Source organism: Scyliorhinus torazame, unplaced genomic scaffold (assembly GCF_047496885.1).
Source record: "Scyliorhinus torazame isolate Kashiwa2021f unplaced genomic scaffold, sScyTor2.1 scaffold_624, whole genome shotgun sequence".
In the NCBI taxonomy this organism is placed as follows: domain Eukaryota; kingdom Metazoa; phylum Chordata; class Chondrichthyes; order Carcharhiniformes; family Scyliorhinidae; genus Scyliorhinus; species Scyliorhinus torazame.
In genome coordinates, this window is record NW_027308351.1 from 31,901 (window position 1) to 102,474 (window position 70,574).

Sequence of the window (70,574 nt, forward strand, 5' to 3'; positions counted from 1 at the left end):
CATTCCACGGCCTCACTACTCTTTGCGTAAAGAACCTACCTCTGACCTCTGTCCTATATCTATTACCCCTCAGTTTAAAGTTATGACCCCTCGTGCCAGCCATTTCCATCAGCGGGAGAAGGCTCTCACTGTCCACCCTATCCAACCCCCTGATCATTTTGTATGCCTCTATTAAGTCTCCTCTTAACCTTCTTCTCTCCAACGAAAACAACCTCAAGTCCATCAGCCTTTCCTCATAAGATTTTCCCTCCATACCAGGCAACATCCTGGTAAATCTCCACTGTACACGCTCCAAAGCCTCCACGTCCTTCCTATAATGCGGTGACCAGAACTGTACGCAATACTCCAAATGCGGCGGTACCAGAGTTCTGTACAGCTGCAACATGACCTCCCGACTCCGGAACTCAATCCCTCTACCAATAAAGGCCAACACTCCATAGGCCTTCTTCACAACCCTATCAACCTGGGTGGCAACTTTCAGGGATCTATGTACATGGACACCTAGATCCCTCTGCTCATCCACACTTTCAAGAACTTTACCATTAGCCAAATATTCCGCATTCCTGTTATTCCTTCCAAAGTGAATCACCTCACATTTCTCTACATTAAACTCCTTTTGCCACCTCTTAGCCCAGCTCTGCAGCTTATCTATATCCCTCTGTAACCTGCTACATCCTTCCACACTATCGACAACACCACCGACTTTAGTATCGTCTGCAAATTTACTCACCCACCCTTCTGCGCCTTCCTCTAGGTCATTGATAAAAATGACAAACAGCAACGGCCCCAGAACAGATCCTTGTGGTACTCCACTTGTGACTGTACTACATTCTGAACATTTCCCATCAACCACCACCTTCTGTCTTCTTTCAGCTAGCCAATTTCTGATCCACATCTCTAAATCACCCTCAATCCCCAGCCTCCGTATTTTCTGCAATAGCCTACCGTGGGGAACCTTATCAAACGCTTTGCTGAAATCCATATACACCACATCAACTGCTCTACCCTCATCTACCTGTTCAGTCACCTTCTCAAAGAACTCAATAAGGTTTGTGAGGCATGACCTACCCTTCACAAAGCCATGCTGACTATCCCTGATCATATTATTCCTATCTAGATGATTATAAATCTTGTCTCTTATAATCCCCTCCAAGACTTTACCCACTACAGACGTGAGGCTCACCGGTCTATAGTTGCCGGGGTTGTCTCTGCTCCCCTTTTTGAACAAAGGGACCACATTTGCTGTCCTCCAGTCCTCTGGCACTATTCCTGTAGCCAATGATGACATAAAAATCAAAGCCAAAGGTCCAGCAATCTCTTTGCGTGGGTTTTGTCCCCACAACCCAAAGATGTGCAGGCAAGGTGGATTGACCATGCTAAATTGCCCCTTAATTGGGAAAAAATAAATTGGGTTCTCTAAATTTAAAAAAAAAATCTGCAAACATACCAACAAAGCCCTTAGTTCATTCTTCCAGATCGTTAATGTATATTGTGAAAAGTTGTGGTCCCAGCACCGATCTCTGAGGCACACCACTAGTCACCGGCTGCCATCCTGAAAAAGACCCCTTTATCCCCAGACTCTGCCTTCTGCCAGTCACCAATCCTCTATCCATGTCAGGGTCTTATCTGAACACCATGGGCTCTTAACTTATTTAAAAGTCTCCTAAGCGGCACCTTGTCAAATGCCTTCTGGAAATCAAAATAAATCACATCGACTGGTTCTCCTTTGTCTAACTTCCTTGTTACTTCCTCAAAGAACTCTAACAGGTTTGTCAGGCATGACCTCCCCTTGACAAAGCTGTGCTGACTCAGTCCTATTTTACCATGCACTTCCAAGTACTCCGCAATCTCATCTTTAATAATGGACTCTAAAATCTTACCAAAGTCAGAATAACCGGCCTATAATTTCCCGTCTTCTGCCTCCCTCCCTTCTGAAACATGGGTGTTACATTAGCCACTTACCAGTCCTCTGGGACCCTTCCTGCCTCCAGTGATTCCTGAAAGATCATCACTAATGCCTCCACAATCTCCTCAGCTATCTCTTTTAGAATCTTGGGCTGTAGTCCATCCGGTCCAGGTGACTTATCCACCTTCAGACCTTTCGGTTTCCCCAGCACCTTCTCCTTACTGATGGCCAGTTCACTCACCTCTACCCCCTGACTTACTTGAAGTTCTGGTGATTGGTGAAGACTGATGCAAAGAAACTATTCAGTTCCTCTGCCATTTCTTTGTTTCCTATCACTCCTTCTCCAGCCTCATTTTCCAGTGGTCCAATGTCCATTCTTGCCTCTCTCTTACTACACCGTCAAGCACCTTGGCGTCGTTGGGTGACCTGATGGAACTTTTGTACCTCGCAAAGGTTAAGTTCACCGTGAGAGGGTCGGTGAAAGGTTTTTATTGTAGATGGCGGCTGTTTATCAGGATTTGGTCACTGTTAGCTGTTAGGGGGATGGGAAAGGGTGAATGGGGAGGAGGGGTTAGTTTATTTTGATGTGGAAGGAGGGGGGGGTTATTACTGTTATTATGTGTTATTGTTTGTTTTTTGTAAACATTGTATAAAATTTGTTAAAATTTCAATAAAACTGTAAAAAAACTCTGGACAGGGCAGCATGTGGTGCAATGGTTAGCACTGGGACTGTGGCACTGAGGACCCGGGTTCGAATCCCGGCCCTGGGTCACTGTTCCTTGTGGGGTTTGAACATTCTCCCCGTGTCTGCGTGGGTTTCACCCCCACAACCCAACGATGTGCAGGGTAGGTGGATTGGCCAAGCTAAATTGCCCCTTAATTGGGAAAATTATAATTGGGTACTCTAAATTTATATTAAAAACTCTGGACTGATCCTGTCTTTTTTTAATTGGCCATTCCCAGGCAGCACAGTGGTTAGCACTGCTGCTGCCTCATGGCGCTGAGGACCCAGGTTCGATCCCGGTCCCAGGTCACTGTCCGTGTGGAGTTTGCACATTCTCCCCATATATGCATGGGTCTCACCCCCACAACCCTGGATAGGTGGATGGGCCACGCTAAATAGCCCCTTAATTGGGACAAAAAAAAAAGAATTGGGTACTTTAAATTTATAAAATAAATAATTAAATAAATAAATTGGCCCTTCCCCAATTAAGAATCTTAATTTCCAGTCTATCTTTGTCCCTTTCCATAACTACCTTAAATTTTATTCAATAATTTAATTAGTGATAGAAATGTCGGTCAGTGGGGTTAAGTGCTGCACTTGTGAGATGTGGGAGATCTGTGACACGTCCAGTGTCTGGGCCGACTACATCTGCAGGAAGTGTAACAATTGCAGCTCCTCACAGATCACATGGAGCAGCAGTTGGATGAGCTTAGGAGCATGAAGGTGGCGGAAAGTTTCGTAGACAGGAGTTATAGTGATGTGGTGATACCTAAGGTGCAGGCAGACAGATGTGTGACCGCTATAAGAGGCAGGCAGTCAGTGTGGCCGTCCCCCTCTCTAATAGGAATACTGTTTTGGATACTGTTGGGGGGGGGATGACCTAACAGGGGGTAACAGCAGCAGCAGTCAGAGCAGTGGCATCACAACTGGCTCTGTTGTTAATCAGGGTGGGTCAAAGTGCACGAGAGCGATAGTTTTAAAGGACTCGATAGGATGGGGCACAGATAGTCGCTTCTGCGCACGTGAAAGGGACTCCAGGATTGTGTGTTGCCTCCCTGGTGCCAGGGTCCAGGATGTCTCTGAATGGGCAGAAAGCATTCTGAAGGGGGAGGGTCGTGGTACACATAGGTACTAACGACATAGGCAGGAAGAGTGACGAGGTTCTGCAGCAGCAGTTTAGGGAGTTAGGCAGTAAGCTAAAAAGCAGGATCTCTAGGGTTGTAATCTCAGGATTACTCCCTGTGCCACATGTCAGTGAGGCTAGAAATAGGAGGGTAGTGCAGCTCAACATGTGGCTAAACAGCTGGTGCAGGGGGGAGGGTTTCAGGACCTGGGCGGGGAACTGGACAATAGACGAGCCGGATTCAATAGTGCAAAATCGTCCCTCTTCAAGAAGCGGGTGAAGTTTGGGATGTTATACCCAGCGCGTCTGTGGGTTACCTATGAGGGCCAGGAACTTTATTTTGAATCGCCGGAGGAAGCGATGGTCTTTATCAAGGACAAAAGGCTGGCAGGGGTTCGAAGGCATTGAACCTTTGGGGAGGGCATTGCAGTATGGATTCTGTTAAAGTTATTTTAGTTTTGAATTGTATATGCAGTGCCCTTTGTAACAGGTTTTTGGGCCGTTGCTCAGATTTGTAAGTTAACTTTGTTCCAGTGGGGGAGGATGGGGTGATTTTTTCTTCTGTGTGTTTATTGGGGACTGTGATGTTTTGAATATGTATGTTCGATCGGGGGGGGGGGGGGGGGGGGGAACAGTAGGGGATATGATATCTGGGGCCATGGGCAGGGGCTACCAGGCTTGCTGGGTAGGCTAGCTCACAGGAGCAGTGGAGGAGCAAGCAGGTGGTAAGCTTGTTAAGGGGGGTTGGGATTGTGGTGCTGCTGATAGGGGGGGGAGGGGTGTGGGGGAGCTGCTCTGCTGATAGAGAGGAACCGTTGCTGGGAGGCAAATGGGAGATCGAGGACGGTGGATGCACGAGGGCGGGTCCACGGAGGAGAATGACATGAGCTGGAGGTTGGCCTAAGAAGGGTGATGGCTGATCAGCAGGGGGGGGGGGGGGGAGTGGGGAGAGGGCGGAAAGCCTCCAACTAGGCTGATCACATGGAATGTTAGAGAGCTGAATGTGCCGGTTAAGAGGGCTCGCGTGTTCGTGCATCTGCGGGGTTTTGCAGATGTCATGTCCACGGTACTAAAAACACGGGTGCTGCCAAGTCCAGAGGTGGCGATCTTTGGATTGTCGGAAGATATGGGAGTCCAGAGGGCGAGAGAGGCTGACTTTTTGGCCTTTGCCTCCCTGGTAGCCCAGAGACGGATATTGTTAGGAGGGACTTGAAGCCCCTGAAATCAGAGACCTGGGTTAGCGACATGGCTGGGTTTCTCAGTCTCGAAAAAATCAAGTTCACCCGAAGAGGGTCAACACTAGGGTTCGTCCGGAGGTGGCAGCCGTTTATCGACTTCTTCGGGGAAAATTAACTGTCAGCAGAGGCAATAATCTAAAGGGGGTGGGAGTTGGGGGGGGGGGGGGGGTGGAGTTAGGCTATTTTCTGTTAAGGGGAGGAGGGACTTGTTAGGGATGGAAATTATGTATGTATTACGTTTATATTTTGATTCACTTTCTTTTCTGTTGTTATTGGTATTATTATAAAATTACACATACCTTAATAAAATGTTTGTTAACAAAAAAGGAATTCAGGACGGGGATGTCATGTAAGGATGAAGGGTAAGTATGGCAAGTTTCGGGAACCTCAGATAACGAGAGATATATTGTGAGCCTAGTCAAAAAGAAAAAGGAAACATCTGTCCAGTCTCGGAGGCTGGGAACACACGAAACAAGTGTGGAATCCAAGAAAAGTAGAAAGAAACGTAAGAAAGGAGTCAGGAGGGCTAAAGGGGGTCACAAAGTCATTGGCCAGCATGATTAAGGAAAATCCCAAGGCTTTTTATACATATATAAAGAGGAAGAGGGTAGTCAGGGAGAGGGTTGGCCCATCCAAGGACAGGGGAGGGAATCTATGCGTGGAGCCAGAAATGGGCGAGGATTTACTTCCACTTGGAAATAAGTGGACATATTAGTGAGAGGCAACATGGTTTTGTGAAGGGGAGGTCGTGTCTCACTAACTTGGTCAATGTTTTTTGAGGAAGTGACGAAGATGATTAATGAGGGTAGGACATGTTGTCCACATGGACTTCAGTAAGGCCTTTGACAAGGTCCCTCATGACAGACTGATACAGAAGGTAAAGTCGCACAGGATCAGAGATGAGCTGGCAAGATGGATACAGAACTGGCTCGATCATAGAAGACAGAGGGTATCAGTGGAAGATGTTATACGTTTTAGTTACTGTTGTATGAAGAGTCAAAAGTCCTGTTCTTTTTCACCAAACACTATTATTTCACTTCCACAGCCTCTGCACAAAACTCTAACAACACACCACCTGACACAAGGGCCACCTGAAGCCCCTTTACATATCAGTGTCAATCATTGGATACTTAACATAAATGAGACAACTAATTGCAATGTCTCTTAATGCATTACTTAATCTTAACCTATTACTTAACAGTCTCCCCTTGGAGAAAAAAATAATTAGGTGAAAACAAAATTTAAACAAACTCAAAAACACACATGCAATTTCCCCACCTTTTTTTCCCAAATTTTTTTTTTTGAAGAAATAAAAAAGTCACAGAAACATAGAACATAGAACATAGAACAATACAGCGCAGTACACGCCCTTCGGCCCACGATGTTGCACCGAAACAAAAGCCATCTAACCTACACTATGCCATTATCATCCATATGTTTATCCAATAAACTTTTAAATGCCCTCAATGTTGGCGAGTTCACTACTGTAGCAGGTAGGGCATTCCACGGCCTCACTACTCTTTGCGTAAAGAACCTACCTCTGACCTCTGTCCTATATCTATTACCCCTCAGTTTAAAGTTATGTCCCCTCGTGCCAGCCATTTCCATCCGCGGGAGAAGGCTCTCACTGTCCACCCTATCCAACCCCCGATCATTTTGTATGCCTCTATTAAGTCTCCTCTTAACCTTCTTCTCTCCAACGAAAACAACCTCAAGTCCATCAGCCTTTCCTCATAAGATTTTCCCTCCATACCAGGCAACATCCTGGTAAATCTCCTCTGCACCCGCTCCAAAGCCTCCACGTCCTTCCTATAATGCGGTGACCAGAACTGTACGCAATACTCCAAATGCGGCCGTACCAGAGTTCTGTACAGCTGCAACATGACCTCCAGACTCCGGAACTCAATCCCTCTACCAATAATGGCCAACACTCCATAGGCCTTCTGCACAACCCTATCAACCTGGGTGGCAACTTTCAGGGATCTATGTACATGGACACCTAGATCCCTCTGCTCATCCACACTTTCAAGAACTTTACCATTCGCCAAATATTCCGCATTCCTGTTATTCCTTCCAAAGTGAATCACCTCACACTTCTCTACATTAAACTCCATTTGCCACCTCTCAGCCCAGCTCTGCAGCTTATCTATATCCCTCTGTAACCTGCTACATCCTTCCACACTATCGACAACACCACCGACTTTAGTATCGTCTGCAAATTTACTCACCCACCCTTCTGCGCCTTCCTCTAGATCATTGATAAAAATGACAAACAACAACAGCCCCAGAACAGATCCTTGTGGTACTCCACTTGTGACTGTACTCCATTCTGAACATTTCCCATCAACCACCACCCTCTGTCTTCTTTCAGCTAGCCAATTTCTGATCCACATCTCTAAATCACCCTCAATCCCCAGCCTCCGTATTTTCTGCAATAGCCTACCGTGGGGAACCTTGTCAAACGCTTTGCTGAAATCCATATACACCACATCAACTGCTCTACCCTCATCTACCTGTTCAGTCACCTTCTCAAAGAACTCAATAAGGTTTGTGAGGCATGACCTACCCTTCACAAAGCCATGCTGACTATCCCTGATCATATTATTCCTATCTAGATGATTATAAATCTTGTCTCTTATAATCCCCTCCAAGACTTTACCCACTACAGACGTGAGGCTCACCGGTCTATAGTTGCCGGGGTTGTCTCTGCTCCCCTTTTTGAACAAAGGGACCACATTTGCTGTCCTCCAGTCCTCTGGCACTATTCCTGTAGCCAATGATGACATAAAAATCAAAGCCAAAGGTCCAGCAATCTCTTCCCTGGCCTCCCAGAGAATCCTAGGATAAATCCCATCAGGTCCCGGGGACTTATCTATTTTCAGCCTGTCCAGAATTGCCAACACCTCTTCCCTACGTACCTCAATGCCACCTATTCTATTAGCCTGGGGCTCAGCATTCTCCTCCACAACATTATCTTTTTCCTGAGTGAATACTGACGAAAAATATTCATTTAGTATCTCGCCTATCTCTTCAGACTCCACACACAATTTCCCATCCCTGTCCTTGACTGGTCCTACTCTTTCCCTAGTCATTTGCTTATTCCTGACATACCTATAGAAAGCTTTTGGGTTTTCCTTGATCCTTCCTGCCAAATACTTCTCATGTCCCCTCCTTGCTCGTCTTAGCTCTCTCTTTAGATCCTTCCTCGCTACCTTGTAACTATCCATCGCCCCAACTGAAACTTCACACCTCATCTTCACATAGGCCTCCTTCTTCCTCTTAACAAGAGATTCCACTTCCTTGGTAAACCACGGTTCCCTCGCTCGACGCCTTCCTCCCTGTCTGACCGGTACATACTTATCAAGAACACGCAGTAGCTGATCCTTGAACAAGCCCCACTTATCCAGTGTGCCCAACACTTGCAGCCTACTTCTCCACCTTATCCCCCCCCAAGTCACGTCTAATGGCATCATAATTGCCCTTCCCCCAGCTATAACTCTTGCCCTGCGGTGTATACTTATCCCTTTCCATCATTAACGTAAACGTCACCAAATTGTGGTCACTGTCCCCAAAGTGCTCTCCTACCTCCAAATCCAACACCTGGCCTGGTTCATTACCCAAAACCAAATCCAACGTGGCCTCGCCTCTTGTTGGCCTGTCAACATATTATTTCAGGAAACCTTCCTGCACACACTGTACAAAAAACGACCCATCTATTGTACTCGAACTATATCTTTTCCAGTCAATATTTGGAAAGTTAAAGTCTCCCATAATAACTACCCTGTTACTTTCGCTCTTATCCAGAATCATCTTTGCCATCCTTTCCTCTACATCCCTAGAACTACTAGGAGGCCTATAAAAAACTCCCAACAGGGTGACCTCTCCTTTCCTGTTTCTAACTTCAGCCCATACTACCTCGGAAGAAGAGACCCCATCTAGCATCCTTTCCGCCACCGTAATACTGCTCTTGACTAGCAGCGCCACACCTCCCCCTCTTTTGCCACCTTCTCTGAGCTTACTAAAACACCTAAACCCCGGAACCTGCAACATCCATTCCTGTCCCTGCTCTATCCATGTCTCCTAAATGGCCACAACATCGAAGTCCCAGGTACCAACCCATGCTGCCAGTTCCCCTACCTTGTTTCGTATACTCCTGGCATTGAAGTAGACACACTTCAAACCACCTACCTGAACACTGGCCCCCTCCTGCGACGTCAAATCTGTGCTCCTGACCTCTATACTCTCATTCTCCCTTACCCTAAAACTACAATCCAGGTTCCCATGCCCCTGCTGCATTAGTTTAAACCCCCCCAAAGAGCACTAACAAATCTCCCCCCCAGGATATTTGTGCCCCTCAGGTTCAGATGTAGACCATCCTGTCTGTAGAGGTCCCACCTTCCCCAGAAAGAGCCCCAGTTATCCAGAAATCTGAATCCCTCCCGCCTGCACCATCCCTGTAGCCACGTGTTTAAATGCTCCCTCTCCCTATTCCTCATCTCACTATCACGTGGCACGGGCAACAACCCAGGGATAACAACTCTGTTTGTTCTAGTTCTGAGCTTCCATCCTAGCTCCCTGAAAGCCTGCCTGACATCCTTGTCCCCTTTCCTACCTATGTCGTTAGTGCCAATGTGGACCACGACTTGGGGCTGCTCCCCCTCCCCCTAAGGACCCCGAAAACACGATCCGAGACATCACGTACCCTTGCACCTGGGAGGCAACATACCAAACGTGAGTCTCTCACGCTCCCACAAAATCTCCTATCTGTGCCCCTGACTATAGAGTCCCCAATTACTGATGCTCTGCTCTTCTTCCCCCTTCCCTTCTGAGCAACAGGGACAGACTCCGTGCCAGAGGCCCGTACCCCATGGCTTACCCCTGTTAAGTCCCCCCCCCCACAAGTATCCAAAGCGGTATACTTGTTTCTCAGGGGAACGACCGCAGGGGATCCCTGCACTGACTGCTTTTTCCCAGTCCCTCTTACCATTACCCACCTATCTCCAATCTTTGGTGTAACTAATTCCCTGAAGCTGCTATCTATGACCCCTTCTGCCTCCCGAATGATCCGAAGTTCTTCCAACTCCAGCTCCAGTTCCCTAACTCGGTCTTGGAGGAGCTGGAGATGGCAGCACTTCCTGCAGGTAAAATCAGCAGGGACACTAACTGCATCCCTCACCTCTTTGTCCCCTATCCGGTACTTCCGTGTGTACCCCAAATTAACTCCAATTATTTTTCATATAATTTATTGGAAGCCACCAAAATCTCACGTGCATGTGGGCTTCTACTCCTAGTAATATTCGTAGTCTTACTCATGTTCCGAGACCTTGATAAACTACGTCCCCTCTCCCGCCTGGTATCTCGTTCTGTACTGCTACTGCTTGATCTTTCCTTTCTGCTGTGGGATGTCCTTTCAAAATTCTCGACCTTTTCCTGCGGACCTGTTCACTAATCGATGTACTTTCTGAACTGGCACTGCATTTCTGTGACCTCCATTTTTGAACTTCGTGTTCCCAATCCATTGTCTTCACTCTCTCCCCTGAATGCTGTACATTCAACCAATGTTTATACTTTCCAGTGGCCTTCCCTGCTCTCATAACAGTTGCATCCTTGATGCACGATCAATTGCACAAAGACTAAAGTTGGGTACAACTGTGGCTTTATTACAGTCAGATGCATGGCCTCCTGCTGCAGCTGGCGAAATGGCAGGGCACTGGAGGTCATGCATATTTATACAGTTCTCCGTGGGCGGAGCCAGCCGGCAGGATCTACCGGCGAACCTGTAGTGCAGGTCCTACCTTACATCTCCTATTACAGTGGTTCACCACATTCACCCCCTGTTAAAAATGAGTCCGGCGGGGGTGACGTGAAACTATATACAATATAGAGATAGAAGAGGTGCTAAATGAATATTTTTCGTCAGTATTCACACAGGAAAAAGACAATGTTGTCGAGGAGAATACTGAGATTCAGGCTACTAGACTAGAAGGGCTTGAAGTTCATCAGGAGGAGGTGTTAGCAATTCTGGAAAGTGTGAAAATAGATGAGTCACCTGGGCCGGATGGGATTTATCCTAGGATTCTCTGGGAAGCTAGGGAGGAGATTGCTAAACCTTTGGCCTTGATCTTCAAGTCATCTTTGTCGACAGGAATAGTGCCAGAAGACTGGAGGATAGCAAATGTTGTCCCCTTGTTCAAGAAGGGGAGTAGAGATAACCCCGGTAACTATAGACCAGTGAGCCTTACTTCTGTTGTGGGAAAAATCTTGGAAAGGTTTATAAGAGATAGGATGTATAATCATCTGGAAAGGAATAATTTGATTAGAGATAGTCAACATGGTTTTGTGAAGGGTAGGTCGTGCCTCACAAACCTTATAGAGTTCTTTGAGAAGGTGACCAAACAGGTGGATGAGGGTAAAGCAGTTGATGTTGTGTATATGGATTTCAGTAAAGCATTTGATAAGGTTCCCCACGGTAGGCTACTGCAGAAAACACGGAGGCATGGGATTCAGGGAGATTTAGCAGTTTGGATCAGAAATTGGCTAGCTGGAAGAAGACAAAGGGTGGTGGTTGATGGGAAATGTTCAGACTGGAGTCCAGTTACTAGTGGTCTACCACAAGGATCTGTTTTGGGGCCACTGCTGTTTGTCATTTTTATGAATGACGTGGAGGAGGGCGTAGAAGGATGGGTGAGTACATTTGCAGATGACACTAAAGTCGGTGGAGTTGTGGACAGTGCGGAAGGATGTTACAAGTTACAGAGGGACATAGATAAGCTGCAGCGCTGGGCTGAGAGGTGGCAAATGGAGTTTAATGCAGAAAAGTGTGAGGTGATTCATTTTGGAAGGAATAACAGGAAGACAGAGTACTGGGCAAATGGTAAGATTCTTGGCAGTGTGGATGAGCAGAGAGATCTCGGTGTCCATGTACATAGATCCCTGAAAGTTGCCACCCAGGTTGAGAGGGTTGTTAAGGAGGCGTACGATGTGTTAGCTTTTATTGGTAGAGGGATTGAGTTCAGGAGCCATGAGGTCATGTTGCAGCTATACAACACTCTGGTGCGGCCGCATTTGGAGTATTGCGTGCAATTCTGGTCGCTGCATTATAGGAAGGATGTGGAAGCATTGCAAAGGGTGCAGTGGAGATTTACCAGAATGTTGCCTGGTATGGAGGGAAGATCTTATGAGGAAAGGCTGAGGGACTTGAGGCTGTTTTCGTTAGAGAGAAGAAGGTTAAGAGGTGACTTAATTGAGGCATACAAGATGATCATAGGATTGGATACGGTGGACAGTGAGAGCCTTTTTCCTCGGATGGTGATGTCTAGCATGAGGGGACATAGCTTTAAATTGAGGGGAGATAGATATAAGACAGATGTCAGAGGAAGTTTTTTTACTCAGAGAGTAGTAAGGGTGTGGAATGCCCTGCCTGCAACAGTAGTGGACTCGCCAACACTAAGGGCATTCAAATGGTCATTGGATAGACATATGGACGATAAGGGAATAGTGTAGATGGGCTTTAGAGTGGTTTCACAGGTCGGCGCAACATCGAGGGCCGAAGGGCCTGTACTGCGCTGTAATGTTCTATGTTCTATACAAGATCTCGTAATTATAGGTGGAGAGTTCTATTCTCCACCGCAGGATTTTATCATTTTTCATAGATTATCATAGAATTTACAGTGCAGAAGGAGGCCATTCGGCCCATCGAGTCTGCACCGGCTCTTGGAAAGAGCACCCTACCCAAGGTCAACACCGCCACCCTATCCCCATAACCCAGTAACCCCACCCAACACTAAGGGCAATTTTGGACACTAAGGGCAATTTATCATGGCCAATCCACCTAACCTGCACATCTTTGGACTGTGGGAGGAAACCGGAGCACCCGGAGGAAACCCACGCACACACGGGGAGGATGTGCAGACTCCGCACAGACAGTGACCCAAGCCGGAATCGAACCTGGGACCCTGGAGCTGTGAAGCAATTGTGCTATCCACAAGGCTGCCGTGCTGCTCATTTTTGATCTTGCCCCGCTGTGTGTTATTGAACATGAAGGCTACCAACTGTTGGTCCGTTAGGAGAGTGAATCTCTTACCGGCCAGGTAATGCCTCCAATGCTGCACAGCTTCAACGATAGCTTGGGCCTCCTTTTCGACGGATGAGTGTCGAATTTCAGAGGCATGAAGGGTGCGGGAAAAGAATGCCACGGGTCCGCCTGCCTGGTTTAGAGTGGCGGCAAGGGCGACGTCTGAAGCGTCGCTTTCTACTTGAAAAGGCAGTGACTTGTCCATATCAGATATGCGTGGGAGGGGGTACGCGTCGAGCTGTGTGTACCGATTGATGGTCTGGCTGTAGTCCACAACCATCCTGTGTTTCTCCCCAGTTTTAACCACTACCACTTGGGCTCTCCAGGGGCTGTTGCTGGCCTCGATAATACCCTCCTTAAGCAGCCACTGGACTTCAGACATGATGAAGGTCTTGTCCTGGGTGCTGTACCGTCTGCTCCTAGTGGCAACGGGCTTGCAATCCACAGTTAGATTGGCATAAAAGGAGGGGGGATCGACCTTGAGGGTCGCTTGGCCGCAAACGGTAAGGGGGGGTAAGGGCCCGCTGAATTTGAGGGTGAGGCTCTGGAGGTTGCACTGGAAGTCCAGGCCCAACAGGAGTACAGCGCAGAGATTAGGAAAGACATAGAGGCGGAAGTTACTAAATTCTACACCCTGGACCGTGAGGGTGACAGTACAAAAGCCTCGGATCAGGACAGAGTGGGATCCGGAGGCTAGGGAGACCCTTTGATTGGCAGGGTGGACCGCGAGGGAGCAGCGCCTTACCGTATCTGGGTGAACAAAGCTTTCGGTGCTCCTGGAGTCCAGCAGGCACGAGGTCGCGTGGCCGTTGATTTTAACCGTCGTCGACACGGTGGCCAGGTTGTGTGGGCGAGATTGGTCCAGCATCATCGAAGCGAGCTGCGGGTAGCCATTGGATGCTTCGGGTGGCGAGCGTGTGCGGTTCCGATCTCGGGATGTCCGGAGACCCTGTGGGGGACAAGATGGCGGCGCCCATGGTGCGCCCATTGCGGGGTCAGGACAAGATGGCGGCACCCATTGTGCATCTGGTGTGGGGGAGGGGGCGATAGCGGGCGCGATCGCAGCGACTGCGCGGGCCTGGCACACAGCCGCGAAGTGGCCCTTTTTACTGCAGGCTTTACAAACTGCAGTGCGGGCCGGGCAGTGTTGGTGGGGGTGCTTCTGCTGACCGCAGAAGTAGCAGCGGGGACCCCCGGGGTGCGCGGATCGGCGTGCGGTGCAGGCGTATTGGGAAGGCAGGGCCCCGGCTGAGGAGGTCCAGGAGGGGTAGGAAGGAGTAGAAGGGTGGGCAGTGCGGCGGGAGGGGTACGATTGTACGTTACGGGATGCAACCTTCATGGAGGGCAACAAGCTTTTCGTCTCCGCCAGTTCGTGGGTGGCCCCTTCCAGTAATCGTTCTCGGATGCGGTCCGACGCAATCCCCGTCACAAAGGCATCGCGCATGAGGAGATTCGCGTGTTCAGCGGCCGTAACGGCCTGACAGTCACAGTCCCGGATGAGTGGAATTAGGACCCACCAGAAATCTTCGGTGGACTCACCAGGTAGTTGCGAGCGGGTGGCGAGTACATGCCTGGCGAAGAGTGTGTTCGCCTTCTGCGCGTAGTGTTCCTTAAGGAGTTCTATTGCTTTTGTGTAATTCGTGGCGTCTTGGATCAATGGGAACACGCTGGTGCTCAGTCTGGAGTACAGGACGTTTATCTTCTGAGCCTCCATTGGCACGCGGTCCGCCGCATTGATGGAGGCCTTAAAACATGCTAGCCAGTGAGTAAAGTCTTTCCTGGCGTCGGGCGAGTGCGGATCCAGCTGCAGGCGATCGGGCTTAATTCGGATATCCATTCTGTGGAAAATCTGACTGTAATAAGTTGACGCACGATCAATTGCACAAAGGCTAAAGTTGGGAACAACTGTGGCTTTATTACAGTCAGATGCGTGACCTCCTGCTGCAGCCGGCGAAATGGCAGGGCACTGGAGGTCATGCATATTTATACAGTTCTCCGTGGGCGGAGCCAGCCGGCAGGAGCTACCGGCGAACCTGTAGTGCAGGTCCTACCTTACATCTCCTATTACAGTGGTTCACCACAATCCTTCCATTGACTAGACCCTTAAGGCAAGTATGTCACCTTTGTACCAACTTTTGGTAGTTGTCCTTTCAGAAAAATGGCCTTATCCCAGATCTTAAGGTCCACAGCCACAATGTTGTTAAAATCCCTGGCCAAAGGTAGGGTTACTATCGGTCGTGCTGGTGTCCTTCTGTACTTCCTACAAACTTCACAGCGGTCACTAACCTGTTCTATCAGTTTAGTATAGTCGTCATCCCTTACCCCTGCGTCCTTTAATACATTTTTCAGCCTCCGAGGAGACGGATGTGCAAATTGCCTATGCAGTTTTAATACAACAAGCTTTTTATCAGCACAAGTCCCATTTTCAACTGCCATTAACACATCCTTAACCGCTCTACTTGAAATATTATTTTTCAGTAATGGAATACAATAGTGTCTCGACTCTGTAAATTGTAAGTCCACCGTCTTTCCAAACACTGTTGCCGTATCCTGTTCCATATCCAGTTTCATGTGTGCTTTCTTCATCGACGGTCTGCTCAGAAGCAAAGGTATCTCACTTGATGCAACTTACGAGAGACGAGAAGTGATGAAGTCGATCCAGGCTTTATTAAGCGATGCTTGTCCCCAGCAGCTCAGCAACAGAATGAAGCTGCGGGGAGAGGCTCGGGTTCTTATACTCCGCCTTCAGGGCGGAGCCAGGAGTCGGCAGCCAACTAGGACCCGGGATCTGTCAGCCAATAGCATCTCGGCTTCACAGTCCCACATGACCCCTAATACATACCACCACATTCACCCCTTGTTAAAAAAGGAACCCGGCGGGGCGGTGGTTCGCATGGTGGTAGGGGTTTACAAGGCTGGCCCTGGAACAAAATTTCGGACAGTGTTACTACAGCTTTAGCCCTACACTGGGCTATGTACAAGTTTGTGAGAACTATTTACAATATTAGCAAAACATTTTTTTTTGTTACAACAACATTCTTGGTGTCACGCGGATTCCACGAGTCGAGCGGGCGGTCTGGTCTTCCTCGTCGATCGCCTCAGCCCCGGTGGTGGGGCAGGTGCTTGCTCAGGCGTTGTCGTCTCCGGGAGCGTTTCGGTGTTTGTTCCTGTTTTACTCCTGGGCGGGCACGGGAGGAGGACCGATCCCCCGGGAAGGGGGCGGTCGCGGGGTGCGCCGGTGGCAGGGAGGGGATGATCGGTGTCGGGGGTGTGTGTGTGTTGCCGGTGGGCGCCAGGTACCGCAGGGAGACCGTGTCCTGTCAGCCGTCGGGGTACGCCACGTAGGCGTACTGCGGGTTCGCGTGGAGAAGGTGAACCCTCTCGACCAACGGGTCCGATTTGTGCGCCCGCACATGTTTCCGGAGCAAGATGGGTTCTGGGGCCGCCAGCCAGGTCGGCAGCGACGTTCCGGAGGAGGACTTCCTGGGGGAGACAAGGAGGCACTCATGTGGCGTTTGGTTAGTGGTGGTACACAGCAGCGACCGGATGGAGTGGAGAGCGTCCGGGAGGACCTCCTGCCACCGGGAAACTGGGAGATCCCTGGACCGTAGGGCCAGTAGGACGGTTTTCCAGACCGTGCCATTCTCCCTCTCTACTTGCCCGTTCCCCCGGGGGTTGTAGCTGGTCGTCCTGCTCGAGGTTATGCCCTTGCTGAGCAGGAACTGGCGCAGCTCGTCACTCATGAAGGAGGACCCCCTGTCGCTATGGATATACGCGGGGCAACCGAACAGTGTGAATATGGTGCCAAGGGCTTTAATGACTGTGGCCGCTGTCATGTCGGGGTAGGGGATGGCGAAGGGGAAACGAGAGTACTCGTCCACTACGTTCAGGGAGTATGCGTTGCGGTCGGTGGAGGGGAGGGGCCCTTTGAAATCCAAACTGAGGCGTTCAAAGGGGCGGGAAGCCTTGATCAGGTGCGCTCTATCCGGCCTGAAAAAGTGCGGTTTGCATTCTGCGCAGATGTGGCAGTTCCTGGTGACTGTACGGACCTCCTCCACAGAGTAGTGGAGGTTGCGGGACTTTACGAAATAGTAGAATTGAGTGACCCCCGGGTGGCAGAGGTCCTCGTGGAGGGCTCGGAGGCGGTCTATTTGTGCGTTGGCACATGTGCCGCGGGAAAGGGCATCGGACGGCTCGTTCAGCTTTCCGGGACGATACAAGATGTCATAGTTGAAGGTGGAGAGCTCGATCCTCCACCTTAGGATCTTGTCATTTTCAATTTTGCCACGCTGTGCATTATCGAACATAAAGGCTACCTACCGTTGGTCGGTGAGGAGAGTGAATCTCCTGCCGGCCAGGTAATGCCTCCAATGTCGCACAGCTTCCACTATGGCTCGGGCTTCCTTTTCCACTGAGGAGTGGCGGATTTCTGAGGCATGGAGGGTCCGGGAGAAAAAGGCCACGGGTCTGCCCGCTTGGTTAAGGGTGGCCGCCAGAGCTACGTCGGATGCGTCGCTCTCGACCTGGAAGGGGAGGGACTTGTCGATGGCGTGCATCGTGGCCTTTGCGATATCCGCTTTGATGCGGCTGAAGGCCTGGCGAGCCTCTGTCGACAGGGGGAAGGTAGTGGACTGTATTAGCGGGCGGGCCTTGTCTGCGTACTGGGGGACCCACTGGGCGTAATATGAAAAGAAACCCAGGCAACGTTTCAGGGCTTTGGAGCAGTGGGGGATGGGGAATTCCATAAGGGGGCCCATGCGTTCGGGGTCGGGGCCTATTATCCCATTGCGCACTACGTATCCCAGGATGGCCAAACGGTTTGTGCTAAAAACGCACTTTTCCTCGTTATATGTGAGGTTCAGGGCGTTAGTGGTCTGGAGGAACTTTTGGAGGTTGGCGTCGTGGTCCTGCTGATCGTGGCCGTAGATGGTTACGTTGTCGAGATACGGGAACGTGGCCTGCAACCCGTGCTGGTCAACCATTCGATCCATCTCCCGTTGGAAGACCGAGACCCCGTTTGTGACGCCAAATGGGATCCTTAGGAAGTGGTATAGACGCCCGTCTGCCTCGAAGGCGGTGTACTTGCGGTCACCTGGGCGGATGGGGAGCTGGTGGTAGGCGGACTTGAGGTCCACGGTGGAGAAGACCTTATACTGGGCAATCCGATTGACCATGTCGGATATGCGGGGGAGAGGGTACGCATCTAGCTGCGTGTACCTGTTGATGGTCTGACTATAGTCTACGACCATCCTTTGCTTCTTCCCGGTCTTTACTACTACCACCTGCGCTCTCCAGGGACTATTGCTGGCCTGGATTATGCCTTCCTTCAGCAACCGCTGGACTTCAGACCGAATAAATATCCGGTCCTGGGCGCTGTACCGTCTGCTCCTAGTGGCGACGGGTTTGCAATCTGGGGTGAGGTTTGCAAACAAGGACGGCGGTTCAACCTTGAGAGTTGCGAGGCCGCAGATAGTGAGTGGGGGTATTGGGCCGCCGAATTGGAATGGTAGGCTCTGCAGGTTACACTGGAAATCTAATCCCAGTAATGTGGGCGCGCAGAGTTGGGGAAGGACTTAGAGCCTGTAGTTCTTAAACTCCCTCCCTTGCACCGTTAGGTTTGCGATGCAGAACCCTTTGATCTCCACTGAGTGGGATCCTGCAGCTAGGGAAATCTTTGGCGTGCTTGGATGGATGGTCAGGAAACAGCGTCTTACCGCGTCTGGGTGAATAAAACTTTCAGTGCTCCCGGAGTCGATCAGGCATGGCGTCTCGTATCCGTTGACCAGCACCGTTGTTGTCGTCGTCTGGAGCATCCGGGGCCGCGATTGATCCAGTGTCACCGAAGCCAGTCGTGGTAGTAATGTCGCGGCGTCTTCTTTGGACCCCGTGGAGCCGTCGATGCTGGGGTCCTTTGTTGTCAACCAAGATGGTGGTGTCCATGAATCGCACGCGGCCGGGGTTGGACGAAATGACCACCCCCATGGATCGCACGTGGCCGGGGGTGGACAAAATGGCCGCCCCCATGGATCGCACGTGGCTGGGGGGTCACAAGATGGCGGCGCCCATCCTCCCCTCGTGGTGCCCGGGACCCAAAATGGCGGCACCCGCGAGTTGTACATGGGGCGCGGGGTTGGGGAGCGTTTGGGATGTGCTGGGCTTGTTCTTCTCCAGGGATTGCGGCGACCCCCCGGGACCGGCACACTGCCGTGTAATGGCCCTTCTTGCCGCAGTTTTTACAAATAGCTGCGCGGGCCGGGCAGCGCTGCCGGGGGTGTTTCGCTTGTCCGCAGAAATAGCAGCGGGCCCCCCCGGGATGGTCTGGCGCTTTAACCGTGCAAGCTTGCGAGGGGGGGGTTTGTCGCGACGGGGGTCCACGGAGCCCAAGGGGCTGCCGCGCGGTCGGGGCCGTAGGCGTGGGCGTTTTGCGAGGCCACATCTAGGGTAGCTGCAAGGGCCCGTGCCTCTGAGAGTCCTAGCGACTCTCTTTCTAAAAGTCTTTGGCGGATTTGGGGAGAGTTCATACCTGCCACAAAAGCATCGCGAATTAGCAGGTCCGTGTGTTCGATTGCGTTCACCGGCGGGCAGCTGCAGCCCCGTCCCAAAATTAGCAGTGCGGCGTAGAATTCCTCTAGCGATTCTCCGGGACTTTGCCGTCTCGTCGCGAGTTGGTGGCGCGCGTAGACCTTGTTAACGGGCCGAACGTAGATGCCCTTCAGCAATGCGAGCGCCGTCGGGAAATCCTCTGCGTCTTCTATGAGAGGGTAAATTTCCAGGCTTACCCTCGAATGCAGGACCTGCATTTTCTGGTCTTCTGTGATCCGGCCGGGGGCCGTTCGGAGGTAGCCTTCAAAGCATGCTTGCCAGTGTTTGAATACTGAAGCCGAGTTCGCTGCGTGGGGGCTGATCCGCAGGCATTCCGGGGCGATCCGGAGATCCATAGTCTTTTAAGCTCGCTTAATAAATTGTAGCGCACAATGACTTACGAGAGACGAGAAGTGATGAAGTCGATCTAGGCTTTATTAAGCGATGCTTGTCCCCAGCAGCTCAGCAACAGAATGAAGCTGCGGGGAGAGGCTCGGGTTCTTATACTCCGCCTTCAGGGCGGAGCCAGGAGTCGGCAGCCAACCAGGACCCGGGATCTGTCAGCCAATAGCATCTCGGCTTCACAGTCCCACATGACCCCTAAAACATACCACCACACCTTGTTACGACTTTCAGCATTCAAGGAGTCCAGGTAACATTTTAACCAGTCAATTCCACACACAGTAGATGTGCAGCCACTGTCCAATACAGCACAATTGAAGGATTCTGCAACCAACACCCTCATTACCGGCGTAAAACTGCTTTTTTTTTGAGGTCATGTATTGGTTTTATTCTGGGTGAAGTTTTGTTCTGAATTTTAAGCATAGCGATCACAAGAGGTTGAGTGAAAAGCACCCTCAGACCGCTGATCGTCTTCAATAATCTCCAAAACTGCCGCCTTTTCTTCATTTCACTGAATTTCCCAATCTCAATCCACCCATTCATCATCATCAGCTCCTTCTCCTGGGGTGCTAGCTTTGCCATCTTGCTCCTTTTTAGACTTTGCAGTAAATATGTTGTCAGTCCAAGAAGCTCCCATCTTCTCACCTCCTGCAAAGTTGCATTTAGTCACAATTCCTGCGTCCATTTTGGCAAGTGAAACTTCAGTTCCTTCTTCCAGATCATTAATGATCTGTGAATTTAAAGCTGTTCCCTGAAGGATCTCTCTCTCTTTCAAAGCAGTTTCTCCAAAACATCGCAATATCGCAAGTATTCCTGTGTTTGCCAATTGTATTTAAAAGTGGATTTTGGCCCAAGGTGGGTTTTGTAAATAAAAGGACTGTCCCCTCTCGTTTTCAGACGTAGTCCATCTCCAATCTCCAACTCAATATTTTCCATCTCTCTCTCCGGGATCCAGAATGCCAAGCTCTGATCAGGTGTGTGCTTCTCAGAGATTCTCAACAGTTCAGGTTTATTAATCAAACTCTTCAGCTCATCCACTGAAATCTCATCTGTTGTCCCTTTGCTCCCACTTTGAAGGAAGACATCAAGTAGCCAGTGTTGGCCTTTTTGGTTTCACTAAAATTCGGTTCTATCTCCACCCCAACTGAATCAAATTTCCTTTTGTGAATTTTTGTTGGCTGAATGTAAAGAATAAAGTAACGTTCCGGGCTGCTCCCAGTGGGTTTGATGTGATGGTGGTTCACCGAGCTCAGCGCTCCCTCCAGCATCGCCCCCGGACCCCCCTGCAGCGCCTCCGGCTCCCAGCGGCCGGGCAGTAAAACAACCTTCCTTCACCTGGGATGACAGCACAATGCCTCAAATTGAACCAGGAAATGAAATTAACCTCCGAAGAACCCTGCAACAAGCAGTTACCTACACCCAAACCGATGATTCCGACCTTGAATAATTTGATACCGACCTTCACATTTTCTCTGGACCTCGCGAGCCCAATGCCAGCTCCGACACAAACAGTGATGATATGGTCCTAGAAGACAACAGCTCAGACAAACCTTTCACCTTGGGAGGCTACCCCGTTACCAAATCTGAACCGCAGCTAGACGTGTTGCACATTGACGACCCCGACGATGAGTTCTTCGGATTTGAGGATCTTCAGCCCAGCAGATATGACATCCCGACCCGTGAGTGCAGGATGATGCTGCGGCCTGACACCAAGAGACAGAGAGCGGTACAAGCCCACAGAGAGCGGCCTGCTGCCACACAGAGCGTGGTCCACGCACTGCTCAGGGTTCCCGACTCTACGAAAGAAGACACGCAAGACTCCACACCACAGTCCTTGCACGAACAAGAAGTGACTCCGTGGTCACAAGCCTCCACAGCGAGCTTGTGGACAGCCTCCACGATAGAAGCAACGCAAGACTCCGACGCGCAGTCCTTGCATGAACAAGAAGTGACTTCAGTGTCAGAAGCCTCCACAGCGAGCTCGTGGACAGACTCCACAATAGAAAAAACGCAAGACTCCAGGGTGCAGTCCTTGCGCACACAAGACGTGACTCCAGTGTCACAAGCCTTCGCAGCGAGCTAGTGGACAGCCTCCATGATAGAAGCAACACAAGACTCCGACGCGCAGTCTTTGCAGGAACAAGACCATGAGGGTCTATCAACCTCCTCTGACCAACTAGCGGCAGACGATGCAAGTCTGCCATGCTCAAGTAAACAGCAAGAAGAATATGACAGTCTACCACGCTCCAGTGCACAGCAGGACGACCATGCTACTGTGAAGAACAAAGCAGCGGCTACAGTCCAAGAGGAATACGCCAATATTCACCACAGCTATATCCACACATTTATTCCACACCAGCAGTGCAGCCAATGACAGCTCATGCTGGACAAACCCAGTATTCAGGCATGCAGCAGCCAGCAGTCTATGCAGCATATTCTCAAACAGGCCAGCACTACGGATTGCCCACTAATGGAACCAAGACCGAAGGAGGACTACCGCCAGCGCAATCTGCACTACAGACTGGATGCCTTAGTTACATCCCAGGATTTGCTGCACCCCAGCCTGGTGTGACGGCATATTCCTATCAGATGCAAGGTTCTAGTTTCACACCATCACCAGGTATTTATGCGAGCAGCAATTCTGTTTCCAGTTCAACGGTTCTCAGCAGGATCACCCTTCCAGCACAGCACGTGGCCAGAACCAGTATGTACAGTCTTATCCAACTTCAACATATGGCACATCCATGACCTTGAATGATACTGTTGATGGTACCTCTTCAACGTTAACGCCTTATCAGCTACAAGATGCCATCCGACAGCAACATCACAAACATCGGAAAAAGAAAGGGACTCCAAATCAGACAGCGAAGTGATTTGACCACTTCTTGGTTCCTGTGGCACAGGGACGTTGATGGCATTCATAACCAAGAGAGACATTTGACCATGATGATTGATGGTTTTTGGGACTCACACAAATGATTTGGACTTATTGTTTAATCACTGTTCCCATGACTTGTATATCCCTTACCTTATCTACCTGTTCTTTGTTCAATTTTCTTAAAGTGTACAGAAAATATGAACATATAAAAAAGGGGGGATGTGATGATGTGCATCAATGTAAATGCATGTCGGCTAGCTAGACACTAGAGGGAGCACAAGAGACATCACACACACACACTCAACCAATAGATCAGTTAGATAGGACATGACCAATGCACATTCACAATACGCACGGAGGTGACACGACCACAGGGGGGCATTACACCAACCCATATATAAAGGACACCACACACATGATCTGCCTCTTTTCAGTGGAGACAGTCAGTGAGTACAGACACAGGGTTGATTCAATATCACACCCACCACGTGGATTGCAGCAACTGGTTAGTCAGTCTGGGTAGCTATAGTAGGATTAGCAGTAGTGTCGAACCCGGGTAATAGAAGTGTAAATAGTTTAATAAACGTGTTGAAGTTATCTCCACGTCTGGACCTTCCTTTGTCAAGTGCACCACAAGGAGGCCGCTTATGTTACACCTACAACATAACATATCACAGACCTGACAGTCTCTGGTGATAGCCCTGACTTCCTCGATGGAGTAGGGCAGATTGTGGGCCTTAATGAAGTGGCAAAAGCGGGTCACTCCCGGGTGACAGAGATCGTCGAGCAGGGTCCGGAGCCGGTCCACTTGTGTGCTGGCACATGTACCTCGGGACAGGGCATCGGGGGGCTCGTTGAGCTTACCGGGGTGATACAAAATCTCGTAATTGTAGGTGGAGAGCTGGATCCGCAACCTCAAGATTTTATCATTTTTGATCTTACCCCGCTGTGTGTTGTTAAACATGGAGGCAACCGACCGTTGGTCAGTGAGGAGTGTGAATTTCCTGCCGGCTAGATAATGCCTCCAATGTCGCAGAGCTTCAACGATCGCTTGGGCCCCCTTTTCGACGGAGGAGTGCCGAATTTCGGAGGCATGGAGGGTGCGGGAACAGAATGCCACGGGCCTGCCTGCCTGGTTGAGGGTGGCGGCCAGAGCAACGTTTGATGCATCGCTCTCGACTTGGAAGGGGAGCGTCTCGTCGACTGCGTGCATCGTGGCCTTGGCGATGTCGGCCTTGATATGGTTGAAGGCCTGGTGAGCCTCGGCCGACAGTGGGAAAGCGGTGGATTGAATGAGTGGGCGGGTCTTGTCCGCATAGTTTGGGACCCACTGGACGTAATACGAAAAGAACCCCAGGCATCGTTTGAGGGCCTTGGGACAGTGGGGGAGGGGGAGTTCCATGAGGGGGCGCATGCGATCAATGTCGGGCCCTAGAACTCCGTTCTGAACCACTTAGCCGAGGATGGCTAATCGGTTCGTACTGAACACACACTTCTCCTTGTTGTAAGTTAGGTTGAGGATTGTGGCGGTGTGGAGAAATTTGGAAAGGTTAGCGTCGTGGTCCTGCTGATCATGGCCACAGATGGTGACGTTGTCCAGGTACGGGAAAGTGGCCCGCAGCCCGTACCGGTCAACCGTTCGGTCCATCGCCCGTTGGAAGACCGAGACCCCGTTGGTGACGCCGAAGGGAATCCTAAGGAAATGGTAAAGGCAGCCGTCTGCTTCAAACGCAGTGTATGGGCGGTCCGCCTTACGGATGGGGAGCTGGTGGTAGGCAGATTTCAGGTCCACTGTCGAGAAGACCCGGTACTGTGCAATCTGATTGACCATATCAGATATGCGTGGGAGGGGGTACGCGTCGAGCTGTGTGTACCGATTGATGGTCTGACTGTAGTCAACAACCATCCTGTTTTTCTCCCCGGTTTTCACCACTACCACTTGGGCTCTCCAGGGGCTGTTGCTGGCCTCGATGATACCTTCCCGCAGCAGCCGCTGGACCTCAGACCTGATGAAGGTCCTGTCCTGGGCACTGTACCATCTGCTCCTGGTGGCGACGGGTTTGCAACTCGGGGTGAGGTTTGCAAACAGGGAAGGCGGGTCGACTTTAAGGATCGTGAGGCCGCAAACAGTAAGGGGCGGTAGGGGCCCGCCAAATTTCAGGGTCAGGCTCTGGAGGTTGCACTGGAAGTCCAGGCCGAGTAGCAAGGCAGCGCAGAGGTTGGGGAGGACGTAGAGCCGGAAGCTGCTGAACTCTACGCCCTGGACGGTGAGGGTGGCGATGCAGTACCCCCGGATCGCCACGGAGTGCGATCCGGAGGCCTGGGAGCTTCTTTGGTTAGCGGGGTGTACCCCGAGGGAGCAGCGCCTTACCCTATCGGGGTGGATGAAGCTCTCAGTGCTCCCGGAGTCCAGAAGGCAGGATATCTCATGCCCGTCGACCTTCACCTTTGTCGAAGCGGTTGCGAGGTTGTGCCGTCGAGACTGGTCGATTGTGACCGAGGTGAGACGCGGCTGGTCGTGGGCGGTTGCAGGCGACGAACGGCCCGATGAGGTGCCTGCGGGCAGGGGTCCTGAGGCGGGTAAGATGGCGGTCACGTGTCCTGGGGCAGGCAAGATGGTGGCTCCCTCGGGCTGCACTTGTCCTGGGGCAGGCAAGATGGCGGCGGCCACGGGCCGCACGTGGTCTGAGGAAAGGAAGATGGCGGCGCCCACTGGCCGCATGTGGGGGGTGCCAGGACAATAGCGGCGATTGAGCGGGCCTGGCACACTGCAGCGAAAAGTCCCTTCTTGCCACAGGCCTTGCAGAGCGCGCTCCGCCACGGGCAGCGCTGCTGGGGGTGTTTTGTCTGTCCGCAGAAGTAGCACTTGGGTCCCCCGGGGTTGGTTGGCTGCCGCGCGGCGCAGGCGTGGGGTTGGCTGAGGGCAGTCTCTGATGGGGTCCACGATGCACAGGGGGGGGGGCCGTGCGGTCGGGGGCATAAGCCTGTACGTTGCGTGAGGCGACCGTGAGCGAGAGCGCTAGTTTCTTGGTCGCCGCAAGGTCGAGCGTAGCCCCGTCTCAGAGGCGCTGGCGGGCCGACCCTATCCCTGTAACAAACGCGTCTCTCATTAGCAGTTCGAACATTCAGTGGCCAAAACGGCCTGGCAGTCACAGTCTCTCACCAGGGCGAGCAGGGCACGCCAGAAATCTTCCACAGACTCACCGGGAAGCTGGTGCCATGTGGATAGGAGGTGCCTGGCGTAGATCTTGTTGGTCTGCTGAGCGTAATTCTCCTTCAGTAGCGCCATGGCCTCTGCGTAGGTCGGCGCGTCCTGGACAAGGGGAAAAAGTTGGAGCTCAGCCGCGTGTACAGAATCTGGAGCTTCTGTGCTTCTGAGATTGGGTCTGGCGCAGGCCCGATGTATGCTTCAAAGCAAGCTAGCCAATGTTGGAAGTCCTTTTTGCCGTTGTCTGCTTGAGGATGCAGCTGCAGGCGATCCGGCTTGATGCGGAGATCCATCTCTGAAAAACCTCTGTGTAATATGTTATGGGCGAGGCCTTTTCAGAACCCCAAAATGTATCATGGAGTTCAACCAACCTCTCCCTTTAATGGATTTGTTGCTTTTCCGAGCACACGGCTTTTTCCCTAGGTGTGGGATTACAATTATGGACACGTGGGTTTTTAAACACAAAACACTGTTTATTCCATGAACTCAACTTAACATCTTAAATAAACATTGGATCTCTTAACACCCCTTACTTCAAAGATAACTCAGAAAATATTGCAACAGTAAATAACTCCTTAAAATGTTCCTTCAAACTTCCAAGAGACTTAACACCTTTAAACAGTACCACATCAGGTTAAAGGATATATATATTTTCTGTAGAATGGCAGAGATATATTAGCTTGGTTGACTTCAGCTCCAGCACCTTGCTTTCTTCCTGCAAACTCTCTGGAAACACAGACACACCCAAGCTGCTTTCTCAAACCTGGCTTTCTCCCTTCAAGCAGCTCACAGCAAACCAGAACTTCTCAAGCTGCTGTCTCAAACTGGCTTTCTACTTTTAAACTGCTCTCAGCAAAACCAGCCAGGCACTTTATAGCTGCTCTCAGCAAAACCAGCCAGGCACTTTTCAAACTGCAAAACCAAACTTCAAAATGGCTGAACTGAGCTGAGCTCCACCCACTCTATGACATCACTGTTTTCTTAAAGGTACATTGCTTAAACATCCATGTCTTAAGGTTATCTCACATGTCAAACAAATTGATGCACTATCAATTACGACGAGCTGAGAGTAGAATGTAATCAAGGCTTTATTACACAGAGGTGTGTGGCCTCCTACAGCAGCTTACGAAATGGCTGCTGTTCGGAGAGCACACACATTTATATTCTGCCTACTGGGCGGAGCCAGCAGGCAGGGATCTACCCCCTGTACCTGTAGTACAGGGGCCTAAGTTTGCAAACGACACAAAGGTTGGTGGAATTGCGGATAGCGATGAGGACTGTCAGAGGATACAGCAGGATTTAGATCGATTGGAGACTTGGGCGGAGAGATGGCAGATGGAGTTTAATCCGGACAAATGTGAGGTAATGCATTTTGGAAGGTCTAATGCAGGTAGGGAATATATAGTGAATGGTAGAACCCTCAGGAGTATTGAGAGTCAGAGAGATCTAGGTGTACAGGTCAACAGGTCACTGAAAGGGCAACACAGGTGGAGAAGATAATCAAGAAGGCATACGGCATGCTTGCCTTCATTGGCTGGGGCATTGCGTATAAGAATTGGCAAGTCATGTTGCAGCTGTATAGAACCTTAGTTAGGCCACACTTGGAGTATAGTGTTCAATTCTGGTCGCCACACTACCAGAAGGATGTGGAGGCTTTAGAGAGGGTGCAGAAGAGATTTACCAGGATGTTGCCTGGTATGGAGGGCATTAGCTATGAGCAGCGGTTGAATAAACTTGGTTTAATCTCACTGGAACGACGGAGGTTGAGGGGAGACCTGATAGAGGTCTACAAAATTATGAGGGGCATAGACAGAGTGGATAGTCAGAGGCTTTTCCCCGGGGTAGAGGGGTCAATTACTAGAGGGCATAGGTTTAAGGTGCGAGGGGCAAGGTTTAGAGGAGATGTGCGAGGCAGGTTTTTACACAGAGGGTAGTGGGTGCCTGGAACTCGCTGCCGGAGGTGGTGGTGGAAGCAGCGACGATAGTGACTTTTAAGGGGTATCTTGACAAACACATGAATAGGATGGGAATAGAGGGATTATAGACATAGACATAGAATTTACAGTGCAGAAGGAGGCCATTTGGCCCATCGAGTCTGCACCGGGTCTTGGAAAGAGCACCCTACCCAAGGTCCACACCTCCACCCTATCCCCATAACCCCACCTAATCCCCATAACCCAGTAACCCCACCCTACACCCTATATGGACCTCGTAAGTGCAGAAGATTTTAGTTTCGATGGGCAGCATGGTCGGCGCAGGCTTGGAGGACCGAAGGGCCTGTTCCTGTGCTGTACTTTTCTTTATTCTTTGACCTCTTGCTGATCACCCTCCCCTTTCAGAATGCCCTCGGGAGTAAACATACCATGGGGGCACGGTAGCACAGAGGTTAACACTGTTGTTTCACAGCGCCAGGGACCCAGGTTCGATTCCCGGCTTGTGTCACTGTCTGTGTGGAGTCTGCACCTTTTCCCTGTGTCTGCGCGGGTTTCCTCCGGGTGCTCCGGTAAATTGGACATTCTGAATTCTCCCTCTGTATACCCGAACAGGCGCTGGAGTGTGGCGACTGGGAGATTTTCACAGTACATAGAACATTACAGCGCAGAACAGGCCCTTCGGCCCTCGATGTTGCGCCGACCTATGAAACCACTCTCAAGCCCATCAACTCTATTCCCTTATCGTCCATATGTCTATCCAATGCCCTTAGTGTTGGTGAGTCCACTACTGTTGCAGGCAGGGCATTCCACGCCCTTACTACTCTGAGTAAAGAACCTACCTCTGACATCTGTCTTATATCTATCTCCCCTCAATGTAAAGCTATGTCCCCTCGTGCTAGACATCACCATCCGAGGAAAAAGGCTCTCACTGTCCACCATATCCAATCCTCTGATCATCTTGTATGCCTCAATTAAGTCACCTCTTAACCTTCTTCTCTCTAACGAAAACAGCCTCAAGTCCCTCGGCCTTTCCTCATAAGATCTTCCCTCCATACCAGGCAACATTCTGGTAAATCTCCTCTGCACCCTTTCCAATGCTTCCACATCCTTCCTATAATGCGACCAGAATTGCACGCAATACTCCAAATGCGGCCGCACCAGAGTTTTGTACAGCTGCAACATGACCTCATGGCTCTGAAACTCAATCCCTCTACCAATAAAAGCTAACACACTGTACGCCTTCTTAACAACCCTCTCAACATGGGTGGCAACTTTCAGGGATCTATGTACATGGACACCGAGATCTCTCTGTTCATCCACACTGCCAAGAATCTTACCATTAGCCCAGTACTCTGAATTCCTGTTATTCCTTCCAAAATGAATCACCTCACACTTTTCTGCATTAAACTCCATTTGCCACCTCTCAGCCCAGCGCTGCAGTTTATCTATGTCCCTCTGTAACTTGTAACATCCTTCCGCACTGTCCACAACTCCACCGACTTTAGTGTCATCTGCAAATTTACTCACCCATCCTTCTACGCCCTCCTTCAGGTCATTTATAACTTGTGACACTAATAAAGATTATTATTATGGAGTCATGCTCGCAGCCACAGAAATGCCCGTCTGTTCTCCTCAGTATTGAATCCCCACAGCTTTAGCTTGCTTTGTCCTTTTCCTCCCAGTCCTGTAGGCTGATGGGGTGGTAATTGGGCCGGGCGAGGAGGCACAAGACTCAGAAAAACACTGCAATTTTCAAATTGAAGTTATTCGCTATTAATGTGCAGCTAAACCATAGAAATGATCTGAAAAGTACAGAAAGGCAACATTTTTAGTTTTTATTCAGTTTAGTTTAATTTAATAAGGCATGGAATATTTCCGTAACAGCCTCCCCGAACAGGCGCCGGAATGTGGCGACTAGGGACTTTTCATTTGAAGCCCACTTGTGACAATAAGCGATTTTCATTTCATTTCATTTCATTTCATCTCTTCTCATTCTGCTCCACAAAGTTTAATTTGTGAATGTCCAGTTAAATAGAGTAACTTCAAACCTGTACGTTAGTATTTTTGTCCGGTGCAGATTTGATGTGTCTGTGGCATTCTATTTTCTTTTATATGAATTTAGAGTACCCAATTATTATTTTTTTTCCCAATTAAGGGGCAATTTAGCGTGGCCAACCCACCTAACCAGCACATCTTTGTGGGGTTGTGGGGGTGAAACCCACGCAGACAGGGGGAGAATGTGTAAAGTCCACATGGACAGTGACCCAGAGCCGGGATTCGAACCCGGGTCCTCAGCGCCGTAGTCCCAGTGCTAACCACGGCACCATGTGCCGCCCTGTGACATTCTATTGTAACACCAGAAATGGCTGGAGGATAATTCCAGAAAGATGGATTTTGGTCTATATTTGATAACTGAAAGCGTTTCAGTAAAACAATTTAATTTGATGCTGTATCACCTATAGGAACCCAATAAGAACTTAATTCCAGGAACCAATTTTTGCTCTTAAATAGAATCTCGACTGAAACAAAGTGATACATTCATGTCACTTATTCAGAAATTCAATTTTAAAAGCTTCAACTGGGCCAAAGGATGGTAAACTCGAGAAATGTTTGTGCAACAAGTCCAGAGCTTCCTTGTTTTGAGCATGTTGATATTTCTCCTTTCTCAGTTCAGCCTTCACTGTGTCCAGTTCTGCTTGTAGTTTCTTTAGTTCTAAGTTTGATTGTTCTTTTAATCTCTCCACCAAACAGTCCCTTTCGAACCGTTGTTGCCATGATAGCTGTTTGCAATCGGAGCTGAGTTTCTCCTTTTGCAGACGCAGATCCTGGGCTTCCAATTGGCTCTGCTGTAATTGAGAGCGCAGGTAACTTGTAGTCACAACTTTTTCCTGCACATCTTTTTTAAGACCTCGAATCTCCAAGTCTTTTCTGAAGCTTTCTTGCACAATGTGTCTGAGGTACAAGGTTTTGTTCTGTAATTCCAGTTTGGTCTTACTAAGTTCAGTCTCTTTTTTTTCCAGACACACTCTGAGGTTCTTGCTGCCTGCCTTCAGCTCCTCCGACTGCAAAGAGACAAGTGCTAGTTGTGCGTTTAAATTTTGTTGCGCAATGTCTTTTCTACACTTTGTTTCACATAAAACAGTTCTTTCCTCAGTGTTCCATAGATTCTGCTTTTCCAATCCATCAACACTATTCTCAGTACTTTTCTTTGAATTGTCTGATTTACACACAGCAGCATGACTGTGACCATCGCCCTGTGATTTCAGCTCTTTAATGGAAGTTTGAGAAGTTGCTTCTGATACAATCAGTCCTGACACAGAGACCTTTCTACTCGGCATCTGGTTTTGTTGAAAATTCTTCATTTTCTGCTGGTAAAGATTTTCAATTCTTTTGGCTTTCCTGCCTTCAAAGTGTTCCGAAATCAGCACCGGCTCCAAATTAACATTCACCCCAACAAGGTCCTTCACACTGAAATGTGGAGGGAATAACTCTTCAACCCAATGTATCTTTTCCATCTCTCGGAATTTCTATTAAACAAAAACAGCCAAATGTTATCATTCAGTACTTTAAAACGATCAATGCAGATTCTGTAGGTTGGTGAATTGCATCAACAGCCACATGGAAACGTGGGGCGGACATAGAACATAGAACGATACAGCGCAGTACAGGCCCTTCGGCCCACGATGTTGCACCGAAACAAAAGCCATCTAACCTACACTGTGCCATTATCATCCATATGTTTATCCAATAAACTTTTAAATGCCCTCAATGTTGGCGAGTTCACTACTGTAGCAGGTAGGGCATTCCACGGCCTCACTACTCTTTGCATAAAGAACCTACCTCTGACCTCTGTCCGACATCTATTACCCCTCAGTTTAAAGCTATGTCCCCTCGTGCTAGCCATTTCCATCCGCGGGAGAAGGCTCTCACTGTCCACCCTATCAAACCCCCTGATCATTTTGTATGCCTCTATTAAGTCTCCTCTTAACCTTCTTCTCTCCAACGAAAACAACCTCAAGTCCATCAGCCTTTCCTCATAAGATTTTCCCTCCATACCAGGAAACATCCTGGTAAATCTCCTCTGCACCCGCTCCAAAGCCTCCACGTCCTTCCTATAATGCGGTGACCAGAACTGCACGCAATACTCCAAATTCGGCCGTACCAGAGTTCTGTACAGCTGCAACATGACCTCCTGACTCCGGAACTCAATCCCTCTACCAATAAAGGCCAACACTCCATAGGCCTTCTTCACACCCCTATCAACCTGGGTGGCAACTTTCAGGGATCTATGTACATGGACACCTAGATCCCTCTGCTCATCCACACTTCCAAGAACTTTACCATTAGCCAAATATTCTGCATTCCTGTTATTCCTTCCAAAGTGAATCACCTCACACTTCTTTACATTAAACTCCATTTGCCACCTCTCAGCCCAGCTCTGCAGCTTATCTATATCCCTCTGTAACCTGCTACATCCTTCCACACTATCGACAACACCACCGACTTTAGTATCGTCTGCAAATTTACTCACCCACCCTTCTGCTCCTTCCTCTAGGTCATTTATAAAAATGACAAACAGCAACTGCCCCAGAACAGATCCTTGTGGTACTCCACTTGTAACTGAACTCCATTCTGAACAATTCCCATCAACCACCATCCTCTGTCTTCTTTCAGCTAGCCAATTTCTGATCCACATCTCTAAATCACCCTCAATCCCCAGCCTCCGTATTTTCTGCAATAGCCTACCATGGGGAACCTTATCAAACGCTGTGCTGAAATCCATATACACATCAACTGCTCTACCCTCGTCTACCTGTTCAGTCACCTTCTCAAAGAACTCGATAAGGTTTGTGAGGCATGACCTACCCTTCACAAAGCCATGCTGACTATCCCTGATCATATTTTTCAATTTTTGACTAAGTCTCAACTCAGGTGAGAGACGCGGTGTGTAACCCCCTCCTCAGGTGAGAGACGCGGTGTGTAACCCCCTCCTCAGGCGTGAGAGGCGGTGTGTAACCCTCTCCTCAGGTGAGAGACGCGGTGTGTAACCTGCTCCTCAGACATCAGAGGCGGTCTGTAACCCCCCTCCTCAGGTGGGAGACGCGGTGTGTAACCCCCTCCTCAGGTGAAAGCAGCGGTGTGTAACCTGCTCCTCAGGTGGGAGACGCGGTGTGTAACCCCCTCCTCAGGTTAGAGAGGCGCTGTGTAACCTGCTCCTCAGGTGGGAGACGCGGTGTGTAACCCCCTCTTCAGGTGAGAGGCGCGGTGTGTAACCTGCTCCTCAGGTGGGAGACGGGGTATGTAACCCTCTCCTCAGGTGGGAGACGCGGTGTGCAACCTGCTCCTCAGGTGAGAGCAGCGGTGTGTAACCTGCTCCTCAGGTGGGAGACGCGGTGTGTAACCTGCTCCTCAGGTGGGAGACGCGGTGTGTAACCTGCTCCTCAGGTGGGAGCAGCGGTGTGTAACCTGCTCCTCAGGTGAGAGCAGCGGTGTGTAACCTGCTCCTCAGGTGGGAGACGGGGTGTGTAACCTGCTCCTCAGGTGGGAGACGCGGTGTATAACCTGTTCCTCAGGTGGGAGAGGCGGTGTGTAACCCCCTCTTCAGGTGGGAGACACGGTGTGTAACCTGCTCCTCAGGTGACAGCAGCGGTGTGTAACCCCCTCTTCAGGTGGGAGACACGGTGTGTAACCTGCTCCTCAGGTGACAGCAGCGGTGTGTAACCCCCTCCTCAGGTGGGAGACGCGGTGTGTAACCCCCTCCTCAGGTGGGAGACGCGGTGTGTAATCGCCTCTTCAGGTGAGAGACGCGGTGTGTAACCCCTCCTCAGGTGGGAAACACGGTGTGTAAACCCCCTCCTCAGGTGGGAGACGCGGTGCATAACCCATTCCTCAGGTGAGAGACGCTGTGTGTAACCCCCTCCTCAGGTGAGAGCAGCGGTGTGTAACCTGCTCCTCAGGTGTGAGACGCGGTGTGTAACCTGCTCCTCAGGTGGGAGACGCGGTGTGTAACCCCCTCCTCAGGTGAGAGCAGCGGTGTGTAACCCCCTCCTCAGGTGAGAGCAGCGGTGTGTAACCTGCTCCTCAGGTGTGAGACGCGGTGTGTAACCTGCTCCTCAGGTGAGAGACGCGGTGCGTAACCTGCTCCTCAGGTGAGAGCAGCGGTGCGCAACCCACTCCTCAGGTGAGAGCAGCGGTATGTAACCTGCTCCTCAGGTGAGCGACACAGTGTGTAACCTGCTCCTCAGGTGAGAGATGCGGTGTGTAACCTGCTCCTCAGGTGAGAGCAGCGGTGTGTAACCCCCTCCTCAGGCGACAGACGCGGTGTGTAACCCCCTCAGGTGAAAGACGCGGTGTGTAACCCCCTCCTCAGGTGAGAGACGCGGTGTGTAACCCCCTCCTCAGGCGACAGACGCGGTGTGTAACCCCCTCAGGTGAAAGACGCGGTGTGTAACCCCCTCTTCAGATGAGAGACGCGGCGTGTAACCCCCTCTTCAGGTGAGAGCAGCGGTGCGCAACCCACTCCTCAGGTGAGAGCAGCGGTGTGTAACCTGCTCCTCAGGTGAGAGCAGCGGTGTGTAACCCCCTCCTCAGGTGGGAGCAGCGGTGTGTAACCCCCTCCTCAGGTGGGTGACGCGGTGTGTAACCCCCTCCTCAGGTGGGAGAGGCGGTGTGTAACCTGCTCCTCAGGTGAGAGCAGCGGTGTGTAACCCCCTCCTCAGGTGGGAGACGTGGTGTGTAACCCCCTCTTCAGGTGAGAGACACGGTGCATATCCCATTCCTCAGGTGGGAAACGCGATGTGTAAGCCCCTCCTCAGGTGGGAGAGGCGGTGTGTAACCCCCTCCTCAGGTGGGAAACGCGGTGTGTAACCCCCTCCTCAGGTGGGAGACGCGGTGTGTAACCTGCTCCTCAGGTGGCAGACGCGGTGTGTAACCCGCTCCTCAGGTGTGAGAGGCGGTGTGTAACCCCCTCTTCAGGTGGGAGGCGCGGTGTGTAACCCTCTCCTCAGGTGGGAGACGCGGTGTGTAACCCCCTCTTCAGGTGGGAGGCGCGGTGTGTAACCCTCTCCTCAGGTGGGAGACACGGTGTGTAACCTGCTCCTCAGGTGACAGCAGCGGTGTGTAACCCCCTCTTCAGGTGGGAGACACGGTGTGTAACCTGCTCCTCAGGTGACAGCAGCGGTTTGTAACTCCCTCCTCAGGTGGGAGACGCAGTGTGTAACCCCCTCCTCAGGTGGGAGACGCGGTGTGTAATCCCCTCTTCAGGTGAGAGACGCGGTGTGTAACCCCTCCTCAGGTGGGAAACACGGTGTGTAAACCCCCTCCTCAGGTGGGAGACGTGGTGCATAACCCATTCCTCAGGTGAGAGACGCTGTGTGTAACCCCCTCCTCAGGTGAGAGAGGCGGTGTGTAACCTGCTCCTCAGGTGGGAGAGACGGTGTGTAACCTGCTCCTCAGGTGAGAGCAGCGGTGTGTAACCCCCTCCTCAGGTGGGAGACGTGGTGTGTAATCCCCTCTTCAGGTGAGAGACACGGTGCATAACCCATTCCTCAGGTGGGAAACGCGATGTGTAACCCCCTCCTCAGGTGGGAGAGGCGGTGTGTAACCCCCTCCTCAGGTGGGAAACGCGGTGTGTAACCCCCTCCTCAGGTGGGAGAGGCGCGGTGTGTAACCCTCTCCTCAGGTGGGAGACACGGTGTGTAACCTGCTCCTCAGGTGAGAGCAGCGGTGTGTAACCCCCTCCTCAGGTGGGAAACGCGGTGTGTAACCCCTCCTCAGGTGAGAGTCGCTGTGTGTAACCCCCTCCTCAGGTGAGAGCTGCGGTGTGTAACTCCCTCCTCAGGTGAGAGCAGCGGTGTGTAACCTGCTCCTCAGGTGTGAGATGCGGTGTGTAACCTGCTCCTCAGGTGTGAGATGCGGTGTGTAACCTGCTCCTCAGGTGAGAGACGCGGTGTGTAACCCCCTCCTCAGGTGAGAGACGCGGTGCGTAACCTGCTCCTCAGGTGAGAGCAGCGGTGCGCATCCCACTCCTCAGGTGAGAGCAGCGGTGTGTAACCTGCTCCTCAGGTGAGCGACACAGTGTGTAACCCCCTCCTCAGGTGAAAGACGCGGTGTGTAATCCCCTCCTCAGGCGACAGACGCGGTGTGTAACCCCCTCAGGTGAAAGACGCGGTGTGTAACCCCCTCCTCAGGTGAGAGACGCGGTGTGTAACCCCCTCTTCAGGTGAGAGCAGCGGTGCGTAACCCCCTCTTCAGGTGAGAGACGCGGCGTGTAACCCCCTCTTCAGGTGAGAGCAGCGGTGCGTAACCCACTCCTCAGGTGAGAGCAGCGGTGTGTAACCTGCTCCTCAGGTGGGAGACGCGGTGTGTAATGTGCTCCTCAGGTGGGAGACGGGGTGTGTAACCTGCTCCTCAGGTGGGAGACGCGGTGTGTAACCTGCTCCTCAGGTGGGAGACGCGGTGTGTAACCTGCTCCTCAGGTGAGAGACGCGGTGTGTAACCTGCTCCTCAGGTGGGAGATGCGGTGTGTAACCTGCTCCTCAGGTGAGAGCAGCGGTGTGTAACCTGCTCCTCGGGTGGGAGATGCGGTATGTAACCCCCTCCTCAGGTGAGAGACGCGGTGTGTAACCTGCTCCTCAGGTGAGAGCAGCGGTGTGTAACCCCCTCCTCAGGCGAGAGACGCGGTGTGTAACCCCCTCTTCAGGTGAGAGCAGCGGTGCGTAACCCGCTCCTCAGGTGAGAGCAGCGGTGTGTAACCTGTTCCTCGGGTGGGAGATGCGGTGTGTAACCTGCTCCTCAGGTGAGAGACGCGGTGTGTAACCCCCTCCTCAGGTGAGAGACGCGGCGTGTAACCCTCTCCTCAGGTGGGAGACGCGGTGTGTAACCCCCTCTTCAGGTGGGAGGCGCGGTGTGTAACCTGCTCCTCAGGTGACAGCAGCGGTGTGTAACCCCCTCCTCAGGTGGGAAACGCGGTGTGTAATCCCCTCCTCAGGTGGGAGACGCGGTGTGTAACCCCTCCTCAGGTGAGAGTCGCTGTGTGTAACCCCCTCCTCAGGTGAGAGCAGCGGTGTGTAACCTGCTCCTCAGGTGTGAGATGCGGTGTGTAACCTGCTCCTCAGGTTAGAGACGCGGTGTGTAACCTGCTCCTCAGGTGTGAGACGCGGTGTGTAACCTGCTCCTCAGGTGTGAGATGCGGTGTGTAACCTGCTCCTCAGGTTAGAGACGCGGTGTGTAACCTGCTCCTCAGGTGTGAGAGCAGCGGTGTGTAACACCCTCCTCAGGTGAGAGACGCGGTGTGTAACCCCCTCCTCAGGTGGGAGACGCGGTGTGTAACCCCCTCCTCAGGTGAGAGACGCGGTGCGTAACCTGCTCCTCAGGTGAGAGCAGCGGTGCGCATCCCACTCCTCAGGTGAGAGCAGCGGTGTGTAACCTGCTCCTCAGGTGAGCGACACAGTGTGTAACCCCCTCCTCAGGTGAAAGACGCGGTGTGTAATCCCCTCCTCAGGCGACAGACGCGGTGTGTAACCCCCTCAGGTGAAAGACGCGGTGTGTAACCCCCTCCTCAGGTGAGAGACGCGGTGTGTAACCCCCTCCTCAGGTGAGAGACGCGGTGTGTAACCCCCTCTTCAGGTGAGAGCAGCGGTGCGTAACCCCCTCTTCAGGTGAGAGACGCGGCGTGTAACCCCCTCTTCAGGTGAGAGCAGCGGTGCGTAACCCACTCCTCAGGTGAGAGCAGCGGTGTGTAACCTGCTCCTCAGGTGAGAGCAGCGGTGTGTAATGTGCTCCTCAGGTGGGAGACGGGGTGTGTAACCTGCTCCTCAGGTGGGAGACGCGGTGTGTAACCTGCTCCTCAGGTGAGAGACGCGGTGTGTAACCTGCTCCTCAGGTGGGAGATGCGGTGTGTAACCTGCTCCTCAGGTGAGAGCAGCGGTGCGTAACCTGCTCCTCAGGTGAGAGCAGCGGTGTGTAACCTGCTCCTCAGGTGGGAGACGCGGTGTGTAACCTGCTCCTCAGGTGGGAGACGCGGTGTGTAACCTGCTCCTCAGGTGGGAGACGCGGTGTGTAACCTGCTCCTCAGGTGAGAGACGCGGTGTGTAACCTGCTCCTCAGGTGAGAGCAGCGGTGTGTAACCCCCTCCTCAGGTAGGAAACGCGGTGTGTAACCCCCTCCTCAGGTGGGAGACGCGGTGTGTAACCCCCTCTTCAGGTGGGAGGCGCGGTGTGTAACCCTCTCCTCAGGTGGGAGAGGCGGTGTGTAACCCCCTCCTCAGGTGGGAGAGGCGGTGTGTAACCTGCTCCTCAGGTGAGAGCAGCGGCGTGTAACCTCCTCCTCAGGTAGGAAACGCGGTGTGTAACCCCCTCCTCAGGTGGGAGACGCGGTGTGTAACCTGCTCCTCAGGTGGGAGACGCGGTATGTAACCCGCTCCTCAGGTGTGAGAGGCGGTGTGTAACCCCCTCTTCAGGTGGGAGGCGCGGTGTGTAACCCTCTCCTCAGGTGGGAGAGGCAGTGTGTAACCCTCTCCTGAGGTGGGAGACGCGGTGTGTAACCTGCTCCTCAGGTGACAGCAGCGGTGTGTAACCCCCTCCTCAGGTGGGAGACGCGGTGTGTAACCCCCTCCTCAGGTGGGAGACGCGGTGTGTAATCCCCTCTTCAGGTGAGAGACGCGGTGTGTAACCCCTCCTCAGGTGGGAAACACGGTGTGTAAACCCCCTCCTCAGGTGGGAGATGTGGTGCATAACCCATTCCTCAGATGAGAGACGCTGTATGTAACCCCCTCCTCAGGTGAGAGCAGCGGTGTGTAACCTGCTCCTCAGGTGTGAGACGCGGTGTGTAACCTGCTCCTCAGGTGGGAGACGCAGTGTGTAACCCCCTCCGCAGGTGAGAGCAGCGGTGTGTAACTCCCTCCTCAGGTGAGAGCAGCAGTGTGTAACCTGCTCCTCAGGTGTGAGACACGGTGTGTAACACCCTCCTCAGGTGAGAGACGCGGTGTGTAACCTGCTCCTCAGGTGAGAGCAGCGGTGTGTAACCCCCTCCTCAGGCGAGAGACGCGGTGCGTAACCTGCTCCTCAGGTGAGAGCAGCGGTGCGCAACCCACTCCTCAGGTGAGAGCAGCGGTGTGTAACCTGCTCCTCAGGTGAGCGACACAGTGTGTAACCTGCTCCTCAGGTGAGAGATGCGGTGTGTAACCTGCTCCTCAGGTGTGAGCAGCGGTGTGTAACTCCCTCCTCAGGTGAGCGACACAGTGTGTAACCTGCTCCTCAGGTGAGAGACGCGGTGTGTAACCCCCTCTTCAGGTGAGAGCAGCGGTGCGTGACCCCCTCTTCAGGTGAGAGACGCGGCGTGTAACCCCCTCCTCAGGTGAGAGCAGCGGTGTGTAACCTGCTCCTCAGGTGGGAGACGCGGTGTGTAACCCCCTCCTCAGGTGGGAGACGCGGTGTGTAACCTGCTCCTCAGGTGGGAGACGCGGTATGTAACCCGCTCCTCAGGTGTGAGAGGCGGTGTGTAACCCCCTCTTCAGGTGGGAGGCGCGGTGTGTAACCCTCTCCTCAGGTGGGAGAGGCAGTGTGTAACCCTCTCCTCAGGTGGGAGACGCGGTGTGTAACCCCCTCTTCAGGTGGGAGGCGCGGTGTGTAACCTGCTCCTCAGGTGACAGCAGCGGTGTGTAACCCCCTCCTCAGGTGGGAGACGCGGTGTGTAACCCCCTCCTCAGGTGGGAGACGCGGTGTGTAATCCCCTCTTCAGGTGAGAGACGCGGTGTGTAACCCCTCCTCAGGTGGGAAACACGGTGTGTAAACCCCCTCCTCAGGTGGGAGATGTGGTGCATAACCCATTCCTCAGATGAGAGACGCTGTATGTAACCCCCTCCTCAGGTGAGAGCAGCGGTGTGTAACCTGCTCCTCAGGTGTGAGACGCGGTGTGTAACCTGCTCCTCAGGTGGGAGACGCGGTGTGTAACCCCCTCCGCAGGTGAGAGCAGCGGTGTGTAACTCCCTCCTCAGGTGAGAGCAGCAGTGTGTAACCTGCTCCTCAGGTGTGAGACGCGGTGTGTAACCTGCTCCTCAGGTGAGAGCAGCGGTATGTAACCCCCTCCTCAGGTGAGAGACGCGGTGTGTAACCCCCTCCTCAGGCGAGAGACGCGGTGCGTAACCTGCTCCTCAGGTGAGAGCAGCGGTGCGCAACCCACTCCTCAGGTGAGAGCAGCGGTGTGTAACCTGCTCCTCAGGTGAGCGACACAGTGTGTAACCTGCTCCTCATGTGAGAGATGCGGTGTGTAACCTGCTCCTCAGGTGAGAGCAGCGATGTGTAACCCCCTCCTCAGGTGAGAGACGCGTGTGTAACCCCCTCCTCAGGCGACAGACGCGGTGTGTAACCCCCTCAGGTGAAAGACGCGGTGTGTAACCCCCTCTTCAGGTGAGAGCAGCGGTGCGTGACCCCCTCTTCAGGTGAGAGACGCGGCGTGTAACCCCCTCTTCAGGTGAGAGCAGCGGTGCGTAACCCACTCCTCAGGTGAGAGCAGCGGTGTGTAACCTGCTCCTCGGGTGGGAGATGCGGTGTGTAACCTGCTCCTCAGGTGAGAGCAGCGGTGTGTAACCCCCTCCTCAGGTGGGAGACGCGGTGTGTAACCCCCTCCTCAGGTGGGAGACGCGGTGTGTAATCCCCTCTTCAGGTGAGAGACGCGGTGTGTAAACCCCCTCCTCAGGTGGGAGATGTGGTGCATAACCCATTCCTCAGATGAGAGACGCTGTATGTAACCCCCTCCTCAGGTGAGAGCAGCGGTGTGTAACCTGCTCCTCAGGTGTGAGACGCGGTGTGTAACCTGCTCCTCAGGTGGGAGACGCGGTGTGTAACCCCCTCCGCAGGTGAGAGCAGCGGTGTGTAACTCCCTCCTCAGGTGAGAACAGCAGTGTGTAACCTGCTCCTCAGGTGTGAGACGCGGTGTGTAACACCCTCCTCAGGTGAGAGACGCGGTGCGTAACCTGCTCCTCAGGTGAGAGCAGCGGTGCGCAACCCACTCCTCAGGTGAGAGCAGCGGTGTGTAACCTGCTCCTCAGGTGAGCGACACAGTGTGTAACCTGCTCCTCAGGTGAGAGATGCGGTGTGTAACCTGCTCCTCAGGTGAGAGCAGCGGTGTGTAACCCCCTCCTCAGGTGAGAGACGCGGTGTGTAACCCCTTCCTCAGGCGACAGACGCGGTGTGTAACCCCCTCAGGTGAAAGACGCGGTGTGTAACCCCCTCCTCAGGTGAGAGACGCGGTGTGTAACCCCCTCTTCAGGTGAGAGCAGCGGTGCGTGACCCCCTCTTCAGGTGAGAGACGCGGCGTGTAACCCACTCCTCAGGTGAGAGCAGCGGTGTGTAACCTGCTCCTCAGGTGAGAGACGCGGTGTGTAACCTGCTCCTCAGGTGGGAGACGCGGTGTGTAACCCCCTCCTCAGGTGAGAGCAGCGGTGTGTAACCTGCTCCTCAGGTGAGAGCAGCGGTGCGTAACCCACTCCTCAGGTGAGAGCAGCGGTGTGTAACCTGCTCCTCGGGTGGGAGATGCGGTGTGTAACCTGCTCCCCAGGTGAGAGCAGCGGTATGTAACCCCCTCCTCAGGCGAGAGACGCGGTGTGTAACCCCCTCCTCAGGCGAGAGACGCGGTGTGTAATCCCCTCTTCAGGTGAGAGCAGCGGTGCGTAACCCGCTCCTCAGGTGAGAGCAGCGGTGTGTGAACTGCTCCTCAGGTGAGAGCAGCGGTGTGTAACCTGCTCCTCAGGTGAGAGACGCGGTGCGTAACCTGCTCCTCAGGTGAGAGCAGCGGTGCGCAACCCACTCCTCAGGTGAGAGCAGCGGTGTGTAACCTGCTCCTCAGGTGAGCGACAGTGTGTAACCTGCTCCTCATGTGAGAGATGCGGTGTGTAACCTGCTCCTCAGGTGAGAGCAGCGGTGTGTAACCCCCTCCTCAGGTGAGAGACGCGTGTGTAACCCCCTCCTCAGGCGACAGACGCGGTGTGTAACCCCCTCAGGTGAAAGACGCGGTGTGTAACCCCCTCTTCAGGTGAGAGCAGCGGTGCGTGACCCCCTCTTCAGGTGAGAGACGCGGCGTGTAACCCCCTCTTCAGGTGAGAGCAGCGGTGCGTAACCCACTCCTCAGGTGAGAGCAGCGGTGTGTAACCTGCTCCTCGGGTGGGAGATGCGGTGTGTAACCTGCTCCTCAGGTGAGAGCAGCGGTGTGTAACCCCCTCCTCAGGTGGGAGACGCGGTGTGTAACCCCCTCCTCAGGTGGGAGACGCGGTGTGTAATCCCCTCTTCAGGTGAGAGACGCGGTGTGTAACCCCTCCTCAGGTGGGAAACACGGTGTGTAAACCCCCTCCTCAGGTGGGAGATGTGGTGCATAACCCATTCCTCAGATGAGAGACGCTGTATGTAACCCCCTCCTCAGGTGAGAGCAGCGGTGTGTAACCTGCTCCTCAGGTGTGAGACGCGGTGTGTAACCTGCTCCTCAGGTGGGAGACGCGGTGTGTAACCCCCTCCGCAGGTGAGAGCAGCGGTGTGTAACTCCCTCCTCAGGTGAGAACAGCAGTGTGTAACCTGCTCCTCAGGTGTGAGACGCGGTGTGTAACACCCTCCTCAGGTGAGAGACGCGGTGCGTAACCTGCTCCTCAGGTGAGAGCAGCGGTGCGCAACCCACTCCTCAGGTGAGAGCAGCGGTGTGTAACCTGCTCCTCAGGTGATCGACACAGTGTGTAACCTGCTCCTCAGGTGAGAGATGCGGTGTGTAACCTGCTCCTCAGGTGAGAGCAGCGGTGTGTAACCCCCTCCTCAGGTGAGAGACGCGGTGTGTAACCCCTTCCTCAGGCGACAGACGCGGTGTGTAACCCCCTCAGGTGAAAGACGCGGTGTGTAACCCCCTCCTCAGGTGAGAGACGCGGTGTGTAACCCCCTCTTCAGGTGAGAGCAGCGGTGCGTGACCCCCTCTTCAGGTGAGAGACGCGGCGTGTAACCCACTCCTCAGGTGAGAGCAGCGGTGTGTAACCTGCTCCTCAGGTGAGAGACGCGGTGTGTAACCTGCTCCTCAGGTGGGAGACGCGGTGTGTAACCCCCTCCTCAGGTGAGAGCAGCGGTGTGTAACCTGCTCCTCAGGTGAGAGCAGCGGTGCGTAACCCACTCCTCAGGTGAGAGCAGCGGTGTGTAACCTGCTCCTCGGGTGGGAGATGCGGTGTGTAACCTGCTCCCCAGGTGAGAGCAGCGGTATGTAACCCCCTCCTCAGGTGAGAGACGCGGTGTGTAACCCCCTCCTCAGGCGAGAGACGCGGTGTGTAACCCCCTCTTCAGGTGAGAGCAGCGGTGCGTAACCCGCTCCTCAGGTGAGAGCAGCGGTGTGTGAACTGCTCCTCAGGTGAGAGCAGCGGTGTGTAACCTGCTCCTCAGGTGAGAGACGCGGTGTGTAACCCCCTCTTCAGGTGAGAGACGCGGCGTGCAACCCCCTCTTCAGGTGAGAGCAGCGGTGCGTAACCCACTCCTCAGGTGAGAGCAGCGGTGTGTAACCTGCTCCTCGGGTGGGAGATGCGGTGTGTAACCTGCTCCTCAGGTGAGAGCAGCGGTGTGTAACCTGCTCCTCGGGTGGGAGATGCGGTGTGTAACCTGCTCCTCAGGTGAGAGCAGCGGTATGTAACCCCCTCCTCAGATGAGAGACGCGGTGTGTAACCCCCTCCTCAGGCGAGAGACGCGGTGTGTAACCCCCTCTTCAGGTGAGAGCAGCGGTGCGTAACCCACTCCTCAGGTGAGAGCAGCGGTGTGTTACCTGCTCCTCAGGTGAGAGCAGCGGTGTGTAACCTGCTCCTCAGGTGAGAGACGCGGTGTGTAACCCGCTCCTCAGGTGGGAGACGCGGTGTGTAACCCCCTCTTCAGGTGAGAGACGCGGTGTGTAACCTGCTCCTCAGGTGAGAGCAGCGGTGTGTAACCTGCTCCTCAGGTGAGAGCAGCGGTGTGTAACCTGCTCAGGTGAGAGACGCGGTGTGTAACCCGCTCCTCAGGTGGGAGACGCGGTGTGTAACCCCCTCCTCAGGTGAGAGCAGCGGTGTGTAACCTGCTCCTCGTTTGGGAGAGGGGGTGTGTAACCTGCTCCTCAGGTGAGAGCAGCGGTGTGTAACCTGCTCCTCAGGTGAGAGCAGCGGTGTGGAACCTGCTCCTCAGGTGAGAGCAGCGGTGTGTAACCCGCCACCTCCTCAGGTGGGAATCCTTTAAAAGCCAGCAGAGGACAACTAAAAAAAAAATCAATAAGGGGGAGGAGAAGATGAAATATGAGTGCAAGCTAGCAAGTAATATAAAAGAAGGTAGGAAGAGTTTTTTCAATCTATAAAAGGTAAGAGAGAGGTAAAAATAGACATTGGACCACTAGAAAATGTGGCTGGAGAAATAATAATAGGAAACAAAGAAATGGCAGCCGAACTGAATAGTTACTTTGCATCAGTCTTCACGGTGGAAGACACCAGTGGGATGCCAAAGCTCCAGGAGAATCAGGTGTCAGAGGTGAGTGCAGTGACCATTACGAAGGAGAAGGTTCTGGGAAACTGAAAGGTCTGAAGGTGGATAAGTCACCTGGACCGGATGGACGACACCACAGGGTCCTAAAAGAGAGAGCTGAGGAAATTGTGGAGGCATTGGTGGTGATCTTCCAGGAATCACTGGAGGCAGTAAGGGTCCCAGAGGACTGGAAAGTAGCTAATGTAACACCCCTGTTTAAGAAGGGAGGGAGGCTGAAGATGGAAAATTATAGGCCGGTTAGCCTGACTTTGGTCATTGGTAAGATTTTAGAGTCCATTATTAAAGATGAGATTGCGGAGTACTTGGAAGTGCATGGTAAAATAGGACTGAGTCAGCACGGCTTTGTTAAAGGGAGGTCGTGTCTGACAAATCTGTTAAGAGTTCTTTGAGGAGGTAACAAGCAAGTTAGACAAAGGAGAGCCAGTGGACGTGATTTATTTAGATTTCCAGAAGGCCTTTGACAAGGTGCCGCATTGGAGACTGTTAAATAAGTTAAGAGCCCATGGTGTTAAGGGCAAGATCCTGGCATGGATAGAGGATTGGCTGACTGGCAGAAGGCAGAGAGTGGGGATAAAGGGGTCTTCTTCAGGATGGCAGCTGGTGACTAGTGGTGTACCTCAGGGTCGGTGCTGGGACCACAACTTTTTACAATATACATTAATGATCTGGAGGAAGGAACTGAAGGCACTGTTCCTATGTTTGCAGATGATATAAAGATCTGTAGAGGGACAGGTAGTATTGAGGGAGCAAGGGGGCTGCAGAAGGACTTGGACAGGCTAGGAGAGTGGGCAATGAAGTGGCAGATGGAATACAATGTGGAAAAGTATGAGGTTATGCACTTTGGAAGGAGAAATGGAGGCATAGACTATTTTCTAAATGGGAAGGTGCTTCGGAAATCAGAAGCACAAAGGGATTTAGGAGTCCTTGTTCACGATTCTCTTAAGGTTAACGTGCAGGTTCAGTCGGCAATTAGGAAGGCAAATGCAATGTTTCTTTTTTAAAATAAATTTAGAGTACCCAATTAATTTTTTCCAATTAAGGGGTAATTTCGCGTGGCCAATTCACCTACCCTGCATATCTTTGGGTTGTGGGGGCGAAACCCACGCAAACACGGGTAGAATGTGCAAACTCCACACGAACAGTGACCCAGAGCCAGGATCGAACCTGGGACCTCGGCGCCATGAGGCAGCAGGGCTAACCCACTGCGTCACCGTGCTGCCCCAGCAAATGCGATGTTAGCATTCATGTCAAGAGGGCTAGAATACAAGACCAAGACCCCATTTGGAGTATTACCATAAGACATAGGAGTGGAAGTAAGGCCATTCAGCCCATCGAGTCCACTCCACCATTCAATCATGGCTGATTTCAACTCCATTTACCCGCTCTCTCTCCATAGCCCTTAATTCCTCGAGAAATCAAGAATTTATCAACTTCTGTCTTAAAGACACTCAACATCCCGGCCTCCACCGCCCTCTGTGGCAATGAATTCCACAGACCCACCACTCTCTGGCTGAAGAAATTTCTCCTCATCTCTGTTCTAAAGTGACTCCCTTTTATTCTAAGGCTATGCCCCCGGATCCTAGTCTCCCCTGCTAATGGAAACAACTTCCCTACATCCACCCTATCTAAGCCATTCATTATCTTGTAAGTTTCTATTAGATCTCCCCTCAACCTCCTAAACTCCAATGAATATAATCCCAGGATCCTCAGACGTTCATCGTATGTTAGGCCTACCATTCCTGGGATCATCCGTGTGAATCTCCGCTGGACCCGCTCCAGTGCCAGTATGTCCTTCCTGAGGTGTGGGGCCCAAAATTGCTCACAGTATTCTAAATGGGGCCTAACTAATGCTTTATGAAGCTTCAGACGTACATCCCTGCTTTTATATTCCAAGCCTCTTGAGATAAATGACAACATTGCATTTGCTTTCTTAATTATGGACTCAACCTGCAAGTTTACCTTTAGAGAATCCTGGACTAGGACTCCCAAGTCCCTTTGCACTTGAGCATTATGAATTTTGTCACCGTTTAGAAAATAGTCCACGCCTCTATTCTTTTTTCCAAAGTGCAAGACCTCGCACTTGCCCACGTTGAATTTCATCAGCCATTTCTTGGACCACTCTCCTAAACTGTCTAAATCTTTCTGCAGCCTCCCCACCTCCTCCATACTACCTGCCCCTCCACCTATCTTTTTGTATCATCGGCAAACTTAGCCAGAATGCCCCCAGTCCCGTCATCTAGATCGTTAATATATCAGGAGAACAGCTGTGGCCCCAACACTGAACCCTGTGGGACACCACTCGTCACCGGTTGCCATTCCGAAAAAGAACCTTTTATCCCAACTCTCTGCCTTCTGCCTGACAGCCAATCGTCAATCCATGTTAGTACCTTGCCTCGAATACCATGGGCCCTTATTTTACTCAGCAGTCTCCCGTGAGGCACCTTATCAAAGGCCTTTTGGAAGTCAAGATAGATAACATCCATTGGCTCTCCTTGGTCTAACCTATTTGTTATCTCTTCAAAGAACTTTAACAGGTTTGTCAGGCACGACCTCCCCTTACTAAATCCATGCTGACTTGTCCTAATCTGACCCTGCACTTCCAAGAATTTAGAAATCTCATCCTTAACAATGGATTCTAGAATCTTGCCAACAACCGAGGTTAGGCTAATTGGCCTATAATTTTCCATCTTTTTCCTTGTTCCCTTCTTGAACAGGGGGGTTACAACAGCGATTTTCCAATCCTCTGGGACTTTCCCTGACTCCAGTGACCTTTGAAAGATCATAACTAACGCCTCCACTATTTCTTCAGCTATCTCCTTTAGAACTCTAGGATGTAGCCCATCTGGGCCCGGAGATTTATCAATTTTTAGACCTTTTAGTTTCTCTAGCACTTTCTCCTTTGTGATGGCTACCATATTCAACTCTGCCCCCTGACTCTCCGGAATTGGTGGGATATTACTCATGTCTTCTACTGTGAAGACTGACGCAAAGTACTTATTTAGTTCCTCAGCTATTTCCTTGTCTCCCATCACAAAATTACCAGCGTCATTTTGGAGCGGCCCAATGTCAACTTTTGCCTCCCGTTTGTTTTTAATGTATTTAAAGAAACTTTTACTATCATTCCTAATGTTACTGACCTAAAGTTAAAGGTGTTAACTAGGGTTCAGGGTGAGCACATTCCTCTTAGTGAGAAGGGTAAAGCTGGTAGATATTCACAAATATCCCCATCCTCAATGATAGGAGAAACTAGCAAATCAGTACAAAAAATAAGGCTGAAGGATTTCCAACCATCTTCAGCTAGAAGTGTCAAGTGGATGATCCAATCCTCTTTCAGTGATCCCTTACATCACATTTACCAGTCTTCAGCTAATTTGTGATATTACACCATGTGATTAAGAAATGGTTGAAGATAGTGATTTGATTTAATGAACTTCTGCAATTAATCTGAGATAGCTCACAGATCATGCTTTCGTAGTTTCCTGTGTTTAGATTTAGTAACCTCGTTTCAGATTATCCGAAACTAGGTTCCTCAATCAAAACACAGGAAACTACGAAAGCATGATCTGTGAGCTATCTCAGATTAATTGCAGAAGTTCAACATCATCCAGCCCTAGCCCCTCCTTCCCCCCACCAGTGTAATTTTACACTTGGTACAATGTTACACTTGGATTTAACAAAAAATGACTTGGGATTCAATAATTAATTTTCTCTTCTTTTTTTATAGAGTACCGAATAATTGTTTTTACAATTAAGGGGCAATTTAGTGTGGCCAATCCACCTACCCGGCACATCATTTTGGGTTGTGGGGGTGAGACCCATGCAGGCACAGGGGATAGTGCAAACTCCACACGGACAGTGACCTGAGGCCAGGATCGAACCCGGGTCCTCGGCGCCGTGAGGCAGCAGTGCACCACCGTGCTGCCCTGACCATATCAAATATGAACAGGAGGCCATTTAGCCCTTTGAGCCTGCTCTGCCATTTAATAGGATCTTGCCTGATCTAACACTCACTATGTCCACTTTCGTGCCTCAATTCCCCAACTGATTAAAAACCTATTGATCTCAGACTTGAAAGTGTTCAAGGACTCGGCCTCCACAGCATCCTGGGTAAAGAATTCCAAAGAGTCACCACTCTTTAAGAGAAGGAAAAAAGCCACAGAGAACAGCAACACAAGGAAACAACTTAAATGAATACATTCTCACCTATCCAAGATCATAAATAGAAATTTGCCCTTTTTATCTTACAAATTTAGAATACCCAATTCATTTTTTCTCATTAAGGGACAGTTTAGTGTGGCCAATCCATCTACCCTGCACATCTTTGGGTTGTGGGGGTGAAACCCACGCAAACACGGGGAGAATGTGCAAACTCCACACGGACAGTGACCCAGAGCTGGGATCGAACCTGGGACCTCGGCGCCGTGAGGCAGCAGTGCTAACCACTGCAGCACCGTGCTGCCCGAAGAATTTGCCGGTTGGCCCATTGAGATTGCTCGCCAGTCCAAAGATCATGGCTGATCTGATTGTAGCCTTCACTGCATCTTTCTTCTTGGGCTCCATAACCCTGAACTCCCTTCTTGATCAAAAATCTGTCTAACTCAGCCTCGAATATATTCAACAACCAGCCTCCACTGCACTCTGGGGAAGAGAATTATAAAGACTAACAACCCTCAGAGGGAAGAAATTCCTCTTAAGCTGTCTTAAATGGAAGCACCTTAATTTTAAACAGTTCCCCCCCCCCCCCCCCAGTGCTAGATGCCACACTGTACCCCAAAAAGAAACAAAATGATTTTTTATTCATTATTACAGGACATGGCCAGACCAGCATTTACCCAATTACCCTTGATAAAGTGGTGGTGAGCTGCTTTCTTCAACTGCTGCAGTCCATGTGGTGTAAGTACACCCATAGTGCTGTTAGGGTGGGAGTTTTGACCCAGGGGCAGCAACATAATATATAATATATTATTCCCAAGTCAGGGTAATGAGTGCTGCCAATGTTCGTCGGTGGTAGGTTTGACTGTTTGTGGAAGGTGAAATGAAAATCGCTTGTCACAAGTCGGCTTCAAATGAAGTTACTGTGAAAAGCCCCTAGTCGCCACATTCCGGGGAATGTCCGATTGACTGAACAGCACAGCTTTCAGGACATGTGGGAGGAAACCGGAGCGCCCGGAGGAAACCCACGCAGACACGGGGAGGACGTGCAGACTCCGCACAGACAGTGACCCAAGCCGGGAATCGAACCTGGGACCCTGGCGCTCTGAAGCAATTGTGCTAACCAGTGTTGCCATGCCAACCCCGGTTCCCAGTCACCGTGCGAATCTCCTCACCATTCAGCCCCTCTGCTGTTGTGGGAGGTTTGCCCTCCACATCCCTCACAACAATGCCGCTGTCCTCGTTCATTCCTCACACACAAACCCACCATTGCCCATTAAACATCACCTCAGCAGCCCGCAACCAGCAGCGCAATCTCCTTCCGGGGTCACCGACTGCCGGAAGCGCCGCCCAGGTAACCCCGGCAACGTCACCAAACCCCGCAAATAGGCAGGCCAAGCCCCGGGCCCCGCCCCCTGACCTTTCCCGGGCCCCGCCCATTGACCAGTCCGGGCCCCGCCCCCATACCAGCCGGGCCCGCCCCAGCTACGGGCCCCGCCCCCTGACCAGTTCCTGACCCGCGCACAGCCAGACCCCGCCCCCCCCGCCCCCGCCCCCCCCGACCCCCCCGACCCCGCCCCCACCTATCATCCGGTTGCTACGGGAGTTGAGGGTTTGCAGCCGGTTCAGAAAGTTCACGGGGATTGTTCCTGGTTGTTGCGAGGTTGTTCCCGGTTGTTGCGAGGTTGCTCCCGGTTGTTGCGAGGTTGCTCCCGGGTGTTGAGAGGTTGCTCCCGGTTGTTGCGAGGTTGCTCCCGGTTGTTGGGAGGTTGCTCCCGGGTGTTGCGAGGTTGCTCCCGGTTGTTGCGAGGTTGCTCCCGGTTGTTGCGAGGTTGCTCCCGGTTGTTGGGAGGTTGCTCCCGGTTGTTGCGAGGTTGCTCCCGGTTGTTGCGAGGTTGCTCCCGGTTGTTGGGAGGTTGCTCCCGGGTGTTGGGAGGTTGCTCCCGGGTGTTGCGAGGTTGCTCCCGGGTGTTGGGAGGTTGCTCCCGGTTGTTGGGAGGTTGTTCCCGGTTGTTGGGAGGTTGCTCCCGGTTGTTGGGAGGTTGCTCCCGGTTGTTGGGAGGTTGCTCCCGGGTGTTGAGAGGTTGCTCCCGGTTGTTGAGAGGTTGTTCCCGGTTGTTGGGAGGTTGCTCCCGGGTGTTGAGAGGTTGCTCCCGGTTGTTGGGAGGTTGTTCCCGGTTGTTGGGAGGTTGCTCCCGGTTGTTGGGAGGTTGCTCCCGGTTGTTGGGAGGTTGCTCCCGGGTGTTGGGAGGTTGCTCCCGGGTGTTGGGAGGTTGCTCCCGGGTGTTGGGAGGTTGCTCCCGGTTGTTGCGAGGTTGCTCCCGGGTGTTGAGAGGTTGCTCCCGGTTGTTGAGAGGTTGTTCCCGGTTGTTGGGAGGTTGCTCCCGGGTGTTGAGAGGTTGCTCCCGGTTGTTGAGAGGTTGTTCCCGGTTGTTGGGAGGTTGCTCCTGGGTGTTGGGAGGTTGCTCCTGGTTGTTGGGAGGTTGCTCCTGGGTGTTGGGAGGTTGCTCCCGGTTGTTGGGAGGTTGTTCCCGGTTGTTGGGAGGTTGCTCCTGGGTGTTGGGAGGTTGCTCCCGGTTGTTGCGAGGTTGCTCCCGGTTGTTGAGAGGTTGCTCCCGGTTGTTGGGAGGTTGCTCCTGGGTGTTGGGAGGTTGCTCCCGGTTGTTGCGAGGTTGCTCCCGGTTGTTGAGAGGTTGCTCCCGGTTGTTGGGAGGTTGCTCCTGGGTGTTGGGAGGTTGCTCCCGGTTGTTGGGAGGTTGTTCCCGGTTGTTGGGAGGTTGCTCCCGGTTGTTGCGAGGTTGCTCCCGGTTGTTGAGAGGTTGCTCCCGGTTGTTGGGAGGTTGCTCCCGGGTGTTGGGAGGTTGCTCCCGGTTGTTGGGAGGTTGTTCCCGGTTGTTGGGAGGTTGCTCCCGGTTGTTGGGAGGTTGCTCCCGGTTGTTGGGAGGTTGTTCCCGGTTGTTGGGAGGTTGCTCCCGGTTGTTGCGAGGTTGCTCCCGGTTGTTGCGAGGTTGCTCCCGGTTGTTGCGAGGTTGCTCCCGGTTGTTGCGAGGTTGCTCCCGGGTGTTGGGAGGTTGCTCCCGGGTGTTGGGAGGTTGCTCCCGGTTGTTGCGAGGTTGCTCCCGGTTGTTGAGAGGTTGTTCCCGGTTGTTGGGAGGTTGCTCCCGGGTGTTGGGAGGTTGCTCCCGGGTGTTGAGAGGTTGCTCCCGGTTGTTGGGAGGTTGCTCCTGGGTGTTGGGAGGTTGCTCCCGGTTGTTGGGAGGTTGCTCCCGGTTGTTGGGAGGTTGCTCCTGGGTGTTGGGAGGTTGCTCCCGGTTGTTGGGAGGTTGCTCCTGGGTGTTGGGAGGTTGCTCCCGGTTGTTGGGAGGTTGCTCCTGGGTGTTGGGAGGTTGCTCCCGGTTGTTGAGAGGTTGTTCCCGGTTGTTGGGAGGTTGCTCCCGGTTGTTGGGAGGTTGCTCCCGGTTGTTGCGAGGTTGTTCCCGGTTGTTGGGAGGTTGCTCCCGGGTGTTGGGAGGTTGCTCCCGGGTGTTGGGAGGTTGCTCCCGGGTGTTGAGAGGTTGCTCCCGGTTGTTGCGAGGTTGCTCCCGGTTGTTGGGAGGTTGCTCCCGGGTGTTGCGAGGTTGCTCCCGGTTGTTGCGAGGTTGCTCCCGGTTGTTGCGAGGTTGCTCCCGGTTGTTGGGAGGTTGCTCCCGGTTGTTGCGAGGTTGCTCCCGGTTGTTGCGAGGTTGCTCCCGGTTGTTGGGAGGTTGCTCCCGGGTGTTGGGAGGTTGCTCCCGGGTGTTGCGAGGTTGCTCCCGGGTGTTGGGAGGTTGCTCCCGGTTGTTGGGAGGTTGTTCCCGGTTGTTGGGAGGTTGCTCCCGGTTGTTGGGAGGTTGCTCCCGGTTGTTGGGAGGTTGCTCCCGGGTGTTGAGAGGTTGCTCCCGGTTGTTGAGAGGTTGTTCCCGGTTGTTGGGAGGTTGCTCCCGGGTGTTGAGAGGTTGCTCCCGGTTGTTGGGAGGTTGTTCCCGGTTGTTGGGAGGTTGCTCCCGGTTGTTGGGAGGTTGCTCCCGGTTGTTGGGAGGTTGCTCCCGGGTGTTGGGAGGTTGCTCCCGGGTGTTGGGAGGTTGCTCCCGGGTGTTGGGAGGTTGCTCCCGGTTGTTGCGAGGTTGCTCCCGGGTGTTGAGAGGTTGCTCCCGGTTGTTGAGAGGTTGTTCCCGGTTGTTGGGAGGTTGCTCCCGGGTGTTGAGAGGTTGCTCCCGGTTGTTGAGAGGTTGTTCCCGGTTGTTGGGAGGTTGCTCCTGGGTGTTGGGAGGTTGCTCCTGGTTGTTGGGAGGTTGCTCCTGGGTGTTGGGAGGTTGCTCCCGGTTGTTGGGAGGTTGTTCCCGGTTGTTGGGAGGTTGCTCCTGGGTGTTGGGAGGTTGCTCCCGGTTGTTGCGAGGTTGCTCCCGGTTGTTGAGAGGTTGCTCCCGGTTGTTGGGAGGTTGCTCCTGGGTGTTGGGAGGTTGCTCCCGGTTGTTGCGAGGTTGCTCCCGGTTGTTGAGAGGTTGCTCCCGGTTGTTGGGAGGTTGCTCCTGGGTGTTGGGAGGTTGCTCCCGGTTGTTGGGAGGTTGTTCCCGGTTGTTGGGAGGTTGCTCCCGGTTGTTGCGAGGTTGCTCCCGGTTGTTGAGAGGTTGCTCCCGGTTGTTGGGAGGTTGCTCCCGGGTGTTGGGAGGTTGCTCCCGGTTGTTGGGAGGTTGTTCCCGGTTGTTGGGAGGTTGCTCCCGGTTGTTGGGAGGTTGCTCCCGGTTGTTGGGAGGTTGTTCCCGGTTGTTGGGAGGTTGCTCCCGGTTGTTGCGAGGTTGCTCCCGGTTGTTGCGAGGTTGCTCCCGGTTGTTGCGAGGTTGCTCCCGGTTGTTGCGAGGTTGCTCCCGGGTGTTGGGAGGTTGCTCCCGGGTGTTGGGAGGTTGCTCCCGGTTGTTGCGAGGTTGCTCCCGGTTGTTGAGAGGTTGTTCCCGGTTGTTGGGAGGTTGCTCCCGGGTGTTGGGAGGTTGCTCCCGGGTGTTGAGAGGTTGCTCCCGGTTGTTGGGAGGTTGCTCCTGGGTGTTGGGAGGTTGCTCCCGGTTGTTGGGAGGTTGCTCCCGGTTGTTGGGAGGTTGCTCCTGGGTGTTGGGAGGTTGCTCCCGGTTGTTGGGAGGTTGCTCCTGGGTGTTGGGAGGTTGCTCCCGGTTGTTGGGAGGTTGCTCCTGGGTGTTGGGAGGTTGCTCCCGGTTGTTGAGAGGTTGTTCCCGGTTGTTGGGAGGTTGCTCCCGGTTGTTGGGAGGTTGCTCCCGGTTGTTGAGAGGTTGCTCCCGGTTGTTGAGAGGTTGCTCCCGGTTGTTGGGAGGTTGCTCCCGGTTGTTGGGAGGTTGCTCCAGGGTGTTGGGAGGTTGCTCCCGGTTGTTGGGAGGTTGCTCCCGGTTGTTGGGAGGTTGCTCCCGGTTGTTGAGAGGTTGCTCCCGGTTGTTGAGAGGTTGCTCCCGGTTGTTGGGAGGTTGCTCCCGGTTGTTGGGAGGTTGCTCCCGGTTGTTGGGAGGCTGCTCCTGGGTGTTGGGAGGTTGCTCCCGGTTGTTGCGAGGTTGCTCCCGGTTGTTGAGAGGTTGTTCCCGGTTGTTGCGAGGTTGCTCCCGGGTGTTGGGAGGTTGCTCCCGGTTGTTGGGAGGTTGCTCCCGGTTGTTGCGAGGTTGCTCCCGGTTGTTGCGAGGTTGCTCCCGGTTGTTGCGAGGTTGCTCCCGGTTGTTGCGAGGTTGCTCCCGGTTGTTGAGAGGTTGCTCCCGGTTGTTGAGAGGTTGCTCCCGGTTGTTGGGAGGTTGCTCCCGGTTGTTGGGAGGTTGCTCCCGGTTGTTGGGAGGTTGTTCCCGGTTGTTGGGAGGTTGTTCCCGGTTGTTGAGAGGTTGTTCCCGGTTGTTGCGAGGTTGTTCCCGGTTGTTGCGAGGTTGCTCCCGGTTGTTGCGAGGTTGCTCCCGGTTGTTGAGAGGTTGCTCCCGGTTGTTGAGAGGTTGCTCCCGGTTGTTGGGAGGTTGCTCCCGGTTGTTGGGAGGTTGCTCCCGGTTGTTGGGAGGTTGTTGCCGCTTGTTTGGAGGTTTTTCCTGGTTGTTTGGAGGTCGTTCCCAGTTTCATAGATTTCATCGAATTTACAGTGCAGAAGGAGGCCATTCGGCCCATCGAGTCTGCACCGGCTCTTGGAAAGAGCACCCTACCCAAGGTCAACACCTCCGCCCCATCCCCACAACCCAGTAACCCCACCCAACACTAAGGACAATTTTGGGCACTAAGGACAATTTATCATGGCCAATCCACCTAACCCGCACATCTTTGGACTGTGGGAGGAAACCGGAGCACCCGGAGGAAACCCACGCACACACGGGGAGGATGTGCAGACTCCGCACAGACAGTGACCCAAGCCGGAATCGAACCTGGGACCCTGGAGCTGTGAAGCAATTGTGCTATCCACAAGGCTACTGTGCTGCAGTTGTTGGGGGATTGTTCCCGGTTGTTGGGGGATTGTTGGGAGGTTGCTCCCGGTTGTTGGGAGGTTGCTCCCGGTTGTTGGGAGGTTGCTCCCGGTTGTTGGGAGGTTGCTCCCGGAATTTGGGAGGTTGCTCCCGGTTGTTGGGGGGTTCACGGGATTGTACCCGGTTGTTGGGGGGTGTACGGGGATACTACCTGGTTGGGGGGTTCATGGGGTTTAGACCCGGGTGTTGGGAGGTTGTTCCCGGTTGTTGGGAGGTTCCTAGGTGTTGGGAGGTTGTTCCCGGGTGTGGGGGTTTGTTCCCGGGTGTGGGGGTTTGTTCCCGGGTGTGGGGGTTTGTTCCCGGGTGTGGGGGTTTGTTCCCGGGTGTGGGGGTTTGTTCCCGGGTGTGGGGGTTTGTTCCCGGGTGTGGGGGTTTGTTCCCGGGTGTGGGGGTTTGTTCCCGGGTGTGGGGGTTTGTTCCCGGGTGTGGGGGTTTGTTCCCGGTTGTTAGCGGTTGTTCCCGGTCATTGGGAGGTTTTTCCGGTCGTTGTGAGGTTGCTCCCGGTCGTTGGTAGGTTTTTCCTGGTTGTTGGGAGGTTTCTCCCGGTTGTTTGGAGGTCGTTCCCAGTTGTTGGGGGATTGTTCCCGGTTGTTGGGGGATTGTTGGGAGGTTTCTCCCGGTTGTTTGGAGGTCGTTCCCAGTTGTTGGGGGATTGCTCCCGGTTGTTGGGAGGTTGCTCCCGATTGTTGGGAGGTTGCTCCCGATTGTTGGGAGGTTGCTCCCGGTTGTTGGGAGGTTGCTCCCGGTTGTTGGGGGGATTTCGCCCGGTTGTTGGGGGCTTGTTCCCGGTTGTTGGGGGATTGTTCCTGGCTGTTGGGGGACTGTTCCTGGTTGTTGGGGGACTGTTCCTGGTTGTTGGGGGATTGTTCCTGTTTGTTGGGGTTTTTTTCCCGGTTTTTTGGATGTTTTCCCCGATTGTTGGCTGTTTTTCCCAGTTGTTGGGAGGTTGCTCCCGGTTGTTGGATTCACGGGGATTGTACCCGGTTGTTGGGAGGTTCACGGGGATTGTACCCGATTGTTGGGAGGTTCACGGGGATTGTACCCGGTTGTTGGATTCACGGGGATTGTACACGGGTGTTGGGGATTTCACGGGAATTACAAAGAAAATTACAGCACAGGAACAGGCCCTTCGGCCCTCCCAGCCTGCGCCGATCCAGATCCTTTATCTAAACCTGTCTTCTATTTTCCAAGGATCTACTTCCCTCTGTTCCCCGCCCGTTCATATTTCTGTCTAGTTTCATCTTAAATGATGCTGTCGTGCCCGCCTCTACCACCTCCGCTGGCAACCATCCAGGCACCCACCACCCTCTGCGTCAAAAACGTTCCACGCACAGCTCCCTTAAACTTTCCCTCTCTCACCTTGAAATCATGACCCCTTGTAATTGACACCCCCACTCTTGGAAAAAGCTTGTTGGTATCCACCCTGTCCATACCTCTCATAATTTTGTAGACCTCAATCAGGTCTCCCCTCAACCCCTGTCTTTCCAACGAAAACAATCCTAACCTACTCAACCTTTCTTCATAGCTGGCACCCTCCATACCAGGCAACATCCTGGTGAACCTCCTCTGCACCCTCTCTAAAGCATCCACATCCTTCTGGTAATGTGGCGACCAGAACTGCACACAGTATTCCAAATGTGGCCTAACCAAAGTCCTATACAACTGTAACATGACCTGCCGACTCTTGTGCTCAATACCCCGTCCGATGAAGGCAAGCATGCTGTATGCCTTCTTGACCACTCTATCGACCTACGTTGCCACCTTCAGGGTACAATGGACCTGAACTCCCAGATCTCTCTGTACATCAATTTTCCCCAGGACTCTTCCATTGACCGTATAGACCGCTCTTGAATTAGATCTTCCAAAATGCATCACCTCGCATTTGCCTGGATTGAACTCCGTCTGCCATTTCTCTGCCCAACTCTCCAATCGATCTATATTTTGCTGTGTTCTCTGGTAGTCCTCCTCGCTATCTGCAACTCCACCAATTTTAGTATCATCTGCAAACTTGCTAATCAGACCACCTATACCTTTTTCCAGATCGTTTATGTATATCGCAAACAACAGTGGTCCGAGCACGGATCCCTGTGGAACACCACTAGTCACCCTTCTCCATTTTGAGTCACTCCCTTCCACCACTACTCTGTCTCCTGTTGCCTGTTCTTTATCCATCTAGCTAGTACACCCTGAACCCCATACGACTTCACTTTTTGCATCAACGTGCCATGGGAAACTTTATCAAACGCGTTACTGAAGTCCATGTAGATGACATCTACAGCCCTTCCCTCAGCAATTAACTTTGTCACTTCCTCAAAGAATTCTATTAGGATTGTAAGACATGACCTTCCCTGCACAAAACCATGCTGCCTATCACTGATAAGTCTATTTTCTTCCAAATGTGAATAGATCCTATCCCTCAGTATCTTCTCCAACAGTTTGCCTACCACTGACGTCAAGCTCACAGGTCTATAATTCCCTGGATTATCCCTGCTACCCTTCTTAAACAAAGGGACAACGTTAGCAATTCTCCAGTCCTCCGGGACCTCACCCGTGCTCAAGGATGCTGCAAAGATATCTGTTAAGGCCCCAGCTATTTCGTCCCTCGCTTCCCTCAGTAACCTGGGATAGATCCCATCTGGACCTTGTCCACCTTAATGCCTTCTGGAATATCCAAAACCTCCCCCTTCCGTATGCCGACTTGACCTAGAGTATTTAAACATCCATCCCTAGCCTCAACATCCGTCATGTCCCTCTCCTTGGTGAATACCGATGCAAAGTACTCATTAAGAATCTCACCCATTTCCTCTGACTCCACGCATAAATTCCCTCTTTTGTCTTTGAGTGGGCCAATCCTTTCTCTGGTTACCCTCTTGCTCCTTATATACAAATAAAAGGCTTTGAGATTTTCCTTAACCCTGTTAGCCAAAGATATTTCATGACCCTTTTAGCCCTCTTTATTGCTCGTTTGAGATTTGTCCTGCTTTCCTGATATTCCTCCAAGGCTTCATCAGTTTTAAGTCGCTTAGATCTGATGTATGCTTCCTTTTTCATCTGAGCTAGTCTCACAATTCCACCCGTCATCCATGGTTCCCTAATCTTGCCATTTCTATCCCTCATTTTCACAGGGACATGTCTGTCCTGCACTCGAATCAACCTTTCCTTAAAAGACCCCCACATTTCAAATGTGGATTTACCCTTAAACAGCTGCTCCCAATCCACATTCCCTAGCTCCTGCCGATTTTTGTTGTACTTGGCCTTTTCCCCAATTTCGCACTCTTCCTTTAGGACCACGCTCGTCTTTGTCCATGCGTATTCTAAAATTACGGAATTGTGATCGCTATTCCCAAAGTAATCACCGACTGAAACTTCAACCACCTGGCCGGGATCATTCCCTAATACCAGGTCCAGAATGGCCCCTTAAGGGAAAGTCAGGGAACCAAGAGGTGAAGTAATCAGTGGGAAGCGTAGCTGCTTAGGAATACAAAAAAGCACGAAAAGACAGAACTCCGGAGAGGTTACAATAGTCCCCATCCCACAAAATATGACAGTGTATGGAAAGGCTCAGTAAACCAAGGTCCACCACACTAAGAAAACAAAAAGGGAAGGTCAATAGAGAATTAAAGGTGCTATATTTAAATGCGCGCAGTGTACGGAACAAGGTAGATGAGCTTGTGGCCCAGATTGTGACTGGCAGGTATGATGTGGTAGGCATCACAGAGACATGGTTGCAGGGGGTTCATGACTGGCATTTAAACATCCAGGGATTCACAACCTATCGAAAAGACAGAGGGGTGGGCAGAGGGGGCGGGATTGCCTTGTTAATTAGGAATGAAATTAAATCAATAGCACTAAACGACATTGGGGTCGGATGATGTGGAGTCTGTGTGGGTAGAGTTGAACCACAAAGGCAAAAAAACCATAATGGGAGTTATGTACAGGCCTCCTAACAGTGGTCAGGACCAGGGGCACAAGATGCACCACGAAATAGAAAGTGCATGTCAGAAAGGCAAGGTCACAGTGATCATGGGGGACTTTAATATGCAGGTGGACTGGGTAAATAATACTGCCAGTGGACCCAAGGAAAGGGAATTCATTGAATGTTTACAGGAAGGCTGTTTGGAACAGCTTGTGATGGAGCCCACGAGGGAACAGGCCATTCTGGACTTAGTGTTATGTAATGAGCCAGACTTGATTAAAGATCTTAAAGTAAGGGAGCACTTAGGAGGCAGTGATCATAATATGGTCGAATTCAATCTCCAATTTGAAAGAAAGAAGGTAGAATCAGATGTAAAGGTGTTACAGTTAAATAAAGGTAACTACAGGGGCATGAGGGAGGAACTGACGAAAATCGACTGGGAGCAGACCCTAGTGGGAAAGACAGTAGAACAGCAATGGCAGGAGTTTCTGGGTGTAATTGAGGACACAGTACAGAGGTTCATCCCAAAGAAAAGAAAGGTTATCAGAGGGGGGATTAGGCAGCCATGGCTGACAAAGGAAGTTAGGGAATGCATCAAAGCAAAAGAGAAAGCCTATAATGTGGCAAAGAGGATTGGGAAGGCTACAAAAACAAACAGAGGATAACAAAGAGAGAGATAAGGAAAGAGAGGATCAAATTTGAAGGTAGGCTAGCCAGCAACATTAGGAATGATAGTAAAAGTTTCTTTAAATACATTAAAAACAAACTGGGGGCAAAAGTTGACATTGGGCCGCTCCAAAATGACGCTGGTAATTTTGTGATGGGAGACATAGAAATAGCCGAGGAACTGAATAAGTACTTTGTGTCAGTCTTCACAGTAGAAGACATGAGTAATATCCCAACAATTCCGGAGAGTCAGGGGACAGAGTTGAATATGGTAGCCATCACAAAGGAGAAAGTGCGAGAGAAACTAAGAGGTCTAAAAATTGACAAATCTCCGGGCCCAGATGGGCTACATCTTAGAGTTCTAAAGGAGATAGCTGAAGAAATAGTGGAGGCGTTAGTTATGATCTTCAACAGTCACTGGAGTCAGGGAAAGTACCAGAGGATTGGAAAATCGCTGTTGTAACCCCACTGTTCAAGAAGGGAACAAGGAAAAAGATGGAAAATTATAGGCCAATTAGCCTGACCTCGGTTGTTGGCAAGATTCTAGAATCCATTGTTAAGGATGAGATTTCTAAATTCCTGGAAGTGCAGGGTCGGATTAAGACAAGTCAGCATGGATTTAGTAAGGGGAGGTCGTGCCTGACAAACCTGTTAGAGTTCTTTGAAGAGATAACAAATAGGTTAGACCAAGGAGAGCCAATGGATGTTATCTATCTTGACTTCCAAAAGGCCTTTGATAAGGTGCCTCACGGGAGACTGCTGAGTAAAGTAAGGGCCCATGGTATTCGAGGCAAGGTACTAACATGGATTGACGATTAGCTGTCAGGCAGAAGGCAGAGAGTTGGGATAAAAGGTTCTTTTTCGGAATGGCAACCGGTGACGAGTGGTGTCCCGCAGGGTTCAGTGTTGGGACCACAGCTGTTCTCTTTATATATTAACGATCTAGATAACGGGACTGAGGGCATTCTGGCTAAGTTTGCCGATGATACGAAGATAGGTGGAGGGGCAGGTAGTATGGAGGAGGTGGGGAGGCTGCAGAAAGATTTAGACAGTTTAGGAGAGTGGTCCAAGAAATGGCTGATGAAATTCAACGTGGGCAAGTGCAAGGTCTTGCACTTTGGAAAAAAGAATAGAGGCATGGACTATTTTCTAAACGGTGACAAAATTCATAATGCTGAAATGCAAAGGGACTTGGGAGTCCTAGTCCAGGATTCTCTAAAGGTAAACTTGCAGGTTGAGTCCGTAATTAAGAAAGCAAATGCAATGTTGTCATTCATCTCAAGAGGCTTGGAATATTAAAGCAGGGATGTACTTCTGAAGCTTTATAAAGCATTAGTTAGGCCCCATTTAGAATACTGTGAGCTATTTTGGGCCCCACACCTCAGGAAGGACATACTGGCACTGGAGCGGGTCCAGCGGAGATTCACACGGATGATCCCAGGAATGGTAGGCCTAACATACGATGAACGTCTGAGGATCCTGGGATTATATTCATTGGAGTTTAGGAGGTTGAGGGGAGATCTAATAGAAACTTACAAGATAATGAATGGCTTAGATAGGGTGGATGTAGGGAAGTTGTTTCCATTAGCAGGGGAGACTAGGACCCGGGGGCACAGCCTTAGAATAAAAGGGAGTCACTTTAGAACCGAGATGAGAAATTTCTTCAGCCAGAGAGTGGTGGTATTGTGGAATTCATTGCCACAGAGGGCGGTGGAGGCCGGGACGTTGAATGTCTTTAAGACAGAAGTTGATAAATTCTTGATTTCTCGAGGAATTAAGGGCTATGGAGAGAGAGCGGGTAAATGGAGTTGAAATCAGCCATGATTGAATGGTGGAGTGGACTCGATGGGCCGAATGGCCTTACTTCCACTCCTATGGCTTATGGTCTTCCCGAGTTGGACTATTTACATACTGCTCTAGAAAACCCTCCTGGATGCTCCTTACAAATTCTGCTCCATCTACGCCTCCAACACTACGTGAGTCCCATTCAATGTTGGGGAAGTTAAAATCTCCCATCACGACCACCCTATTGCTCCTACATTTTTCTATAATCTGTCTACATATTTGTACCTCTACTTCATGCTCGCTTTTGGGAGGCCTGTAGTAAAGTCCCAGCAATGTTGCTGCACCCTTCCTATTTCTTAGCTCTACCCATATTGCCTCAGTGCACGAATCCTCCATCGTGCCCTCCTTAATCACAGCTGTGATATCATCTCTGACCAGTAATACAACTCCACCACTTTTACCTCCCTCTCTATCCCTCCTGAAGCATCTATACCCTGGGATATTTAGTTGCCAGTCTTGCCCTTCCCTCAACCAAGTCTCAGTAATACCAATAACATCATATTCCCAGGTACTAATCCAAGCCCTAAGTTCATCTGCCTTACCTGCTACACTTCTCGCATTGAAACAAATGCACCTCAGACCACCTGTCCTTTTGCATTCATCATCTCTTCCCTGTCTACTCTTTCCCCTTAGTCACATTGAGTTTATTATCTAGTACCTTACTGTCTTTAGTTGCTGCCTCTTTACTGACCTCTAACTTCCTAATCTGGTTCCCATCCCCATGCCACATTAGTTTAAAACCTCCCCACCAGTAATAGCAAATTGGTTCCAGCCCTGCCCAGGTGTAGACCATCCGATTTGTAATGGTCCCACCGCCCCCAGAACCGGTTCCAATGTCCCAAAAATCTGAACCCCTCCCTCCTGCACCATCTCTCAAGTCACGTATTCATTCTGACTATTCTTGAATTTCTACTCTGACTGTGACGTGGCACTGGTAGCAATCCTGAGATTACTACCTTTGAGGTCCTACTTTTTAACTTATCTCCTAACTCCCTAAGTTCTGATTGTAGGACCTCATCCCGTTTTTTACTTATATCATTGGTGCCTATATGCACCATGACAACTGGCTGTTCACCCTCCCCCTTCAGTATGTCCTGCAGCCGATCTGAGACATCCCTGACCCGTGCACCCGGGAGGCAACATACCATTCGGGAGTCTCGTTTTCAACCACAGAAATGCCTGTCTACTCCCCTTACGATTGAATTCCGTATGACTATAGCACTGCCAGTCTTTATTGCGCCCTTCTGTGCAGCAGAGCCAACCACGGTGCCATGAGCCTGGCTACTACTGCCTTCCCCTGGTGAGTCATCTCCCCCAACAGTATCCAAAATGGTATACTTGTTTTGGAGGGAGATGACCGCAGGGGACACCTGCACTGCCTTCCTGCTCTTTCTCTGCCTTTTGGTCACCCATTCCCTGTCTCCCTCACCAATCCTAATCTGCGGTGTGACCAACTCACTGAAAGTGCTATCCACGACCTCCTCAGCATCGCGGATGCTCCAAAGTGAGTCCATCCGCAGCTCCAGAGCCGTCATGAGGTCTAACAGGAGCTGCAGCTGGACACACTTTCCGCACATGAAGGAGTCAGGGGCATCGACCGCGTCCCTGAACTGCCACATTGAGCACGAGGAGCATAACACGGGTCTGGGATCTCGGGGTTCACGGGGATTGTAAGCAGTTGTTGGGGGGTTGTTTCCAGTTGTTGGGGGGTTGTTTCCAGTTGTTGGGAGGTTGTTCCCTGTTTTGGGGAGGTTGTTCCCGGTTGTTGGGCGGTTGTTCCCGTTTGTTGGGCAGTTGTTCCCTGTTTTTGGGCGGTTGTTCCCGGTTGTTGGGAGGTTGTTCCCTGTTGTTGGGGGATTTTTCTCGGTTGTTGGGGGGTTGTTCCCTGTTTTTGGGAGGTTGTTCCCAGTTGTTGGGAGGTTGTTCCTGGTTGTTGGGGGATTTTTCCCGGTTGTTGGGAGGTTGCTCCCGGTTGTTGGGGGGTTCACGGGGTTTGTACCCGGTTGTTGGTGCGTTAACGGGGATTGTACCCGGTGTTGGGGGGTTTACGGGGATTGTACCCGGTTGGGGGCTTCATGGGGATTGTACCCGGGTGTTGGGAGGTTGCTCCTGGTTGTTGGGAGGTTGCTCCTGGTTGTTGGGAGGTTGCTCCTGGTTGTTGGGAGGTTGCTCCTGGTTGTTGGGAGGTTGCTCCTGGTTGTTGGGAGGTTGCTCCTGGTTGTTGGGAGGTTGCTCCTGGTTGTTGGGAGGTTGCTCCTGGTTGTTGGGAGGTTGCTCCTGGTTGTTGGGAGGTTACTCCTGGTTGTTGGGAGGTTACTCCTGGTTGTTGGGAGGTTGCTCCTGGTTGTTGGGAGGTTGCTCCTGGTTGTTGGGAGGTTGCTCCTGGTTGTTGGGAGGTTGCTCCTGGTTGTTGGGAGGTTGCTCCTGGTTGTTGGGAGGTTGCTCCTGGTTGTTGGGAGGTTGCTCCTGGTTGTTGGGAGGTTGCTCCTGGTTGTTGGGAGGTTGCTCTTGGTTGTTGGGAGGTTTTTCTCGGTTGTTGGGAGGTTGCTCCCGGTTGTTGGGAGGTTTTTCTCGGTTGTTGGGAGGTTGCTCCCGGTTGTTGGGAGGTTGCTCCCGGTTGTTGGGAGGTTGCTCTTGGTTGTTGGGAGGTTGTCCCCGGTTGTTGGGAGGTTGTCCCCGGTTGTTGGGAGGTTGCTCCCGGTTGTTGGGAGGTTGCTCCCGGTTGTTGGGAGGTTGTTCCTGTTTGTAGAGAGGTTCCTGGTTGTTAGGATGTTTTTCCCGGTTGTTGGGAGGTTGCTCCCGGCTGTTGGGAGGTCGCTCCCGGCGGTTGGGCGGTCGCTCCCGGCGGTTGGGAGGTCGCTCCCGGCGGTTGGGAGGTCGCTCCCGGCGGTTGGGAGGTCGCTCCCGGCGGTTGGGAGGTCGCTCCCGGCGGTTGGGAGGTCGCTCCCGGCGGTTGGGAGGTCGCTCCCGGCGGTTGGGAGGTCGCTCCCGGCGGTTGGGAGGTCGCTCCCGGCGGTTGGGAGGTCGCTCCCGGCGGTTGGGAGGTCGCTCCCGGCGGTTGGGAGGTCGCTCCCGGCTCTTGGGAGGTCGCTCCCGGCTCTTGGGAGGTCGCTCCCGGCTCTTGGGAGGTCGCTCCCGGCTGTTGGGAGGTCGCTCCCGGCTGTTGGGAGGTCGCTCCCGACTGTTGGGCGGTCGCTCCCGGCGGTTGGGCGGTCGCTCCCGGCGGTTGGGCGGTCGCTCCCGGCGGTTGGGAGGTCGCTCCCGGCTGTTGGGCGGTCGCTCCCGGCGGTTGGGCGGTCGCTCCCGGCGGTTGGGAGGTCGCTCCCGGCTGTTGGGAGGTCGCTCCCGGCTGTTGGGAGGTCGCTCCCGGCTGTTGGGAGGTCGCTCCCGGCGGTTGGGAGGTCGCTCCCGGCGGTTGGGAGGTCGCTCCCGGCGGTTGGGAGGTCGCTCCCGGCGGTTGGGAGGTCGCTCCCGGCGGTTGGGAGGTCGCTCCCGGCGGTTGGGAGGTCGCTCCCGGCGGTTGGGAGGTCGCTCCCGGCGGTTGGGAGGTCGCTCCCGGCGGTTGGGAGGTCGCTCCCGGCGGTTGGGAGGTCGCTCCCGGCGGTTGGGAGGTCGCTCCCGGCGGTTGGGAGGTCGCTCCCGGCGGTTGGGAGGTCGCTCCCGGCGGTTGGGAGGTCGCTCCCGGCGGTTGGGAGGTCGCTCCCGGCGGTTGGGAGGTCGCTCCCGGCGGTTGGGAGGTCGCTCCCGGCGGTTGGGAGGTCGCTCCCGGCGGTTGGGAGGTCGCTCCCGGCGGTTGGGAGGTCGCTCCCGGCGGTTGGGAGGTCGCTCCCGGCGGTTGGGAGGTCGCTCCCGGCGGTTGGGAGGTCGCTCCCGGCGGTTGGGAGGTCGCTCCCGGCGGTTGGGAGGTCGCTCCCGGCGGTTGGGAGGTCGCTCCCGGCGGTTGGGAGGTCGCTCCCGGCGGTTGGGAGGTCGCTCCCGGCGGTTGGGAGGTCGCTCCCGGCGGTTGGGAGGTCGCTCCCGGCGGTTGGGAGGTCGCTCCCGGCGGTTGGGAGGTCGCTCCCGGCGGTTGGGAGGTCGCTCCCGGCGGTTGGGAGGTCGCTGCCGGCGGTTGGGAGGTCGCTGCCGGCGGTTGGGAGGTCGCTCCCGGCGGTTGGGAGGTCGCTCCCGGCGGTTGGGAGGTCGCTCCCGGCGGTTGGGAGGTCGCTCCCGGCGGTTGGGCGGTCGCTCCCGGCGGTTGGGCGGTCGCTCCCGGCGGTTGGGCGGTCGCTCCCGGCGGTTGGGCGGTCGCTCCCGGCGGTTGGGCGGTCGCTCCCGGCGGTTGGGCGGTCGCTCCCGGCGGTTGGGCGGTCGCTCCCGGCGGTTGGGCGGTCGCTCCCGGCGGTTGGGCGGTCGCTCCCGGCGGTTGGGCGGTCGCTCCCGGCGGTTGGGCGGTCGCTCCCGGCGGTTGGGCGGTCGCTCCCGGCGGTTGGGCGGTCGCTCCCGGCGGTTGGGCGGTCGCTCCCGGCGGTTGGGCGGTCGCTCCCGGCGGTTGGGCGGTCGCTCCCGGCGGTTGGGCGGTCGCTCCCGGCGGTTGGGCGGTCGCTCCCGGCGGTTGGGCGGTCGCTCCCGGCGGTTGGGCGGTCGCTCCCGGCGGTTGGGCGGTCGCTCCCGGCGGTTGGGCGGTCGCTCCCGGCGGTTGGGCGGTCGCTCCCGGCGGTTGGGCGGTCGCTCCCGGCGGTTGGGCGGTCGCTCCCGGCGGTTGGGCGGTCGCTCCCGGCGGTTGGGCGGTCGCTCCCGGCGGTTGGGCGGTCGCTCCCGGCGGTTGGGCGGTCGTACTCGGTTGTTGGGAAGTTGAGTAGGGAAGGTGGTAAAAGAGGTGGAGGAGTAGCATTGTTAATCATGGATAGTTTAACGGCTGCAGAAAGGCAGTTCGAGGGGGATCTGCCTACTGAGATAATATGGGCTGAAGTTAGAAATAGGGAAGGAGCGGTCACGTTGTTAGGAGTTTTCTACCGGCCCCCAAATAGTAATAGAGATGTGGAGGAAGAAATTGCAAAGCAGATTATGGATAGGTGTGGATGTCTCAGGGTAGTTGTCATGGGTGACTTTAACTTTCCAAATATTGATTGGAACCTCTATAGGTCGAACAGTTTGGATGGGACAGTTTTTGTACAGTGTGTGCAGGAGGGTTTCTTGACACAATATGTGGATAGGCCGACAAGAGGTGGAGCCACATTAGATTTGGTACTGGGTAATGAACCGGGCCAAGTGTTAGATTTGTTTGTGGGAGAGCACTTTGGAGATAGTGACCACAATTCGGTGTCTTTCACTATTGCAATGGAGAGTGATAGAGCCATTCGGCAGGGCAAGGTTTATAATTGGGGGAGGGGTAATTATGATGCGATTAGGCAAGGATTAGGGAGCATAAGATGGGAACAGAAACTGTCAGGGAAAGGCACAAATGAAAAGTGGAGCTTGTTCAAGGGACAAATGTCCTTGATAGGCATGTCCCTGTCAGGCAGGGAGGAAATGGCCCGTGTGAGGGAACCATGGTTCACAAAAGAGGTTGAATGGCTTGTCAAGAGGAAAAAGGAAGCTTATGTAAGGATGAGAAAACAAGGTTCAGTTGGGTCGCTTGAGGGTTACAAGGTAGCAAGGAATGAGCTGAAAAAAGGGCTTAGGAGAGCTAGGAGGGGGCATGAGAAGTCCTTGGCGGGTCGGATCAAGGAAAACCCCAAGGCTTTTTACTCTTATGTGAGAAGTAAAAGAATCACCATGGTGAGGATAGGGCCGGTCAAGGACAGTAGTGGGAACTTGTGCATGGAGTCAGAAGAGATAGGAGAGGCGTTGCATGAATACTTTTCTTCAGTGTTCACCAAGGAGAGGGGCCATATTTTTGAGGATGAGAGTGTGAAACAGGCGGGTAAGCTGGAGGAAGTAGATGTTCTGAGGAAGGATGTGTTAGCAATTTTGAAAAACCTGAGAGTCGACAAGTTCCCTGGGCCAGATGGGATATATCCTAGGATTCTTTGGGAGGCAAGGGATGAGATTGCAGAGCCTTTGGCTTTGATCTTTGGGTCCTCACTGCCATGGGGATAGTGCCAGAGGATTGGAGAGTGGCGAATGTTGTTCCTCTGTTCAAGAAAGGGAATAGGAATGACCCTAATAATTATAGGCCAGTTAGTCTTTCTTCAGTGGTCGGTAAGTTAATGGAAAGGGTCCTGAGGGATAGGATTAATGACCATTTGGAAAGATGCAGCTTAATCCGGGATAGTCAACACGGATTCCTGAAGGGTAAGTCTTGCCTCACAAATGTGATTGAATTCTTTGAGGAGGTAACTAAGTGTGTAGATGAAGGTAGAGCAGTTGATGGAAACATGGATTTCAGTAAGGCGTTTGATAAGGTTCCCCATGCTCGGCTCATGAAGAAAGAAAGGAAGTGTGGGACAGAGGGAAATTTGGCCAACTGGATAAGTAACTAGCTATCACATAGAAGACAGTAAGAAGTCTTACAACACCAGGTTAAAGTCCAACAGGTTTGTTTCGATGTCACTAGCTTTCGGAGCGCTGCTCCTTCCTCAGGTGAATGAAGAGGTATATTCCAGAAACATATATATAGACAGATTCAAAGATGCCAGACAATGTTTGGAATGCGAGCATTAGCAGGTGATTAAATCTTAACAGATCCAGAGATGGGTTAACCCCAGGTTAAAGAGGTGTGAATTGTGTCAAGCCAGGACAGTTGGTAGGATTTTGCAGGCCAGATGGTGGGGGATGAATGTAATGCGACATGAATCCCAGGTCCCGGTTGAGGCCGCACTCGTGTGCGGAACTTGGCTATAAGCTTCTGCTCGGCGATTCTGCGTTGTTGCGCGTCCTGAAGGCCGCCTTGGAGAACGCTTACCCGGAGATCAGAGGCTGAATGTCCTTGACTGCTGAAGTGTTCCCCGACTGGAAGGGAACATTCCTGCCTGGTGATTGTCGCGCGATGTCCGTTCATTCGTTGTCGCAGCGTCTGCATGGTCTCGCCAATGTACCACGCTTCGGGACATCCATTCCTGCAGCGTATGGGGTAGACAACGTTGGCCGAGTCGCACGAGTATGTACCGCATACTTGGTGGGTGGTGTTCTCACATGTAATGGTGGTATCCATGTCGATGATCTGGCACGTCTTGCAGAGATTGTCATGGCAGGGTTGTGTGGTGTCGTGGTCACTGTTCTGAAGACTGGGTAGTTTGCTGCAAACAATGGTTTGTTTGAGGTTGCGCGGGGTTACCCCATCTCTGGATCTGTAAAGATTTAATCACCTGCTAATGGTCGCATTCCAAGCATTGTCTGGCATCTTTGAATCTGTCTATATATATGTTTCTGGAACATACCTCGTCATTCACCTGAGGAAGGAGCAGTGCTCGGAAAGCTAGTGACATCGAAACAAACCTGTTGGACTTTAACCTGGTGTTGTAAGACTTCTTACTGTGCTCACCCCAGTCCAACTCCGGCATCTCCACAACATAGAAGACAGGTGGTGGTGGTGGATGGAAACTTTTCAGACTGGAGACCAGTTACCAGCGGTGTACCACAGGGATCAGTGCTGGGTCCTCTGCTATTTGTGATTTTTATCAATGGCTTGGAGGAGGGGGCTGAAGGGTGGGTCAGTAAATTTGCTGTTGACACCAAGATTGGTGGAGTAGTGGATGAGGTGGAGGGCTGTTGTAGGCTGCAAAGAGACATTGATAGGATGCAGATGTGGCAGATGGAGTTTAACCCTGATATGTGTCAGGTGATTCATTTTGGTAGGGCAAATTTGAATGCGGATTACAGGGTCAATGGCAGGGTTCTGAGGAACATAAGAACATAAGAACTAGGAGCAGGAGTAGGCCATCTGGCCCCTCGAGCCTGCTCCGCCATTCAATGAGATCATGGCTGATCTTTTGTGGACTCAGCTCCACTTTCCGGCCTGAACACCATAACCCTTAATCCCTTTATTCTTCAAAAAACTATCTATCTTTATCTTAAAAACATTTAATGAAGGAGCCTCTACTGCTTCACTGGGCAAGGAATTCCATAGATTCACAACCCTTTGGGTGAAGAAGTTCCTCCTAAACTCAATCCTAAATCTACTTACCCTTATTTTGAGGCTATGCCCCCTAGTTCTGCTTTCACCCGCCAGTGGAAACAACCTGCCCGCATCTATCCTATCTATTCCCTTCATAATCTTATATGTTTCTATAAGATCCCTCCTCATCCTTCTAAATTCCAACGAGTACAGTCCCAGTCTACTCAACCTCTCCTCGTAATCCAACCCCTTCAGCTCTGGGATTAACCTAGTGAATCTCCTCTGCACACCCTCCAGTGCCAGTACGTCCTTTCTCAAGTAAGGAGACCAAAACTGAACACAATACTCCTGGTGTGGCCTCACTAACACCTTATACAATTGCAGCATTACCCCCCTAGTCTTAAACTCCATCCCTCTAGCAATGAAGGACAAAATTCCATTTGCCTTCTTAATCACCTGTTGCACCTGAAAACCAACTTTCTGCGACTCATGCACTAGCACACCCAGGTCTCTCTGCACAGCAGCATGTTTTGCCCTTGGTCCCCAACTCCAAATCATCTATGTAAATTGTGAACAGTTGTGGGCCCAACACTGATCCCTGAGGGACACCACTAGCTACTGATTGCCAACCAGAGAAACACCCATTAATCCCCACTCTTTGCTTTCTATTAATTAACCAATCCTCTATCCATGCTCCGACTTTCCCCTTAATGCCATGCATCTTTATCTTATGCAACAACCTTTTGTGTGGCACCTTGTCAAAGGCTTTCTGGAAATCCAGATATACCACATCCATTGGCTCCCCGTTATCTACCGCACTGTTAATGTCCTCAAAAAATTCCACTAAATTAGTTAGGCACGACCT

General features: G+C 52.5%; 1 protein-coding gene across 3 annotated transcripts; it reads right to left on the reverse strand.

Annotated features, from left to right (window-relative positions):
- Window positions 1-29,890: 29,890 nt before the first annotated feature.
- Window positions 29,891-50,071, reverse strand: LOC140406563 (coiled-coil domain-containing protein 160 homolog). Of its 3 annotated transcripts, none has more exons than XM_072494561.1 (2): window positions 50,029-50,071; window positions 29,891-31,596 (listed from the first exon to the last, which is right to left on the reverse strand). In XM_072494561.1, exon 2 carries the CDS (start codon window positions 31,582-31,584, stop codon window positions 30,613-30,615), a length of 972 nt encoding a protein of 323 aa, XP_072350662.1. In that variant the 5' UTR covers window positions 31,585-31,596; window positions 50,029-50,071; the 3' UTR covers window positions 29,891-30,612. The 3 variants fall into 3 exon arrangements, with proteins under 3 accessions (XP_072350662.1, XP_072350660.1, XP_072350661.1); XM_072494559.1 differs by having other exon boundaries at window positions 50,009-50,067; XM_072494560.1 differs by lacking the exon at window positions 50,029-50,071 and adding an exon at window positions 49,917-50,016.
- Between the last annotated feature and the right edge of the window lie 20,503 nt (window positions 50,072-70,574).